The sequence below is a fragment of the Hordeum vulgare genome, chromosome 5H (genome assembly GCF_904849725.1).
Source record: "Hordeum vulgare subsp. vulgare chromosome 5H, MorexV3_pseudomolecules_assembly, whole genome shotgun sequence".
Classification (NCBI taxonomy): domain Eukaryota; kingdom Viridiplantae; phylum Streptophyta; class Magnoliopsida; order Poales; family Poaceae; genus Hordeum; species Hordeum vulgare.
Window position 1 is genome coordinate 400,105,746 of NC_058522.1, and position 72,089 is coordinate 400,177,834.

Sequence of the window (72,089 nt, forward strand, 5' to 3'; positions counted from 1 at the left end):
GGCTCTATGTGCTACCCCGGATTGGGCAATCCCCTACATGGCGTATCTGGCACGAGGCGAGTTACCTACTGATGAGTTGTTGGCCCGCCAAATCGTCCATCGATGCAAGTCCATGGTCATACATAAAGGCAAGTTACACAAGCGAAGCACTTCCGGGGTATTCCAAAGGTGTGTCTCTTCGGAGGAAGGGTGTGCGATTCTTAATGAGATTCATGCAGGCGACTATGGTCATCACACCGGGTCACGCTCCCTGATATCAATAGCCTTTAGGCATGGGTTTTACTGGTTGACAGCTCATGCGGATGCAGAGGATATAGATCGCCGATGTGATGGTTGCCAAAAATTTGGGCGTCAGATGCATGTGCCGGCTCAGGAATTACAGATGATCCCAATCACATGGCCGTTTGCGGTATGGGGCTGGACATGGTTGGTCCTTTCAAAATGTCGTCCAATAAAAAGACTCACCTGTTGGTGGCGGTTGACAAGTTTACCAAGTGGGTTGAAGCAGAGACGGTTAGTAGGTGTGATGCTGACACGGCCGTCAAGTTCCTGAAGAAGTTAATTTTCCACTTTGGGTATCCTCATAGTATCATTACTGATAATGGTACTAACTTATCCAAAGGCGCCATGCAAGAGTTTTGCGCAAGGGAGCACATCCGGCTTGACGTTTCTACAGTTGCACACCCTCAGTTCAATGGACAGGCAGAGAGGGCGAATCAAGAAATATTGCGAGGAATCAAACCCCGCTTATGGTACCGCTAGAACGTACCCCGGGATGTTGGGTTGAAGAACTGCCCTCAGTTTTATGGAGCATCAGAACCACCCCAAATCAATATATGGGTTTTACTCCCTTTTTCCTGGTCTACGGGGTGGAGGCAATATTACCAAGTGACATCAAACACGATTCACCACGAGTCGCCGCTTATGTGGAACAAGACAACGAGTTAGCACGTCAAGATTCGTTGGACGCCTTGGAGGAGGAGCGTGATTTGTCCACGTCGTGATCGGTGATTTATCAACAAGACTTGCGACACTATCACAGCCGCCGAGTCAAGAGCCGAGCTTTTCAAGAGGGCGACTTAGTGCTTCGGTTGATTCAAGATCATACTGGTATGCATAAGTTATCCTCTCCATGGTAAGGACCATTTGTCATCAGCAAGAATCTCTGTAACGGTTCATATTACTTGGTGGATCTTTGCCCAGATAGGCCAACGACAGAGGTTGAGACAACTCGCCCATGGAACATCGCCCAGTTGCAGCCATACTATACTTAGGGCCACTGGCTCCTTACGTATGTTTACAATTTCGAATTTGTAATCCTTTATTTTATTTATAAAGCAATGAAGCCGGCGCCCATGAACTTCAGGGTCCTTTGCCGTTTCAGCTTCTTGAAAGCATGAGTCTTTATTGTTCTTCAAGTCGTCCAAGCATGGACGCTATCAGCATCAAAGAGCATAAGTCACCACGTCTCGCTTATTTGAAACCTGGATATTGATACGCCAAAGAGGACGAAAGTTGCCACGTTGCACGGTTCAAACATGGGCACCTTATATGGTTTTGAGAATTAAGCCATCTTACTTGGGGACTACTAGCTCCCAAGTCATTTTGCAGTAAAGCGTATACGCTTCTGCAATCGTATGTCTGGCTTTTCCGTAATCATAGGTCACTTGGGGCTTCCAATCACTGAGTTCAGCCTGAATACCCTCTTGGCTAGCGCAAAATTAATGCATTACAATGGTTATATTGGACTGTGTGTTTGACGACTCGCCCTATGGTCCCATGTACTCTTGGCGAGTCAATCCACTTTTGGACCCTGAACTTGCCTTGGTTAAAACATGAAAGGTACTGGCGAGAGTCGACACATGGAAAATAGACAAACCATGGGTTCACTAAACCTGCTTCACTGAAGCTTGACTTGCGCCTGATCAGCCGGTCTAAACAACTAAAGACTGTTGCAAAAGCCTTCTTGGGGTAGCACTAGAGTTTTGCAAACTTGTCCTATCCCGTCGTAACTCATCAAGCCGACGAACTTTATGACTATCTTTGTAGCATCGCCCAAAGGTTTCATAAAATTTCTATAACCCGCCGCGACTCACTAAGCCGGCTTATTGTTTATAACCCACCGCGACTCACTGAGCCGGCTTATTGTTTTCTCTCGTAAACAGAGCAAAGGACATTTTTTGTCAAGATATTACAAAGCATTTGGGGAAGGCAATTCATATTAATGAAAGCTGCAATTTCCAAACACAAATCGCAAGGTACGGTTATCATACTGTTTTGCTGAAGCCTAAGACTATTACATGGCTCACCAGGCCATATCGGGCATCATATCCCGGTCAGAAAGGGATCAAAATAATTTTGGAGAATAGATTGCATGATAAGTCAGTTCAAGCTGCCTCCGGGTCACCCTGCCTTGAGCTTTTGCCGTCTTCGATCTATAAGTCGCCCAGTTTCCAATTGCAATTGGTCAAGGCGACGATCTCGTCTTCATCACTCAAGATGGCGGACAGATCAACGTCAAAGTCAAAGGGATTCTTACAGCACCGTGGAGTCAGGCTGGTGATTTCATACGAAGGAGGAGTCACCTTTTTGTTGCTTTCATCATAAGCCGCCTGGTATTTGCCTAAGTCCAGGCTGGTTGCTAGTTGAGTCACCACGGAGAGAGACTCTTTCACGCAACGATGGTATTCCTCCTCGGTGAACTCCGATGCATCATCTTTTAACTCGGGAAAGCCAGTAGCTACTTCCTCCGGCTTAAGTTTAGGAGCATAGGCCAGACACCGGCTTAGGGTGGTCAGTGCTCCTTTATGGGCGACTGGCCTTTTTAATTCTTCTACCTGAGGTGGCAATGTTGACAGGCAACCCAGCATGTGCTTGATGGATTCTATGAGCTCCCTGTTGCCCATCACGGCCTTCATAGTTATCATGCCTCTCGTGTATAACTCCTTGTGAAAGTATAAATCGCCTTCATCTTTAGAATGCAGTCATTCTGTAGGATGGCGGCTCGCGACCTAAGAAGGCAGAATGAGAGAATTAACATTTGCAATATGCTTTGCAGCTCTTTTTAGATGAAGGTAATTGACCCTTACCAAAGATATCTTGGGTCATGTTGGAAATATGATGTTTTAAGCCGGAGAGTTCTTGAAGAGCGGCTTTTAGCTTTTCTTCGGCTTGTTCCGCCCGCTTCAAGATGGTGGCTTGTTCAACATGGGCTTTCTCTTTAAACTTTTGGTGTTCATCTTTCATCTTCTCCATGTCAGCAAGGGCCAGGCGAATTTTTCTTCAGACTTAGCATGAGCATCCTGTTGTTCGGCTAAGCTTTCTTTTAAACCGGCCAAGGTTGAGTCGGCCCGAGTCGAGGATTCCTGCAAACAAAATTTGGGGAAGCAAGTTTCAGGACCATTGCAAGCAACATCCCTGACACTTGGGGGGCTAATGTATGATTTTTTTCACGTCATACCTTCATTCAAGACCCGGCTCATCTTTCAAAAGATGACCCGGCCCTTGGGGGCTATAGGTTGGAAAAAAATATTCAAAGACCCGGCTCATCTTTCAAAAGATGACCGGCCCTTGGGGGCTACAGGTTGAAGAAACTTTATATTCAAAGACCCGGGTCATCTTTCAAAAGACGACCCGGCCCTTGGGGGCTACATGTTGAAGAAATTTTATATTCAAAGACCCGACTCATCTTTCAAAACATGACCCGGCCTTTGGGGGCTACAGGTTGAAGAAATTTTCTATTAAAAGTCCCGACTCATCTTTCAAAATATGACCCCGCCCTTGGGGGCTACATGTTGAAGAAATTGTATATTCAAAGTCCCGGCTCATCTTTCAAAAGATGACCCCGCCCTTGGGGGCTACACATTGCTAAATGATGCAAAAGTATGATTCATCATGGATGACCCGCCCTTTCAAGGGCTAATGGTAGGATATATTCACAAAAATAAAAATATCATACCTCATGTTTGACTCGCATCAAGTTGGCCAGGCTTTTCTCCATCTCAAGGCTTGCTTCCAAGCGGCTCACAAAACCGGAGTATAATTCTTCAAACTCCAATTTTTCATAATGAGGAAGCTTCAGCTTGGTGATATCTTTCTCTGTAAATGTTTGGTCATCTTTTGGCGTATGCCTGGTTAACACCATAGTTGCAGGCTTAGAGTAACCAGTACCAGTAACAATCACTGCATCTGGATCTTCAGGCGTCTTAGCTGGACTGGGCGGGTTAACATTTTTGATCACCTCCTTTTGAGGGCTTCAAAGTTCAACACGGACATCAGCAATATCATCAAAAGTATCGCCTTGGAGTTCAGCTGGATCTTCTAGAACCTGTGGGATGGAGGCGCCTTTACCAGACATTTCAACCACTTCGGGGGCTGAGGATGAGTCGACTGTCTTCCTCTTCTTTGCTTGTGCTATGAGAAACAAAGGTACCAATGTTGGAACAAAAGACATTGATGATTGAAAGAATATGTTAGTAAAGAAACTTACCCCTGAACATGAATCGTCGGGGGGAGAGTCGACATTGCTGAGTCGCCAGTCGAAGGAGGTGAAACCTGATGAACAAGAATTCAAGGATTGAATAAATTGCAAGAATATCTTACACAAGAAGGAAAAGTTACTCACTAAAATGTACCTCACTTTTCCGTTTTCGACCAGTTGTTCTTTCAGGTAAGCCGGACACTAGGTATCTAGAATGGCTTCGAGTATGGCGTTTAGGTGTGTAACTCGGCTTCTTCGAAAGGAAATTGGGGTCTAGATGAGCATCCGGGTGAGACATGGGAACTTTCTTACAAATTCGCCTGGCCGGCTTGGGGAGGGAAGAAGTTGAGTCAGAAGAAACGGAAATTACCTCGACATCTTCATCCTGGCTCTCATAGTCATCATCCTATAAACAACAGACGGTAAAGCATAAGTACAGGTCAAAATGAAGCAATAAAGACGAGGAATTTTACCTCTGACTGCTCCTCAACAACACGAGACTCGCCAACAACAGATGACTCTTTGGCTGCAGCTGTGCCTTTGCTCTTCTTCTTCTTCGTCGTCTTGGAAGGAGGTTTGGTTATCTTCTTGACGATAGTTTTGGTTCTCCTGGTCCAGAATGCCGAATCCCTCTGATTAAATATGGTGGAAGGTTTAGGACTAGAAATATGGATGAGTATATGAAAGAATTGCGTTTTGGAGCCCGGTTGTTTACCTATGGAGCCGGGTTGGTGATGCAGAAGGGTTTGAGCCCAATGTGGGAGCAATTTTCAATAGGCTTACCACATAGCGTCTTTATGATATTGACAATGTGTTCTTCTGAGAGCCTCACATTGAAATAGCATCGGGGGTGGTTTAAGTCGCCATCATACTCACACATCAAACCATTTCGGCGGCTTAAGGGCAGAATCCTCCATTCTACCCAAGAGCGGATCAAGTCGATGCCGGTAAGACTGTTGGTGGTAAGAGCCCTCAGCATTCCAAAGATAGGAACGAATGTGGCTTCTTCTTCTTCTGTCAACTTTTCAGGCAATTCAAAGTCCATAGGTAGGCGATCCTCCCTGAAACCCGGCAGAGGGTTCTCGTTGGGTGGACAAGTGTCGCGGCAGTAAAACCAAGACTTTGCCCAGCCTTTGGGATGACTGGGCAAAGTGACTGCCGGAAACACGCATTCATGGCGCCTCTGAATGTTGACTCCCCCCAGTTCTAAGCTAGGTCCATGGGCAAATTCTGTTTGGTGGTTCAGATAGAAAAATTTCCGGAAGAATAGCACGGTGGGCTCGATTTGTAGATAAGCCTCATAGAAAACTTGAAACTGGCAAAGATTGCTGATGGAGTTTGGTCCCAAGTCTTGAGGATGAAGTTGGAAGAAATGCAGGGCGTCTCTAAAAAACTTTGAGCCAGGCGGCTTGAAACCTCGCTACAAGTGATCAGCAAACACGACTACCTCTCCTTCGGTGGGTTGGGGAATTCTTTCCCCGAAGGCAGTCCGCCACCCAATAACTTCCTTGGGATCTAGATTACCCGTTTTTACAAAATTTTCAAGATAGGCATCATTGACCTCTGTTGGCATCCAGTTGCATTTTGAGATAGTACCCATAACTACAAAAAGAAAGAGCAGGGCAGGTTGTCAGGAACTACGGAATGGCGACTTGCCAACTAAATAATCTGAGGTGTATCTACAGGGGTATTACAACTCGCCAGCCAAAATGATCTACGGTGTATCTACAGGGATATTCTAATTCGCCATGGCAAAAGAAGGCGAGTTATGGTTCTAAAAACGGTTTCCTTAGGGATATTCCTGGTCGGAAGAAAAACTTGTTTCTAACGACAAGCAATAATCTACGGATCTATGGGCGTTTTCCAATGGGGAAAATGAACGCCGGCCGAAGGATCGGACGCCAAACAACACTATGAAAAATAGTGCGTAGATCTGTGAACTACAGATTGATAGGGAACACAACAAGAATTATCGTGACTATCATTTTGCATGTGGGTCTACAATACCGCATCCAGATGGGCTAAGAAGCACGGGGAAGTGATGTTCATGGAGTTCTGATGCTAACCTAAGAAGTGTGAAGGTTTGGATCTACTCCTAATGGGAGGAGGAAATTTACGTGAAGGAAGAAGGAGATGTCGGGCGGGGATTGAAGAAGACCCGCGATGGCGGTCGCGCCCTAGACTAGCTCAGGAAGCTGTTGGACGGCGACGAACTTTGACGGTGCTTCAGCGGTAACGGGATGGTTGAGGTGCGGCTAGAGGAGACGATGCGGCCGAAAGGAGGAAGTGGGGGTAGGTGGCGTTGCCCTCCCACTCCCCCCTGGCTATTTAAAAGCCCAAGGCGAGGCAGAAAACAACAGGCGTGGGAATCGAGGCAACAGATTGAAAGCCGAAGATAATGGCACCTAAATTTTCGGGATGATAGGATAAGGACTAAAAAGATCCGTTGGAAAGTGATGTCACCAGAATTCCAAGAATGGTGGAGAAGGAGACGTCACCAACAAATGACCTGACGACTCAAACAAATTGAGGAAGCTGGCAGCTTGGCACTCATTGAAGAAAATACGGAGGTGATATGAGTCACCAACGATAAGAGTAAAGGTTTGTTGGCGTGAATAAATTCAAGTCAACTGGGGCCTAATGTTAGGGATATTACCTGTGGTATGACCCACCCTATTGGGCCGGGTCAGGAAAGCGGCAACTCATACATGCATGGTCAATGTTAGCTTTGGCCCAGGCCTGAGACGTGTTGAAAGATCTCCGTTAAAAGGCTGCCAGGGCCCATGAGCCGGATGGCAGTTCTGGATTGATGAATAAGATAAGTTGCCAAGGATGTTTCCTAGCTGAGAAAACACGGCGACTTAGAGATATGGAAGGCCACGATTTGTAACGTGACCAGGACTTTGTAAACCCTAGGGCCTCGACCTGTATATAAAGGTGAGTCTCTAGGGTTGATAGATTAAGTTAGAAATCATCGAGAGCTAGGTCAGGCGAGTTACGCCCTCCTTGTAATCGAATCCACCATCAATATACACAACCAGGACGTAGGCTTTTACCTCCACACGAGGGGCCGAACCTGGGTAAATCTGAGTCTCGCTTCCGCTCACCCCCTTTGAGTCGCCACCAAGGTGTGATGGCTCCTTCACTAAGTCCTTTCACGAGGACATGTGCCGTGAAAAAACCAGGACACATACCATTGCACATCACACGTACGCACGACATGCCCGTGTTGGAAATATGCCCTAGAGGCAATAATACAACAATTATTGTTATATTTCCTGTTTCAAGATAATCGTTTATTATCCATGCTTTAACTTCATAGAATGGAAACATAAATGCATGTGTGGATATATAGACAAAACTGTGTCCCTAGTGAGTCTCTAGTTAACTAGCCTGTTGATCACGGATGGTTAAGGTTTCCTAGCCATAGACAAGTGTTGTCACTTGATGACGGGATCACATCATTAGGAGAATGATGTAATGGACAAGACCCAAACTACGAACGTAGCATGTGATCGTGTCATTTTGTTGCTATTGTTTTCTCCATGTCAAGTGTTCATTCCTATGACCATGAGATCATGTAACTCACTAACACCGGAGGAATGGCTTGTGTGTATCAAACGTCGCAGTGTTAATGGGTGACTATAAAGGTGCTCTACAGGTATCTTCTAAGGTGTCCGTTGAGTTAGCATGGATCAAGACTGGGATTTGTCACTCCGTGTGACGAAGAGGTATCTCAGGGCCCACTCGGTAATACAACATCACATATAAGCCTTGCAAGCAATGTGATTAAAGAGTTAGTCACGGGATCTTGTATTACGGAAGGAGTAAAGAGACTTCCCGATAACGAGATTGAAATGGGTATAGAGATACCGACGATCAAATCTGAGGCAAGTAACATACCGAAGGACAAAGGGAATGGTATACGGGATTATATGAATCCTTGGCATAGAGGTTCAACCGATAAGATCTTCGTAGAATATGTAGGATCCAATATGGACATCCAGGTCCCTCTATTGGATATTGACCGGGGTGTTTCTCAGGTCATGTCTGCATAGTTCTTGAACCCGCAGGGTCTACACACTTAAGGTTCGGTGACATTTCGATATAGTTGAGTTATAGGTGCTGGTGACCGAAGTTTTGTTCGGAGTCCCGGATGAGATCTCGGATGTCACGAGGAGTTTCGGAATGGTCCGAAAACGAAGATTGATATATAGGAAGTTGATATTTGGATTCTGGAAGAATTTCGGGCATTGTCGGGAGTGTCTCGGGAGTGACGAATGGGTATCGGGGGCCCACCAGGTGGTCCCACCACTCCCCAAGAGGGCCACGTGGACTTGATGGTGGCGCAATAGCTCTTAGTGGGCTTTCTATTCAACCAAAAAAGCCCATGTGGAAAAACGTGGAAAATCTAAAAGAGGTGGACAATTTGGGAAGGAATCCTAATCCAAGTAGGATTGGAGGTGGACTCCTCCCTCCTTTGGTTCGGCAGACGCCAAGGAGTTTCCCTTGGTGGGCAAGGCTGCCTCCTCCCTCCTCCTATATATACTAGAGGTTTTAGGGTTTTTGAGACACAATTTCATCCACGTGCAACCCTCTCCTCTAGTTCGTAGTTCTTCCTCTAGATCGGATTTCTCTCGTGCTTAGGCGAAGCCCTGTAGGAATAGATCATCACCACCGCTGGCGCGCCGTCACACTGCTGGAGAACTCATCTACTTCCCTATTTCTCTTGCTGGATCAAGAAGGCAGAGATCGTAATCGAGTTGTACGTGTGCTGAACACGGAGGTACCGTCCGTTCGGTACTAGATCGGGACGGATCGTGGGACGACGGTGATTTGAATCACGAAGATGTTCCACTACATCAACCGCGTTTCTTAACGCTTCCCGCTTAGCGATGTACAAGGGTATGTAGATCCGATCTCCCTCTCGTAGATGATCATCACGATGATAGGTCTTCGTGTGTGTAGGAATTTTTTTGTTTCCCATGCAACGTTCCCCAACAGTGGCATCACGAGCTAGGTTCATGCGTAGATGAAATCTCGAGTAGAATACAAAAGTTTTTGTGGGCGTTGATGTTTGATTTTCTGCCCTCCTTAGTCTTTTCTTGATTCAGCGGTATTGTTGGATTGAAGTGGCCTGGACCAACCTTACTCGTCCGCTTACGAGAGACCGGTTTCATCGAGTAACATGCAACTTGTTGCATAAAGATGACTGACAGGTGTCTGTTTCTTCAACTTTAGTTGAATCAGATTTGACCGAGGCGGTCCTTGGAGAAAGGTTAAATAGCAATTTGCATATCACTGTTGTGGCTTTGCGTAAGTAAGTTGCGATCATACTAGATATCCATAGCAGCCACGTAAAACATGCAACAACAAATTAGAGGACGTCTAACTTGTTTTTGCAGGGTATGCTTGTGATATGATATGGCCAAAGACATGATGTGATATATTGGATATATGTGATGGTCATGTTGTAATAGTTAAATATCGACTTGCACGTCGATGCTACGGCAACAGGCAGGAGCCATAGAGTTGTCTGTAAACTAATGTTTGTGCTTGCAGATGTGTTTACTATATTTCTAGGTTGTACCTTTAGTAGTGATAGCATACATAGCAGGACAACCTCGATGGCGGCAGAATGATGGAGATCATGGTGTGGCACCGGTGACGATGAAGATCATGCCGGTGCTTTGGTGATGGAGATCAAGAAGCACAAGATCATGGTCATATCATGTCACTTATGAATTGCATGTGATGTTAATCATTTTATGCACCTTATTTTCCTTAGAACGACTGTAGCATTATAAGGTGATCCCTCACTAAAATTTCAAGATAAAATTGTGTTCTCCCCGACTGTGCACCGCTGCGAAAGTTCGTCGTTTAGATACACCACATGATGATCGGGTGTGATAGACTCAACGTTCACATACAACGGGTGCAAAACAGTTGCACACGTGGAACACTCGGGTTAAACTTGACAAGCCTAGCATGTACAGACATGGCCTCGGAACACAAGAGACCAAAAGGTCGATCATGAGTCATATAGTAGATATGATCAACATGGAGATGTTCACCACTGAAACTATACTCAACTCACATGATGATCGGACTTGAGTTAGTGAATTTGGTTCCTGCGACACTCGAATAACTAGAGGGATGTCTATTCGAGTGGGAGTTTATAAGTAATATGATTAGCTAAAGTCAATTGTCTTGAACATAGTCTAAGTAACCTTTGCAAAAATTTATGTTGTAGATCAATGGCTCGCGCAGTAGCAACCTTGAATTTCAATTTCTTCCTCGAGAAAGCTAAGCTGAAAGATGATGGTAGCAACTTTGTAGACTGGGCTCGAAATCTAAGGCTTATCCTTCAAGCTGGGCAAAATAATTATGTCCTTGATGCAGCGCTAGGAGATGAACCACCCGCTACGGCTGAACAAGATGTTTTGAAAGCTTGGCAAGCTCGTAAGGATGACTACTCATTAGTTCAATGTGCAGTTTTGTATGGCTTAGAACCGGGACTTCAACGACGCTTTGAACATCATGGAGCATATGAGATGTTCCAGGAGTTGAAGTTTATCTTTGAGAAGAATGCCCGGATCGAGAGGTATGAGACCTCTGATAAATTCTATGCTTGCAAGATGGAGGAGAATTCGTGTGTCAGTGAACATGTGCTCAAAATGTCTGGGTACTCAAACCATCTAGCTGAGCTGGGGATCGATCTCCCGCAAGAAGCTATCACTGATAGAATTCTTTAATCATTGCCACCTAGCTACAAGAGCTTTGTGTTGAATTATAACATGCAACGGATGAATAAGTCACCCGACGAGTTATTTGTGATGTTGAAAGTCGCTGAGTCAGAAATACGGAAAGAACATCAAGTGTTGATGGTCAATAAGACCACTAGTTTCAAGAAGAACGACAAAGGCAAGAAAGGTAGCTCCAAGAAGAGTGGAAAAACCGTTGCCCCTCCGACAAAAAAACCCAAGGCTGGGCCTAAGCTAGAAACTGAGTGCTTTTATTGCAAAGGGACTGGTCATTGGAAGTGCAACTGCCCCAACTATGTGGCTGATAAGAAGGTGGCCAATGTCAAACAAGGTATATATGATATACATGTTATTGATGTGTACCTAACCAACTCTCGTAGTAGTGCTTGGGTATTTGATACCGGTTCTGTTGCTCACATTTGCAACTCGAAGCAGGAACCGCGGAATAAGTGAAGGCTGGGAAAGGATGAAGTGACGATGCATGTGGGAAATGGTTCCAAGGTTGGTGCGATCGCCATCGGCACGATCTCACTTCAGTTACCATTGGGATTAGTTATGAACTTAAATAATTGTTGTTTAGTGCATGCGTTAAGCATGAACATTATATCTGGATCTTGTTTATTGCGAGACGGTTACTCATTTAAGTCTGAGAATAATGGTTGTTCTATTTATATGAGTAATTACTTTTATTGTCATGCACCCAGTTTGAGGGGTTTGTTCATATTAAATCTCGATAGTGATGATACTCACATCCATAACATTAAGACCAAAAGATGTAGAGTTAACACTGATAACGCCACTTTCTTGTGGCACTACCACTTAGGTCATATTGGTGTTAAGCGCAAGAAGAAACTCCATGTTGATGGACTTTTGGAGTCACTTGATTTTGAATCACTTGACACGTGCGAACCATGCCTCATGGGCAGGATGACTAAGACTCCGTTCTCCAGAACAATGGAGCGTGCAAGTGACTTGTTGGAGATTATACATACTGATGTGTGCGGACCAATGAGCATAGAGGCGCGCGGCGGATATCGTTATTTTCTCACCTTCACTGACGATTTGAGGAGGTATTTATATATCTACTTGATGAAACACAAGTCTGAAACGTTTGAAAAGTTTAAGCAATTTCAGAGTGAAGTTGAAAATCATCATAGCAAGAAGATCAAGTTCCTACGATCTGATCAAGGAGGAGAGTATCTCAGTTATGATTTTGGTCACAATTAAGACAATGTGGAAATGTTTCACAGTTGACGCCGCATGGAACACCACAGTATAATGGTGTGTCCGAACGTTGTAATCGTACTTTGCTAGATATGGTGCGATCTATGATGTCTCCTACCGATTTGCCATTATCGTTTTGGAGCTATGCATTAGAGACAACTACATTCACTTTAAATAGGGCACCATCGAAATCCGTTGAGACGACACCATATGAGCTATGGTATGGCAAGAAGCCAAAGTTGTCGTTTCTCAAAGTTTGGGGATGCGATGCTTATGTCAAAAAGCTTTAGCCTGAAAAGCTGGAACCCAAAGTGGAAAAGTGCGTCTTCATAGGTTATCCAAAAGAGACAATTGGTCACACCTTCTATCTCATATCCGAGGGCAAAGTATTTGTCGCTAAGAATGGACCATTTCTAGAGAAAGAGTTTCTCTCGAAAGAATTGAGTGGGAGGAAGATAGAACTTGACGAGGTTACAGAACCTCTGCTTCAACAAGATGGTGGCGCAGGTCAGGAAGAAATTTCTGTCGAGGCAACACCAGTTGAAGAGGAAGCTAATGATGATGATTATGAAGCTTCATCTCAAGTTACTGTCAAACCTCGCAGGTCGACAAGAGCAGGTACTCCTCCCGAGTGGTACGGGAATCCTGTCTTGTCTATCATGTTGTTAGACAACAATGAGCCTGTGAGTTATGGAGAAGCAATGGTGGGCCCAGATTCCAACAACTGGTTAGAAGCCATGAAATCCGAGATAGGATCTATGTATGAAAACAACGTGTGGACTTTGGAAGTATTACATCAAGGTCGCAAGGCTATTGAGAACAAATGGATCTTTAAGAAGAAGACGGACGCAGACGGTAATGTGACCTTTTATAAAGCTCGGCTTGTGGCAAAGGGTTTTTCACAAGTTCAAAGAGTTGACTACGATGAGACTTTCTCACCCATAGCGATGTTGAAGTCCGTCCGAATCATGTTAGCAATAGTTGCATTTTTCGATTATGAAATCTGGCAGATGGATGTCAAAACGGCGTTCCTTAACGGGTTTCTTAAGGAAGAGTCGTATATGATACAACCCAAAGGTTTTGTCGATCTATAGAATGCAGACAAGGTGTGCAAGCTCCAGCGATCCATTTATGGACTGGTGCAAGCATCTCGGAGTTGGAATCAGCGCTTTGATGAGGTGATCAAGGCATTTGGGTTTATACAAGTTTTTGGAGAAGCTTGTATTTACAAGAAAGTGAGTGGGAGCTCTATAGCATTTCTAATATTATATGTGGATGACATATTGCTGATTGGAAACAATGTGGAGTTTTTGGAAAGCATAAAAGATTACTTGAATAAAAGTTTTCCAGTGAAAGACCTGGGAGAAGATGCTTACATATTGGGCATAAAGATCTATAGAGATAGGTCGAGGCGCCTGACAGCTCTTTCACAAAGCACATACCTTGATAAGGTTTTGAAGTAGTTCAAAATGGAACAATCCAAGAAGGGGTTCTTGCCTATTTTACAAGGTATAAAATTGAGTAAGACTCAATGTCCAGTAACTGCATAAGATAGAGAAAATATGAGTGTCATCCCATATGCTTCAGCCATAGGGTCTATCATGTATGCAATGTTGTGCACAAGACCGGATGTCAGCTTGGCCATAAGTATGACAGTCATGTTTCAAAGTGATTCAGGAGTGGAACACTGGGCAGCGATCAAGAATATTCTGAAGTAACTAAAAAGGACTAAGGAAATATTTCTCGTTTATGGGGGTGACGAAGAGCTCGTCGTAAAGGGTTACGTCGACACAAGCTTTGACACTGATCCGAATGACTCTAAGTCGCAAACCGTATACGTATTTGTTCTTGACGGGGGTGCGGTAAGCTGGTGCAGTTTCAAGAAAACCGTCGTAGCTGATACTACATGCGAAGCGGAGTACATAGTTGCCTGAGAGGCGGCCAAGGAGGGTGTTTGGATGGAGCAGTTCATGTCAGATCTTGGAGTAGTGCCAAATGCAATGGATCCAATCAATCTGTTCTGTGACAACACTGGTGCCATTGCTCTAGCCAAGGAACCAAGGTTTCACAAGAGGACCAGATACATAAAGCGGCGCTTCAATGCCATCCGTGACTACATCAAGGAGGAAGACATAAATATTTGCAAAGTGCACACGTATCTGAACGTTGCAGATCCGCTGACTAAACCTCTACCACGAGCGAAGCATGAACAACACCAGAATTGTATGGGTGTTAGATTTATTACATTGTAAATCACATGAAGATGTGAGACTAGATTATTGACTCTAGTGCAAGTGGAAGACTGTTGAAAATATGCCCGAGAGGCACTAATAAAATAGTTATTTTTATATTTCATGTTTCAAGATAATCATTTATTATCCATGCTATAATTGTATTGAATGGAAACATAAATGCATGTGTGGATATATAGACAAAACTGTGTCCCTAGTGAGTCTCTAGTTGACTAGCCTGTTGATCAAGGATGATTAAGGTTTCCTAGCCATAGACAAGTGTTTTCACTTGATGACGGGATCACATCATTAGGGGAATGATGTAATGGACAAGACCGAAACTATGAACGTAGCATGTGATCGTGTCATTTTGTTGCTATTGTTTTCTGCATGTCAAGTATTCATTCCTATGACCAAGAGATCATGTAACTCATTGACACCGGAGGAATGCCTTGTGTATATCAAACATCGCAACATTATTGGGTGACTATAAAGGTGCTCTACAGGTATCTTCTAAGGTGTCCGTTGAGTTAGCATGGATCAAGGCTGGGATTTGCCACTCCGTGTGACGGAGAGGTATCTCAGGGCCCACTCGGTAATACAACATCACACATAAGCCTTGCAAGCAATGGGACTAAAGAGTTAGTCACGGGATCATGTATCACGGAACGAGTAAAGAGACTTGCCGATAACGAGATTGAAATGGGTATAGAGATACCGACGATCAAATCTCGGGCAAGTAACATACCGAAGGACAAAGGGAATGGTATACGGGATTATATGAATTCTTGGCATAGAGGTTCAACTGATAAGATCTTCGTAGCATATGTTGGATCCAATATAGACATCCGGGTCCTGCAATTGGATATTGACTAGGGGGTGTCTCAGGTCATGTCTGCATAGTTCTCGAACCCGCACAGTCTGCACACTTAGGTTCAGTGACGTTTCGGTATAGTTGAGTTATAGGTGCTGGTGACCGAAGTTTTGTTCGGAGTTCCGGATGAGATCACGGACGTCACGAGGAGTTTTGGAATGGTCCGAAAACGAAGATTGATATATAGGAAGTTTATATTTGTATTCCCGAATAATTTCGGGCATTGCCAGCAGTCTATCGGGAGTGACGAAAGGGTACCGGGGGCCCACCAGGTGGGCCCACCACTCCCCAAGAGGGCCACGTGGACATGATGGTGGCGCAATAGCTCTTAGTGGGATGTCTAGTCAACCAAAGAAATCCCATGTGGAAAAACGTGGAAAATCCAAAAGAGGTGGACAATTTGGGAAGGAGTCCTAATCCAAGTAGGATTGGAGGACTCCTCCCTCCTTTGGTTCGGCTGACGCCAAGGGGTTTACCTTGGTGGCCAAGGCTGCCTCCTCCCTTCTACTATATATAGTAGAGGTTTTTGGGTTTTTGAGACACAATTTCAGCCACGTGCAACCCTCTCGTCTATTGGTAGTTCTTCCTCTAGATCGGATTTCTACGGTGCTTAGGCGAAGCCATGCAGGAATATATCACGACCACCGCCGGTGCGCCATCACGCTGCTGGAGAAATCATCTACTTCCCCGTTTCTCTTGTTGCATCAAGAAGGGGGAGATCGTAATCGAGTTGTACATGTGCTGAACGCGGAGGTGCCGTCAGTTCGGTACTAGATCGGGACGGATTGTGGGACGATGGTGATTTGAATCACAAAGACGTTCCACTACATCAGTCGCATTTCTTAACACTTCCCACTTAGCGATTGATACGTCCATTTTGAATCATGTTTTCATGTTGATATTTATCGCTTCTTGGGCTGTTATTTCAATTCATGGTACAATTCTTATGCCTTTTCTCTCTTATTTTGCAAGGTTTACATGAAGAGGGAGAATGCCGGCAGCTGGAATTTTGGCCTGAAAGTGGAGCAAGTTTGAGATACCTATTCTACGCAACTCCAAACGCCGTCAAAATCAACGATGATTTTTTCGGGATTTATAAAAAATACTGGGCCGAAGAAGTGCTAGAGGGGCGCCAGCAGGTGGCCAGAAGCCTGCTAGGCGCGGCCACCCCCTGGCCGCGCCTAGGGGGCTTGTGGGCACCCAGCTGGCCCACTGGCCCCCCTCTTTTGCTACAAGAAGGGTTTCGTCCAGAAAAAAATCAGAAGGAGGCTTTTCGGAGGATTCGCCGCCGCCACGAGGCGGAACTTGAGCATAACCAATCTAGAGCTCCGGCAGGACGATCTTGCCGGGGAAACTTCCCTCCCGGAGGGGGAAATCATCGTCATCGTCATCACCAACACTCCTCTCATCGGAGGGGACTCATCACCATCAACATCTTCATCAGCACCATCTCATCTCCAAACCCTGGTTCATCTCTTGTAACCAATCTCCGTCTTGCGACTCCGATTGGTACTTGTAAGGTTGCTAGTAGTGTTAATTACTCTTTGTAGTTGATGCTAGTTGGATTACTTGGTGGAAGAGTTTATGTTCAGATCCTTGATCCTACTCATTACCTCTATGGTCATGAATATGATTATTCTTTGTGAATAGTTACTTTTGTTCCTCAGGACATGGGATAAGTCATGCTAATAGTAGTCATGTGAATTTGGTATTTGTTCGATATTTTGATGTGGTGTATGTTGTTTTTCCTGTAGTGGTGTTATGTGAACGTCGACTACATAACACTTCACCATTATTTGGGCCTAGAGGAAGGCATTGGGAAGTAGTAAGTAGATGATGGGTTGCTAGAGTGACAGAAGCTTAAACCCTAGTTTATGCATTGCTTCGTAAGGGGCTGATTTGGATCCACTAGTTTAATTCTATGGTTAGACTTTGTCTTAATTCTTGTTTCGTAGTTGCGGATGCTTGCGAGAGGGGTTAATCATAAGTGGAATGCTTGTCCAAGTAAGGGCAGTACCCAAGCGCTGGTCCACCCACATATCAAACTATCAAAGTAACGAACGTGAATCATGTGAACATGATGAGAACTAGCATGACAGAAATTCCCATGTGTCCTCGGGAGCGTTTTTCCTCCTATAAGACTTTGTCCAGGCTTGTCCCTTGCTAAAAAAGGGATTGGGCCACTTTGCTGCACCGTTTCTACTTTTGTTACTTATTTCTTGCTAAGAATCATCTCACCACACAATCACTTGTTACCGATAATTTCAGTGCTTCCAGATATTACCTTGTTGAAAACCACTTGTGAGATCCTTCTGCTCCTCATTGGGTTCGACACTCTTACTTATCGAAAGGACTACGATTGATCCCCTATACTTGTGGGTCATCAAGACTCTTTTCTGGCGCCGTTGCCGGGGAGTGAAACGCCTTTGGTAAGTGGAAATTGGTAAGGAAACATTCATATAGTGTGCTGAAATTTATTGTCACTTGTCACTATGGATACTAATCCTTTGAGGGGCTTGTTCGGGGTATCTTCACCTCGAACAATAGCACAAAGAGTTGCTCCACAACCTGCTGCGCCTACTGAAAATATTTTCTTGGAATTTCCTTCGGGTATGCTTGAGAAACTGCTGGCCAATCCTTTTACAGGAGATGGAACATCACATGCAGACTTGCATCTAATCTATGTAGATGAAGTTTGTGGTTTATTTAAGCTAGCAGGTTTGCCCGAGGATGAGGTAAAGAAGAAGGTCTTTCCTTTATCTTTGAAGGATAAGGCGTTGACATGGTACAGGCTATGTGATGATACTGGATCATGGGACTACAATCGGTTGAAATTGGAATTTCATTAAAAGTTTTATCCTATGCATTTAGTACATCGTGATCGGAATTATATTTATAATTTTTGGCCTCGTGATAGAGAAAGCATCGCTCAAGCTTGGGGGAGGCTTAAATTAATGTTATATTCATGCCCCAATCATGAGCTCTCGAGAGAAATTATCATTCAGAACTTCTATGCTCGGCTTTCTCATGATGATCGCACCATGCTTGACACTTCTTGTAACGGTTCTTTTATGAAGAGAGATATTAACTTCAGATGGAATTTATTGGAGAGAATTAAATGCAACTGTAAAGATTGGGAGCTTGAAGAAGGTAAGGAGTCAGGTATGAATTTCAAGTTTGATTTCGTTAAATCCTTTGTTGAAACAAATACTTTTTGTGACTTTAGCGCTAAGTATGGACTTGACTCTGAGATAGTAGCTTTATTGTGTGAATCATTTGCTGCTCATACTGATCTCCCCAAAGATAAGTGGTTTAAATTTCATCCTCCTTTAGAAGTCAATGTAGTTAAGCCCAATCCAGTTGAAGAGAGAGTCATTACCTATAATGATCCTGTTGTTCCCAGTGCTTACATTGAGAAACCTCCTTTCCCTGTTAGGATAAAGGATCATTCTAAAGCTTCAACTGTGATACGTAGAGGCTACATTAGAACACCTACACCCCCTGAGCAAATTAGAGTTGACCCTAGCATTGCTATTATCAAAGATCTTCTGTCCGACGATGTTGAGGGACATAATATTCACTTCTGTGAACATGCTACTAGAATTGCTAAACCTCACGCTAGAGACAAACATAGGCCTGTTGTTGGCACGCCTGTTGTTTCTGTTAAGAGAGGAGATCATTGTTATCATGGTTTATGTGACGTGTGTGCTAGTGTTAGTGCAATACCTCAATCCTTATATGATGAAATCAAAGACGAGATTGCACCTATTGAGATAGAGCCTATTGATGTCACTATTCAGCTTGCCAATAGAGATACTATCTGCCCTGTGGGAATTGTTAGGGATGTTGAAGTCTTGTGTGGTAAAACGAAGTATCCTACTGATTTCCTCGTTCTTGCTACCGCACAAGATAGCTTTTTCCTATCATATTTGGCAGACCTTTTCTCAATACCGTCAATGATCATATTGACTGTGAAAAGCAAACTATCACTGTTGGCTTTGAAGGTGTGTCACATGAGTTCAATTTCTCCAAGTTTGGTAGACAACCTCATGAAAAGGAGTTGCCTAGTAGGGATGAAACTATTGCCTTAGCTTCTATTGTCGTGCCTCCCACTGATCCCTTAGAGAAATACTTGCTTGAGCATGAAAATGATATGCATATGGATGAAAGGGATGATATAGATAGAGTTGTCTTAGAACAATATCCTATCCTTAAGAATAATTTGCCTGTTGAACTGCTTGCGGATCCACCCCCACCAAAGGGTGATCCTGTGTTCGAGCTTAACCAGTTGCCTGATACTCTTAAGTATGCTTATCTTGATGAAAAAGAGATATATCATGTTATTATTAGTGCTAGCCTCTTAGAGCATGAAGAAAAGAAGTTATTAAAAACTCCGAGGAAGCACCGTGCTGCTATTAGATATACTCTTGATGATATCAAGGGCATTAGTCCCACTCTATGCCAGCACAAGATTAAAATTGATCCTGATTCCAAACCAGTTGCTGATCATCAACGCAGATTGAATCCTAAGATGAAAGAGGTAGTAAGAAAAGAAATACTAAACCTCATGGAAGCAGGTATTACCTATCCTGTTGCTCATAGTGATTGGGTGAGTTTGGTGCATTGCGTCCCTAAGAAGGGAGGTATTACCGTTGTCCCTAATGATAAGGATGAATTTATCCTACAGAAGATTATTACTGGCTATAGGATGGTGATCGATTTTAGGAAATTGAATAAAGCCACTAGGAAAGATCATTACCCTTTGCCTTTTATCGGCTAAATGCTAGAAAGAATGTCTAAACACACACACTTCTGCTTTCTAGACGGTTATTCTGGTTTCTCCCAAATACCAGTTGCACAATCTGATCAGGAGAAAACCACTTTCACCTGCCCTTTCGGTACCTTTGCTTATAGACGTATGACTTTTGTCTTATGTCATGCACCTGCCACCTTTCAAACATGTATGATGGCTATATTCTCTGCCTTTTGTGAAAAGATTGTCGAGGTTTTCATGGATGACTTCTCCGTTTACGGGTCTTCTTTTGATGATTGCCTCAGCAACCTTGATCGAGTCTTGCAGAGATGTAAAGACACCAATCTTGTCTTGAATTGGGAGAAGTGTCACTTTATGGTTAATGAAGGCATCGTCTTAGGACATAAAATTTCTGAAAGAGGTATTGAAGTCGATAAGGCTAAGGTTTATGCAATCGAGAAATTTCCATACCCCACAGATATCAAAGTAATAAGAAGTTTCCTTGGTCATGCTGGTTTCTATAGATGGTTCATTAAAGACTTCTCTAAGATTTCTAGGCCTCTTACCAATCTCTTGCAAAAGAATATTTCTTTTGTTTTTGACGATGATTGTGAGGAAGCCTTCGAAATACTTAAGAAGGCTTTGATAACTGCACCTATTGTTCAACCACCTGATTGGAACTTACCTTTTGAAATCATGTGTGATGCTAGTGATTATGTTGTTGGTGTTGTCCTAGGGCAAAGAGTTGATAAGAAGTTGAATGTTATTCACTATGCTAGTAAAACTCTAGACAGTGCCCAAAGAAACTATGCCACTACGGAAAAGGAATTTTTAGTAGTCGTGTTTGCATGTGAAAAGTTTAGGTCTTAAATAGTTGATTCCAAAGTCACTATTCACACTGGTCATGCTGCTATTAAGTACCTCATGGATAAGAAAGACGCTAAACCTAGACTTATCAGATGGGTTCTCTTGCTACAAGAATTTGATTTGCACGTTGTCGACAGGAAGGGTGCTGATAACCCCGAAGCAGATAACTTGTCTAGATTGGAGAACGTTCTTGATGACCCACAACCTATTGATGATAGCTTCCCCGATGAGCAAATGAATGTCATCAATGCTTCACATAGTGCACCGTGGTATGCTGATTGTGCAAACTATATCGTTGCCAACTATGTACCACCTAGTTTCACATACCAGCAAAAGAAGAAATTCTTCTTTGACTTGAGACATTACTTTTGGGATGATCCTCACCTTTATAAGGAAGGAGTAGATAGTGTTATTAGACGTTGTGTACCAGAACATGAACTGGGAAAGATCCTACAGAAGTGTCACTCCGAGGCCTAAGGAGGACACCATGCGGGAGATAGAACTGCACCCAAGGTATTGCAATCAGGTTTCTATTGGCCCACTCTGTTCAAGGATACCCGTAAGTTTGTCTTGTCTTGTGAAGAATGTCAAAGAATAGGTAATATCGGTAAACGTCAGGAAATGCCTATGAATTATTCACTCGTCATTGAACCATTTGATATTTGGGGCTTTGATTATATGGGACATTTTCGAAAATCCAACGGGTATACTCATATCCTAGTTGTTGTTGATTACGTCACTAAGTGGGTAGAAGCTATCCCCACTAGTAGTGCTGATCACAACACTTCTATCAGGATGCTTAAAGAAGTTATTTTCCCTAGATTTGGAGTCCCTAGATATCTAATGACCGACAGTGGTTCACATTTCATTCATGGTGCTTTCCGTAAAACGTTTGCTAAGTACGATGTCAACCATAGAATTGCGTCTCCCTATCACCCTCAGTCTAGTGGTCAAGTAGAGCTAAGAAACAGAGAGATTAAACTGATTCTGCAAAAGACTGTCAACAGGCCTAGAAAGAATTGGTCTAAGAAGCTCGATGAAGCATTGTGGGCTTATATAACTGCCTATAAGAATCCCATGGGCATGTCTCCGTACAAAATGGTGTACGGTAAAGCATGTCATTTACCTCTTGAGCTAGAGCATAAAGCTTATTGGGCAATCAAAGAGCTCAAGTTTGATTTCAAACTTGCTGGTGAGAAGAGGTTATTTGACATTAGCTCGCTTGATGAATGGAGAACTCAGGCATATGAGAATGCCAAGTTGTTCAAAGAAAAGGTTAAGAGGTGGCATGATAAGAGGATACAAAAGCGTGAGTTCAATATAGGTGATTATGTCTTGCTATATAATTCTCGTTTAAGATTCTTTGCAGGCAAGCTCCTCTCTAAATGGGAAGGTCCCTATATTGCTGAGGAAGTAATATCGTTCTGGTGCTATCAAGATCAACAACACGGAAGGTATTTGTCCGAGAGTGGTAAATGGGCAAAGAATCAAGCATTATATCTCAGGTACTCCCCTAAATGTTGAAAGCAATATTATCAATACCATAACTCCAGAAGAATACCTAAGGGATATTTATCAGCCTATTTTTGACTCCGAAAACGAAGAGGTATGTGATTCGTAAGAAAATAGACTCCAAAACTTTTCCAGTAGGAATTTTTCTCCGTTTTGGAATATTTGAAAAAATAGAAAAATTGGAAGTAGTCCGGAAATCGCGCGACAAGGTGACAAGCCTGCTAGGCGCGGGCCCACCCCCTCGCCACGCCTGGTGGCTTGTGGCCACCTCGTGCGCCACTCGGACTCCGTTTTCGTGTGGAGTACTCCTTCTGGTCTGGAAAATATCATTATATATTCTCCCAAAAGGTCTGATCCTCGTATCACGCAGATTTCCTCTGTTTTCGTTTCGAGCCTGTTTTCTGCCGCAGATTTAGGGCAAGATGTCTTCTCAAGATTCAGAGGGGGAGAGCTATGCGGCAGATTACCTTGCTAACCCCAAGTTCTATGGGGACTTGGATCCTTATGGCTGGACCACTGATGAGGAAGAAGATTATGATCCCAAGGGGAAGGAACAAACAAGTTCCGATGAAGAGGAGGCTTCTCTACCTCAACCTGAACACATGCATGTGGAGTTCAAGAAGTCGAGCACCCCTGACTCAAGGAAGAATCCTAAGACTTTGTTTATCCCTTCTCGTTTCTTGCAGGAGAGTAAGCAGGAATTATGCCAAAGGGTGTTGAAGGTTGAAGAGGAAAATGATGATTTGAGGGAGCAGAATTTTATGCTCAATTAGAAATTAAACAAGCTCAAGACCTCTGCAACAACTCCACCACCATCACCTCCAAAGGAAGACAATTAAGCATGGGTATGGGCGATACCCTTGGCTTGTGACAAGCTTGGGGGAGTTGCCCCGGTATCGTATCACCATCACATCTTTTGCATTTACCTTTGTTTTAGTTTGTTCCTTTTCAGTTTTCTCTTTCTCTAGTAGAATAAAGGTCTTAGTGTTTTAGGCTTGAGTTTTGCTTTGTATCATCCCTGATGTATTCGAGCTCATGAGCCATATAATAAAGAGTGTCTTAGTTGAAGGGCTTTGCCTCTTGCCATGATCAAAAGGTTGAGAAAGAACAAAAGCATGAAAGATCATGTAATGATCTTATGGGAAGTGATGGCTTCACATATAAAAAGAATGATGACGAAACTTGTTGAGAGTAGACAAACGTAGACCTTGGTCGTTGTTGCAATTAATAGGAAGTGATAAAGAAGGAGAGGTTCACATATAAATATATCATCTCTGACACCATCTATGATTGTGAACACTCACTAAGCTATTGCATGCCTAGAAGTAGATGTTGGACAAGGAAGACAACATAATGAATTGTGTTTGCTTGGTTCCGAACAATGTTATATGACTAGAGATCCCTTAGCATGTGACGATTGCTTCCACCTCATATTAGCCAAAACTCCCGCACCAAGTAGAGATACTAGTTGTGCATCCATAAACCTTCAACCCAGTTTTGCCATGAGAGTCCACCATACCAACCTATGGATTGAATAAGATCCTTCAAGTAAGCTGTCATCGGTGCAAGCAATAAAAATTGCTCTCTAATATGTATGATCTATTAGTGTATGCAAAATAAGCTTTGTACGAACATGTGATGAAGAAGACATAAAGCGACAGACTGCATAATAAAGTTCTTTATCACAGGAGGCAATATAAAGTGACGTTCCTCCGCACTAAGAGGACACGCATCCAAACCTCAAAAGCGCATGACAACATGTGCATCCCTCTGCGAAGGGCCTATCCTGTACCTTTACTTTTTGCCCTTGAAAGAGTCATGGTGATCTTCACCAATTACTTGTTTCTCCTTTGGCTAACGTCATATGCTAGGGAAAGATCTATATTTATATGTCAACTTGGAGGTAAGTATTCATGAATTATTATTGTTGACATTACCCTTGAGGTAAGCAGTTGGGAGGCAAAACTATAAGCCCCTATCTTTCTCTATGTCCAGCTGAAACTTTGATCTCATGAGTACCACGTGAGTTGGAGCAATTGTAGAGAACGAAAGGATGATTGAGTATGTGGATTTGCAAGCTCTTATTTGACTCTTTCTGATGTTGTGATAAATTGCAATTGCTTCAATGACTAAAGGCTATCAGTTGTTACTTCTCGGTAAGGTTCTTGATCCATATTTACTTTGTGAAGGAATTATCACTTTAGCCTGAGATATTATATGTTGGTATTGCTTTTCTGATCATGATCATGATGCCTGCATGTTCGTATCTTGTTTTGTCGACACCTCTCTCCCTAAACATGTGGACATATTTATTGAGCTAGGCTTTCGCTTGAGGACAAGCGAGGTCTAAGCTTGGGGGAGTTGATACGTCCATTTTGCATCATGTTTTCCTGTTGATATTTGTCGCTTCTTGGGCTGTTATTTCACTTCACGGTACAACTCTTATGCCTTTTCTCTCTTATTTTGCAAGGTTTACATGAAGAGGGAGAATGCCGACAGCTAGAATTCTGGCCTGAAAGTGGAGCAAGTTTGAAATACCTATTCTGTGCAACTCCAAACGCCGTGAAAATCAACGATGATTTTTTTCAGGATTTATAAAAAATACTGGGCCGAAGAAGTGCCAGAGGGGCGCCAGCACGTGGCCACAAGCCTGCTAGGCGCGGCCACCCCCCTGGCTGCGCCTAGGGGGCTTGTGGGCACCCAGCTGGCCCACTGGCCCCCCTCTTTTGCTACAAGAATGGTTTTGTCCGGAAAAAATCAGAAGGAGGCTTTTCGGAGGATTCGCCGCCGCCACGAGGTGGAACTTGAGCAGAACCAATCTAGAGCTCCGGCAGGACGATCCTGTTGGGGAAACTTCCTTCCCGGAGGTGGAAATCGTCGCCATCATCATCACCAACGCTCCTCTCATCGGAGGGGACTCATCACCATCAACATCTTCATCAACACCATCTCATCTCCAAACCCTAGTTCATCTTTTGTAACCAATCTCCGTCTCGTGACTCCGATTGGTACTTGTAAGGTTGCTAGTAGTGTTAATTACTCTTTGTAGTTGATGCTAGTTGGATTACTTGGTGGAAGAGTTTATGTTCAGATCCTTGATGCTACTCATTACCTCTCTGGTCATGAATATGATTATGCTTTGTGAGTAGTTACTTTTGTTCCTGAGGACATGGGATAAGTCATGCTAATAGTAGTCATGTGAATTTGGTATTCGTTCGATATTTTGATTTGTTGTATGTTGGTTTTCCTCTAGTGGTGTTATGTGAACGTCAACTACATAACACTTCACCATTATTTGGGCCTAGAGGAAGGCATTGGGAAGTAGTAAGTAGATGATGGGTTGCTAGAGTGACAGAAGCTTAAACCCTAGTTTATGCGTTGCTTCGTAAGGGGCTGATTTGGATCCACTAGTTTAATGCTATGGTTAGACTTTGTCTTAATTCTTCTTTCATAGTTGTGGATGCTTGCGAGAGGGGTTAATCATAAGTGGGATGCTTGTCCAAGTAAGGGCAGTACCCAAGCGCTGGTCCACCCACATATCAAACTATCAAAGTAACGAATGTGAATCATGTGAACATGATGAAAACTAGCATGATAGAAATTCCCATGTGTCCTCAGGACCGTTTTTCCTCCTATAAGACTTTGTCGAGGCTTGTCCCTTGCTACAAAAGGGATTGGGCCACTTTGCTGCACCGTTGCTACTTTTGTTACTTGTTGCTTGCTACGTATCATCTCACCACACAATCACTTGTTACCGATAATTTCAATGCTTGCAGATATTACCTTGCTGAAAATCACTTGTCTGATCCTTCTGCTCCTCGTTGGGTTCGACACTCTTACTTATCGAAAGGACTACGATTGATCCCCTATACTTGTGGGTCATCAACGATCTACAAGGGTAGGTAGATCCAATCTCCCTCTCGTAGATGATCATCACCATGATAGGTCTTCGTGTGCGTAGGAAATTTTTTGTTTCCCATGCAACGTTCCCCAATAGCCCGATATGCATAGATACAACAATGGCATCACAACATAACCATACACCATAACAACATTTATTTAGAAGGCTTCGAAGAGTACATGGTATAATGTTACAAGCAAGGAGTCACATGACCCAACATTCAGAGCATACAATCAACAAGCGGAAGTTACATATCTCGGTACACACATCTACTAAAAATGGCTGGAAGAGCCTGAAAAGCTACACCGACCCTACCAAAGGATTCAGACCTCTGTCTGGCATTCCCAAGCTATTCTCGTCAACATTGAACACATCGTGTAGAACCAATAGTGAGGCTAATGTCTCCTGTGCAAAACATAAATTAAGCAACCATGAGTACAAAGGTACTCAGCAAGACTTACATCAGAACTAACTACATATGCATAAGTATCAATGAAGGGGTTGTGGAGTTTAATTGCAGCATGTCAGCTTTGACTCTTGGCTAACCAGTAATACGACTACAAGTACATTATTTGAGGTGGGATAGCACACACGATTCCACATATTCACCAAATCAATACACCACTCTTGATTTACTCTCGTCCCCCTACGAGAAGGCCATCCACACCACTTATCTTGCGTATTTTAGAGTATGAATTTCAAGTTATCTATGTACCACATAAGTTTCGAAGTAGTTCACATCCGAGTACGCGGCTATTCGAACAGATTAATTCACCCTGCAGGGGTATACTTATTTACACACGCTCTCACCACTTACCACCATATGCACATCATGCATCTCGGCAACCTTTAAGAGGAAGCACTCGTGTGGGCGTCGTCACGACCTAACTAACCACACATGACTCTAGTCTAGGTTTATCGCCTATTTGAGACTGAACCCGCAAGGAAGTCCGGCTGAAGTTTCCATTACGGCCCCAAATGATGTGTACAAGGTTCCCAAGCCCACCTCGATGGATGGTTCTACGCTTGGTACACCCAGCCACTGGTGTATATACCGCGCCATAGCCTACCCCTACGGTTGTTGGGGAACGTTGCATGGGAAACAAAAAATTTCGTACGCAGACCTATCATGGTGATGATCATGTACGAGAGGGAGATCGGATCCACATACCCTTGTAGATCACTAAGCGGAAGCGTTAATAAACGTGGTTGATGTAGTGGTACATTTTCACGATCCGTCCCACGAACCGTCTCGTGATCCGTCCCGGTCAAGTGCCGAACCGACGACACCTCCGCGCCCCGCACACGTACAGCTCGATGACGATCTCCGCCTTCTTGATCCAACAATAGAGACGGGGAAGTAGATGAGTTCTCCGGCAGCGTGATGGCGCGCCGGTGATGGTGATGATCTATTCCCGCACGGCTCCGCCCGAGCTCCGCAGAAAACCGATCTAGAGGAAGAACTACGATCTAGAGGAGAGGGCAACACGTGGCAAAGTTCTGTCTGAAAAGCCCTAAACCTCTAGTATATATAGGAGGAGGGAGAGGGCAGCCTTGGAAACACAACGGAGGCTCCCTTGGGTTGGCCGAAGTGGAGGAGGGAGGAGTCCTCCTCCAATCCCACTTCGATTAGGACTCCTTCCTTAATTTCCCACCTCTTTTGGATTTTCCACTTTTTCCTCGTGGGATTTCCTTGGATGACTTTATCACACCATTATTCCTTATTGCGCATCCAATAAACCCATGTGGACCCCTTGGGGCGTGGTGGGCCCACCCAGTGGGCCCCCGGAACCCATTCGTCACTCCCGGTACACTGTCGGCAATGCCCGAAAACCTTCCGAAATCCAAACACCAACTTCCTATATGTCAATCTTCGTTTCTGGACCATTCTGGAACTCCTCGTGATGTCCGGGATATCATTCGGGACTCTGAACAAAACTTCGATCACCAACACATATAACTCAACTATATCGGAACGTCACCGAACCTTAAGTGTGCACAACCTGTGGGTTCAAGAACTATGCAGACATGACATGAGACACTCTCTGGTCAATAACCAACAGAGGGACCTGGATGTCCATATTGGTTCCTACATATTCTACGAAGATCTCTATTGGTTGAACCTCGATGTCAAGGACTCACATAATCCCGTATACTATTCCCTTTGTCCTTCGGTATGTTACTTGCCCGATATTCGATCGTCGGTATCACCATACCTAGTTCAATCTAGTTACCGGCAAGTCCCTTTACCCGTTCCGTAATACAAGATACCATAACTAAATCCTTAGTCACATTGCTTGCAAGGCTTGTTGTGATGTTGTATTACCGAGTGGGCCCCGAAATACCTCTCCGTCACACGGAGTGACAAATCCCAGTCTTGATCCATGCCAACCCAACAGACACCTTTGGAGATACCTGTAGAGCACCTTTATAGTCACCCAGTTAAGTTGCGACGTTTGATAACCCACAAGGTATTCCGCTAGTGTCCAGGAGTTGCATGATCTCATGGTCATAGGAACAGATACATTGACATGCAGAAAACAGTAACATTAATCTGACATGATCATATGCTACATTTATAGTTTGTGTCTTGTCCATCACATCATTTCCCAATGATGTGATCTCGTTATAAAGTGACAACACTTGCCTATGGCCAGGAAACCTTGACCATCTTTGATTAACGAACTAGTCAACTAGAGGCTCACTAGGGACAGTGTGTTGTCTATGTATCCACACATGTATTTGAGTTTCCAATCAATACAGTTCTAGCATGGATAATAAACGATTATTATGAACAAGGAAATATAATAATAACCAATTTATTATTGCCTCTAGGGCATATTTCGAATAGTCTCCCACTTGCACTAGAGTCAATAATCTAGTTCACATCACTATGTGATTGTAATGAATCTAACACCCATACAGTTCTGGGGTTTGATTATGTCTTGCTTGTGAGAGAGGTTTTATTCAATGGTTCTGAACCTTTCAGATCCGTGTGTGCTTTACAAATCTTTATGTCATCCTATCGATGTTGCTACTACGTGCTATTTGGAAATATTCCAAATGACTGCTCTACTATACGAATCCGGTTTATTACTAAGAGTTATTCAGATTAGTGTCAAAGTTTGCATCGATGTAACCCTTTACGACGAACTCTTTAATCACCTCCATAATCGAGAAGAATTCCTTAGTCCATTAGTTACTAAGGATAACTTTGACCGATGTTTAGTGATTCAATCCTGGATCACTCTTTGTACCCCTTGACAGACTCATGGCAAGCCACACATCAGGTGCGGTACACAACATGGCATACTTTAGAGTCTATGGCTAAGGAATAGGGGACAACCTTCGTCCTTTCTCTTTCTTCTGTGATGGTCGGGCTTTGAGTCTTACTCAAATTCACACCTTACAACACAGCCAAGAACTCCTTCTTTGTTGATCTATTTTGAAATCCTTCAAAACCCTATCAAGGCATGTATTTCATTGAAAGTTCTATTTAGCATTTTGATCTATCTCTATAGATCTTGATGCTCAATGTTCAAGTAGCTCTATCGAGGTCTTCCTTTGAAAAAATCCTTTCAAACAACCCTTTATGCTTTACAGAAATTCTACATTACTTACGATCAACAATATGTCAACCACATATATTTATCAGAAATTCTATAGTGCTCCCACTCACTTCTTTGGAAATACAAGTTTCTCATAAACCTTGTATAAACCCCAAAGCTTTGATCATCTCATCAAAGCGTATATTCCAACTCCGAGATGCTTGCACGAGTCCATAGAAGGATCGCTAGAGCTTGCATACTTGTTAGTATCCTTAGGATCGACAAAACCTTTTGGTTGTATCACATACAACCTTTCCTTAAGGAAACCGTCGAGGAAACAATGTTTTTACATCCTATGTGCAATATTTCATAAATAATGTAGCAACTACTAACATAATTCCAACAGACTTTTAGCATCGCTACGAGTGAGAAACTCTCATCATAGTCAACTCTTTGAACTTGTCGGAAACATCTTTGTGATAAATCGAGCTTCTCTTAATAGTGACTTTTCACCATCATCGTCTGTCTTTCTTTTAAAGATCCATCTTTACTTAATAGTCTTACGACCATCAAGTAGTTCTTCCAAAGTCTACACTTTGTTTTCATACATGGATCCTCTCTCGGATTTCATGGCCTCCAGCCATTTGTCGGAATCCAGGCCCACCATCGCTTCTCCATAACTCGTAGGTTCATTGTTGTTCAACAACATGACCTCCAAGACAGGGTTACCGTACCACTCTGTAGTAGTACGCGACCTTGTCGACCTACGATGTTTCTAGTAACTTGATCTAAAGCTTAATGATCACCATCATCAGTTTCCACTTCAATTGGTGTAGGCGCCATAGGAACAACTTCATGCGCCCTGCTACACACTGGTTGAAGTGACGGTTTAATAACCTCATCAAGTCTCACCACCCTCCCACTCAATTCCTTCAATAGAAACTTTTCCTCGAGAAAGGACCCGTTTCCAGAAACAAACACTTTGCTTCCGGATCTGAGATAGGAGATGTACCCAACTGTTTTGGATATCCTATGAAGATGCATTTATCCGCTTTGGGTTCGAGCTTATCAGACTGAAACTTTTTCACATAAGCGTCATAGCCCCAAACTTTCAAGAAATGACAGCTCAGGTTTCTCCAAACCATAGTTCATATTGTGTCATCTCAACGGAAATACGCGGTGCCCTATTTAAAGTGAATGCGGTTGTCTCTAATGCATAACTCATAAACAATAGTGGTAATTCGATAAGAGACATCATAGTATGCACCATATCAAATAGGGCGCGGATATGACGTTCGGACACGCCATCACACTATGGTGTTCTAGGTGGCATGAATTGCGAAACAATTTCCACATTGTCTTAACTATGTACCAAAACTCGCAACTCAGATATTCATCTCTATGATCATATCGTAGACAGTCTATCCTCTTGTCACGACGATCTTCACTCTGAAATAGATTTGAACTTCTCAATATTTCAGACTTGTGATTCATCAAGTAAATACTCATGTATCTACTCAAATCGTTAGTGAAGTAAGAACATAACGATATCCACTGCATGCCTCAGCACTCATTGGGCTGCACACGTCAAAAATGTATTACTTCCAACAAGTTACTTTCTTGTTCCATCTCACTGGAAAATGAGGCCTTCAGTCATCTTGCCCATGTGGTATGATTTGCATGTCTCAAGTGATCTAAAATCAAGTGATTCCAAACGATCCATCTACATGGAGTTTCTTCATGCGTTAATACCAATAGGTATGGTTTGCATGTTTCAAACGTTTCAAAAATGAGTGAGTACAAAGATCCATCACTATGGAGCTTCTTCATGCATTTTATACCGACATGACTCAAGGGGAAGTGCCACAAGTAAGTGGTACTATCATTACTACTTTGTATATTTTGGCATCAATATTATGAACATGTGTATCACTACGATCGAGATTCAATAAACCATTGAAGGTAATTATTCAAGCAAATAGAATAACCATTATTCTCTTTAAATGAATAATCGTATTGCAATAAACACGATCCAATCATGTTCATGCTCAACGCAAACAGCAAATAACAATTATTTAGGTTTAACACCAATCCTGATGGTAGAGGGAGCGTGCGATGTTTGATCATATCAACATTACAATTACTTCCAACATACATCGTCACCTCACCCTTGCTAGTATCCTTTTAATCCGTAGTTATAACTTCGAGTTACTAACACTTAACAACTGAACCGGTATCTAATACCCTGGTGCTACTAGGAATACTAGTAAGGTACACATCAATATCAGGTATATCCAATATACTTTAGTCGACTTTGCCAACCTTCCCATCTACCAAGTATCTAGGGTAGTTCCGCCTTAGTGACCGTTCCCCTCATAACAGAAGCACTTAGTCTCGGGTTTGGTTTCAACTTTGGGTTTCTTCATTAGAGCAGCAACTGGTTTGCAATTTCATGAGGTATCCCTTCTAGCCCTTGCCCTTCTTGAAACTAGTGGTTTTACTAACCATTAACAATTGATGCTCCTACTTGATTTCTACTTTCACAGTGTCAAACATTGCGAATCGCTCAAGGATCATCATACCTATCCTTGATATGTTATAGTTCGTCACGAAGGTCTAGTATCTTAGTGGTAGTGACTTTGGAGAACCATCACTATCTCAGCCGGAAGATTAACTCCCACTTGATTCAAGCGACTGTTGCACTCACACAATCTGAGCACATGCTCAACGATTGAGCTTTTCTCCTTTACTTTGTTGACAAAGAATCTTGTCGGAGGTTTCATACCTCTCAACAAGGGCACGAGCATGAAATCCCAATTTCATCTTTGGGAACATCTCATATGTTCCGTGACATTCAAAAATGTCTTGGGTGCCTTAATTCTAAGCCGTTTTAAGCATTATGCACTGAACTATCACGTAGTCATCAAAGAACGTGTATGCCAGATGTTCGCAACATCCACAGACGATGCTCGAGGTTTAGCACACCGAGCAGTGCATTAAGGACGTAAGCCTTCTATGCAGAAAAGAGGACAATCCTCAGTTTATTGACTCAGTCCGCATAATTGCTACTATCAACTTTCAATAAATTTTCTCTAGGAACATATCTAAAACAGTAGAGCTACAGCGCAAGCTAAAACATAATTTGCAAAGACCTTTTGACTATGTTCATGATAATTGAGTTTAGCTAATCATATTCCTAATAAATCCCACTCAAATAGACATCCCTCTACTCATTTGAGTGGCGCATGATCCAAATCCACTAACTCAAGTCCGATCATCACGTGAGTTGAGTATAGTTTTAGTGGTGAACATCTCCATGTTGATCATATCAACTATATGATTCATGCTCGAACTTTCGGTCTCTTGTGTTTCGAGGCCATGTTTGTACATGCTAGGCTCGTCAAGTTTAACCCGAGTGTTCCGCGTGTGCAACTGTTTTGCGCCCGTTGTATGTGAACGTTGAGCCTATCACACCCGATCATCACGTGGTGTCTCGAAACGACGAACAGTCGCAACGGTGCATAGTCGGGGAGAACACAATTTTATCTTGAAATTTTAGTGACGAATCATCTTATAATGCTACCGTCGTTCTAAGCAAGATAAGGTGCATAAAAGGATTAACATCACAAGCAATTCATGAGTGACATGATATGGCCATGATCTTGTGCTTCTTGGTCTCCATCACCAAAGCACCGGCATGATCTTCATTGTCACCGCCGCCACACCATGATCTCCATCATCGTGCCACCATCAAGGTTGTCGTGCTATCTATGCTATTACTACTAAATCTACAACCTAGCAATATAGTAAACGCATCTGCAAGCACAAATGTTAGTTTAAAGACAACCCTATGGCTCGTGCTGGTTGCCGTAGCATCGACGTGCAAGTCGATATTTAACTATTACAACATGATCATGGCATAAATCCAATATATCACATCATGTCTTTGGCCATATCACATCACATGCATACCCTGCAATAACAAGTTAGACGTCCTCCAAATATATTGTTGCATGTTTTACGTGGCTGCTATGGGTATCTAGTATGATCGCATCTTACTTACGCAAATCCACAACGGTGATATGCAAATTTCTATTTAACCTTTTTCCAAGGACCGCCTTGGTCAAATCCGATTCAACTAAAGTTGAAGAAACAGACACCCGCCGGTCATCTTTATGCAACAAGTTGCATGTTAGTCGATGAAACCGGTCTCTCGTAAGCGTACGAGTAAGGTTGGTCCGGGCCGCTTCAATCCAACAATACCGCCGAATCGAGAAAAGACTAAGGAGGGCAGCAAATCGAACATCAACGGCCACAAAAACTTTTGTGTTCTACTCGAGATTACATCTACGCATGAACCTAGCTCATGATGCCACTGTTGGGGAACGTTGCATGGCAAACAAAAAATTTCCTACGCACACAAAGACCTATCATGGTGATGATCATCTATGAGAGGGACATCGAATCCACATACCCTTGTAGAATGCTAAGCGGAAACATTAATAAACGTGGTTGAGGTAGTGGTACGTTTTCATGATCCGTCCCACGATCCGTCGCACGAACCGTCTCGTGATCCGTCCCGATCAAGTGTCGAACAAACGGCACCTCCGCGTCCCGCACACGTACAGATCGATGGTGATCTCCGCCTTCTTGATCTAGCAAGAGAGACGGGGAAGTAGATGAGTTCTCCGGCAGCGTGACGGCGCGCCGGTGATAGTGATGATCTATTCCTGCAGGGCTCCGCCCGGGCTCCGCCCGAGCTCCGCAGAAAACCGATCTAGAGGAAGAACTACGATCTAGAGGAGAGGGCAGCATGTGGCAAAGTTGTGTCTCAAAGCCCTAAACCTATAGTATATATAGGAGGATGGAGAGGGCAGCCTTGGCGCCACAAGGGAGGCTCCCTTGGGCCGGCCGAAGTGGAGGAGGGAGGAGTCCTCCTCCAATCCCACTTGGATTAGGACTCCTTCCTTGATTTCCCACCTCTTTTGGATTTTCAACTTTTTCCTCATGGGCTTTCCTTGGATGACTTTGTCAGCTCATTATGCCTTATTGCACATCCAATAAACCCACATGGACCCCTTGGGGCGTGGTGGGCCCACCCAGTGGGCCCCAGAACCCATTCGTCACTCCCGGTACACTATCGGCAATGCCTGAAAACCTTCCAGAATCCAAACACCAACTTCCTATATATCAAGCTTCGTTTCCGGACCATTCCGGAACTCCTCATGACTTCCGGGATCTCATCCAGGACTCCTAACAAAACTTCTATCACCGACACATATAACTCAACTATACAAAAACGTCACCGAACCTTAAGTGTGGAGACCCTGCGGGTTCAAGAACTATGCAGACATGACCTGAGACACTCTCTGGTCAATAACCATCAGCGGGACCTAGATTTCCATATTGGTTCCTACATATTCTACGAAGATCTCTATCGTTTGAACATGTATGTCAAGGATTCACATAATCCCGTATACTATTCCCTTTGTCCTTCGGTATGTTACTTGCCCGAGATTCGATCGTCGGTATCACCATACCTAGTTCAATCTCGTTACCGGCAAGTCTCTTTATTCGTTCCATAATACAAGATCCCGTAACTAAATCCTTAGTCACATTGCTTGCAAGGCTTGTTGTGATGTTGTATTACCGAGTGGGCCCCGAGATACCTCTCCGTCACACGGAGTGACAAATCTCAGTCTTGATCCATGCCAACCCAACAGACACCTTTGGAGATACCTTTAGAGCACCTTTATAGTCACCCAGTTATGTTGCGACGTTTGATAACCCACAAGGTATTCCTCCGGTGTCCGGGAGTTGCATGATCTCATGGTCATAGGAACATATACATTGACATGCAGAAAACAGTAACAATAAACTGACACGATCATATGCTACATTTATAGTTTGGGTCTTGTTCATCACATCATTCTCCCAGTGATGTGATCCCGTTATAAAGTGACAACACTTTCCTATGTCTAGGAAACCTTGACCATCTTTGATCAACGAACTAGTCAACTAGAGGCTCACTAGGGACAATGTGTTGTCTATGTATCCACACATGTATTTGAGTTTCCAATCAACACGATTCTAGCATGGATAATAAATGATTATTATGAACAAGGAAATATAATAATAACCAATTTATTATTGCCTCTAGGGCATATTTCCAACAACGGTCAGTGCTATGCACGGCCGCTAACACATCTTACGAACACCAGAAATTAGTTGCAATTCCTCGACAGGGATCAAGGCGATTAATAAGTATCCCAATGTGCGGTAGTATCTTGGCTTGGATAACATACACATAACTCAGTTCTTAAGCACGGTCCCAATGAGACAACCCACCATGTACTCCTACATGGCCTCTCATCGCTACCTTTACCAAATCGCATTCACATAATTATATTCTCACACAGGAGGACATGTTCACAACCATTCCGATTCATCGCCCTAATGGATCAGACCCGACATGACTCTAAGCATAGCAGACACAGTAAGCAAGCATGGATGAGTAAGCACAACAAGGCTCAAGCAGTTGCTACTCATGCTAAGTTGTTTAAACTATTTATGGTGACAAATACAGGTCATGCTAAGGAATGGGTTCAACTACCGAGAACAAGTAACAGTTGAATCGTTGTTGTCCTAATGCAGTAAAAGAGAGTAGGAGGGATAGAGTGGGTTTATATAAGTATGCTCAAGGGGGGGGGGGGTTATTGCTTGATAGTTCTGAAGATACTACTTCTCTTCATTAGTGTCAGTAGTCACATCGTCGGAACCATCATCTACAGAGAGGGAACAACACCGGCAAATAGAAAAAGAACAAAATTTATTTCATGGAAATGCAATACTATGATGGATGTTCATGACATGGCAATATGTTGTTTATTGAGCTAATGCATCTAGCAACAAGATTAAATTAAGTTGGTTTGAAGCGAAGGTTCAAATTTAAACTTCATATGTGTTTATTTAAATGGCCTTTATTTGATTTGTCCTAAACAGGGTACATAAGTTGCTCTAATACGCATGGAATTGCTATAAATAGATTCCTTGCATTTTTCTGATAATTTTTCATATATAATTTATTTTCATCAGAGCTACGGTTGAATTTCTATTATTTCTAGAAGTTTTGGTTATCTTCTGGAATTTCCAGAATATTTTAAGTACGAGAAATGGTTTTACTGCTTCAACATGAGGTCAGTCTGATGTCATCAGGTCAACTGACCCGTGTGGTCAAACCTGACAACCAGGGCCCACGCGTTAGTGTCTGAGGCTCTAATTAATTGGGTTTAAGTGAAACCCGTTAATTAATTAGCATGTGTGGTCCGATGTGTCGGTGGCTAGGGCAATGGCTAATTAGCACGACCACGTTAGCATACCCCACGGCGGAGACACGCCGGAGTTGGCCGGGACGGCGCTAAAGGCCACGGATTCAAGCGTCGTTTTGTCCTACGGGAAGCACGCGCTCGCGCGCATCCAATGAAGCAAGCAAGCAGCAGCTGTGGTGCGCGACATTGACGGCGTCGACGGCGTCCACGGCGGTCGGAGCTTCGGCTTGGAGGGCAGGCTAGCTATGGATCAAAATTAGGTGTGATTGTGAGGGGATAGGAAGGGAAGCTCACTGGAACACGATGAACGGCTCGTCTTGCTCGAGGAGCCCTGGCGGTGACGAATCGACGACGGCATCCGGTGGCCGGAGATGGAGAAGAGGGCGGCGATGGCAATGGTAGAGGGCCTCCGGTCTCGATTCCTTTGATGGGGAGATGGGCAGGAGCACGACGGAACTAAGGGACACGACAGGGGAGGCTCGTGAAGCTAGTGACCGCGGTGGCGAGCGACGACGGTGACGGCAGCACTCGGGTTCGCGTGCAGAAGGGGCTAGAGAGCGAGAGAGAGTCGAGGGAGCGAGGGGAGAGGAAGAGGGAGTCGTCCTCATCTCCTGGGCGAGGAGATCAACTTGGAGACGACAGTGAGGTAGGCAGGCACGAGGTGGCCGCGCCGGGCGTGCGCGGACGACATGCCCTCGTGCCCACTCGCATGAGGAAGGAGACAACTCGCGTCGGCTCAGGTGGGCTAGGCCTGCTCCTGTGTTGGGGTCGCTACAGGTAAGTTTCTCTCTCTCTTTTCTTATTGTTATGCTTTTTCTATTTTTTATTATTATTTTTCTGATTTGATTTCAACATCCAATCATTTTGGAAAATTCTCATGTATTTGTTACATGGATATATCCAGAGCCACACACTAAGTTTCAGAGTTTTTGGGTTTGTATTTATAATATAATAAATATTAATCCAATTAAGATAGCTATGAACTAATTCAAATGCCATAGAATAAATGCTTCTGCTATTCCAAAATATTTGGGTGCATTTTTATCTTATGCCAATATTTTATTAGAATACCAGGAACATTTTCTTGAAACAATTTGAAGGATTTTTTATCTGGCTTATTTGATAAAATTATTTCTGAGGCTTGATCACTCCTCAATTCAAATTTATTTGAATTTAAAATGCATGCATGAATGCTCACGGATACAAGTAATTACAAACAATATTCTAGGGCTGTAACATAAAGTAACCAAAGAATTTTTTTTCCTAATGCATATGATAAAGGCACATATGAAGGTTGTCGCCATCGCAACAATTGCTTTACTTAATAGAAAACGCATCTACAAAACTTAAGAAAATACATATGATCTTATTTGTTAATGGCAACATACCGTGGCAACATATGCTTTTAGTTGCCATGCATTACAGTCAGCCTGTAGAAATTACACAACAATAAAAAATGAGAGAAAAAATAGAGAAACTATCTATAAGTCCATGGATTACGTGTACAAAAAGCCAGATGGCAGGTTTAGAAACTGTCGATGTGTAGGTAATGCAATACTGAATTTTTTTATCTCAAAATAGTAATGGCAAATAGTATCAACAAAGTCATGGCAAAAAGTATGAACATAACATGGCAGAAGTGAGAAAGACTCCCTATGATGCACGTTGATGTATGAGCTCCTCCCCATACCAAGCTTTTGTGACTTGAAGATCTCATCCGCCAGCAATGGCATTGTTGATTGGGCAGCGATTTTGCCAAAAAATGCTATCTTGTCAATGGTTGTGGTGACCTTCACTTGAGTGCAGGTACATGACGGTGCAGAATCTCCGCGAGCGCCCACAACGCCATGGTTTTATAATAGTCCCATCGTATTATTAAATAAAATGCTCATTTATTAGTTATTAAATAAGATAACATAATCAATAAAATGTCATGGTTTTTGTAAAACTACCATTCTATTAAATAAAATGCCCAGTAATTAGTTATAAAATGACATACTCCTATTAGTAAGAGCATCTCTAGTAGTATCCTAAAATCCTCAAACCCTTATAAATAACTGCTTTTTTACAGTTTACGAGCGAAAAAACACGTAGACTAGAACCCCTTAACCCTCAAACCCTCAAAAAAAATGAAGGATCCAACCCTCAAACTCTCCCCCCCCCCCAACCTGTAGAAGTGAGGGTTAGGGAGCGAAAACTACCCCAACCCTCAAACCGTTCCATCATCGCGCGGGGGGGGGGGGGGGGACTTTTCCCCTTCCCCAACCGCCGCCACCATTCCGGCCGCTCGCCCGCCACCATTCCGGCCGAGCCGCCGCGCCCCGCCCCCGGCCGCCGTGACCAGCCCCCAGCCACCGCGCCCCGCCCCCCGGCTGCCCGCCGCCTGCCGCACCAGGCCGCCCGCCGCCTGCCGCAGCCAGAGGCAGGCCGACCCCAGGCCTCCTCGAGCTCTCCTCGCCGCCGCGCCAGAGGCAGCCGTTCAGCCCCGAGCTCTCCTGTATTTTCCCCTGGTTTTGTTATAAGGATTGGGTTTGAGGGTTGTAGTCTTTGCCCCTGTTTTTCAATCCTTAAAAATGCCAACAAATGCAAATTCTCAACCCTTAAAACTGGTTTGAGGGTTTGAGGGTACTACTAGAGATGCTCTAAAAATGGCGTGTTATTGATAAAAATGCTATGTTATGGATCATTAAAATGTCATGCTCTTAATAAGAAAACTGTCTTCCTCCTATTAAAAAGGAAATGTTATTAATTATCAAAATGCCATGTTATTAATAAAAATGCCATGCTATTAATAAATTTGCGATTTGTTAATTATTAAAATTTCATATTACTAATTGTCAAGTTGTCATCCTATTATTAATAATGACACTACTATGCTCTTAACAACAAAAACTACCATGGTCAGGTTAATAGAAATGCCATGTCTAACGATTTAAATGCGATGGTCTAAAAAAAGTAAAAATGTCATGCTATCTATGAATTTAGACATGGCAAACATTAGAGCAAGTTTGTTAAAAAAACAAGCAAAATTCCCATGTTAAAACATTATACGCCATGACAACTCTCTGAATTTTTCATGTTAAAAAATTATTTTGACGTGTGGACATTAAGAAAAACTCTAGGAAATTGACATGTTGAAAAAAAAATCCATGACGAACTCTAGGAATTAGCCATGTGGACATTGTTTTCACATGTGAACTTGCCATATACATAGTACAAAGATTTGCATCCAAAAATCTTCATGAGTTGATACTATCTCAAAACAAAAGAATTGACAAGAACATATTGATGCATGGTAGTTTTGCCATGATACTTCACCCAAAACTTTGCCATGTGAGAAAAAAACACATTTTCTTGTAAAAAAGTCATGTTTCACTAAATAAAAAATGTCGAGTATTTTTGTTTGTCACATGATTTTTCTGTCATGATTCGAATTTTCCATGTGATTTTATTCAGAAATTCTCCGTGCCACTTCACACATAAACACCTTGTGATCAATATATTTTTTCTTTACATAAACCATGCATGGTTCAAGAAACACAAAATGCCATGTTTTTGAATTTGCCATATGTTTATTTTTTTGCCATGTGTTGAATTTTCAATATATCTTGTTTCCACAAATGTGCCATGCCACTTCACACAACAATGTCATGTGATCAACACAAATTACTCCAAAAAGCCATGTTTGACTAAACCATGGCGCGCCGCCGGCTGCGGTGGCGGCGGCGGCGGCATCATCGTCTGAGGCGGGGTTTGCCGAGTTCTCACTGGCGGAGCTGCGCACGGCCACGGGCGGGTTGGCGGCGGAGAACATCGTGTCCGAGTCTCCGAGAGGGGCGTGCAGCCTGAAGCAAGGTGCAGTCTCAAACTCTCAGTTGATCATGCTTAATCAAACTTGGCTCGAAGCTTGAAATGCACGCAAGCAAATCCGAATTCGTCAGGGATCACAATGTCACATACGCATGCGCGGTTTGGAATCCACTCACGCATCGGCATCACGCCTGAGCTGATCGATAAAAGGGAAGGCCTTTGCTCTGAACTCTGACCTTCCCCATCGAGGCGAGATTTCTCTTCTCCATCTTCCAATCTCCCCTCATCCTCTCCTTCACCAATCACCAGCCGCATCCTTCGACCGGCGTTCCCTGTTCCGATGGAGGTTGCCTACCCGTTTGACGCCAAGACCGGCATCATGTCCGGCGGCGTGAAGCGCGCGCGGGAGATGGAGATCCTTCAGCAGCGGTTCCAGGCAGAGCTCGTCGCCGTCCGTGGCCTCCTCCGCAAGGCGGCCGCCGTGCGTCTCCCGTCGGCTCCACGCGTCAAGGAGAGTCGTCCAGGCCTCTCGGCCGAGGAGCCGCCGGCAAAGAAGATGAAGGCGTCACCTCCCGTTCTCGCTCCCGTCCCTGTTCCCGTGAAGGCGCCCAGGAAGAGGAAGCCGACGGCCGAGAAGAGGAAGGCGTCACCTCCCATCCCTGTTCCCGTGAAGGCGCCCAGGAAGATGACGTCCAAGGAGAGGAATCCGCCGGCCGAGAAGAGGAAGGCGTCCCCGCCTCCCGTTCCCGTGATCAAGAGCAAGAAGCCGAAGATGACGGGCTCTCAGAGGGAGATGCTCGCGGAAGACCTTGAGGCGTTCGTTGCGGAAATTCCCGATCACATCGTCGAGCTCTTGAAGAAGCAGAGCTGCGCCACCCGCCCTGGCGAAATCGAGATCGACCTCCACGGCTTGGAGGACGCCGCCGTCGTCGAGCTGCAGGAGCAGGTTGACAAGTTCGCTCGAGAGAAGAGGGCGCCGCCGCAAGAACGGCACCAAGACGGCCCTAAGGTGATGGCGCAAGAGGAGGAGGAGGACGAGGAGGAATACGTCGATATCTGCGGTGGTGTCTCCCCGTTGGCGATCGTGCCGGCACCTCTGCTGCAGCTCGTCCAGGACGAAGCAACCAGCGGCAGTCCAAGCTCCAGCAGCAGCAACGATTCAGATTCAGACGTTGACATCTGTGGTGGCGTCTCCCCCTTAGCGTTCGTGCCGGCACCTCTGTTGCCGCTGCCGCTCGTCCAAGAAGAAACCAACAGCGGCAGCCCTTGCTCCAGCAGCAGCGGCGACTAGGATACTGATGATTCCAGCAGCAGCGGCGACTCGGATACTGATGATTCCAGCAGCAGCGATTCAGACGATTCAGAGCACTCCGGCAGCAGCAGCGACCCGGATTCTGAATCTGACGAGATCGTCGACAGTCCAGCTCCGGCCATCGTCAACCCTCCAACATTCGAGCAGGTCGACCGTGCTCTGGAAAGGCAGCGAATGGAGGCCACATCCCTGGCCAGGGAGAAGGCCCGTCAGGAGGTGCTCCACACGGAGAGGAATGCAATGCCCGACCATACCCTACACCGAGAGGACGTGAAGAGCCTCGGCATTGATGAGTACAACACGGCCAAGCCCAACAACTTGTTGTGGCAGATTGGACTCTACCTTAAGGTTGACGACGAAGACGACGACTGGAATCAGCAGCACCGTCAAAGCTTCCACGAGGATTTAGAGGAAGGAGAGATTTAGAGGAAGGTGCTATGACAAGTGATGTTGTTATTGATGGCTTGATGGCTCATAGTAGAAAGCTTGTAGCTCTCGTCTGCAAATTGTATATATGTGTGTTGAACATAATTGGATATATGAAATGATCGGTTACAGAGAGTATATGTATCCTGAACATGATTGAAATATGAAAGTACATGATCAATTATAATCAGCAAAATTAGTGATTTTTTTTATAGATGTTTTGCGGTGTGTAAATACTTATCATAAAGTTGGTCCATCTCCTAGAAAGATCAACAGAGGTCATTCCCAATATCATATATACTGATTATTATTTAACATGAACTAGAAACATATATGATGACATCAATTTTTTGGACATGGTTGTAGGCACACCGTATATAGCATTTTATTTTATTTTAAATGTAAAAATCAAACAATTCGGACGTAATGTTATTGCACATATATAAAAGAGAGTTTGACTCGGTGTTTCTAAAAAGACATCTTCTCATACATATGAAGATTAATAATGATGTAATGTTGATGCCTCAAGAGCCTGAATGATAGCATAATGTCACGCATTCAATTTACAAAAAAGATGCACCAAGGAGGCTTGTTTCGCTGCGAATTTCCACCTATGGATATGCTAACTAGTTCCTCCTTGACATTCTCATTTTCATAAAACCCGGTTGCACCATTCTCATTCTTATTCCCAACAGCGAACAGTTCTTTAGGTAAGCATTCAACAACCTGCACATCAATCTTCATGGTCGTTTTCGCCTTCAGGAATCTGTTTGATAGCAGGGGTATAGCTTGTAAGAATATGCTGTTGAGAAAGAAAATAAATCTAACACCAAGGAGATGAGCAAGAAAAGAATCTGGTCATCGAACATCCTCACCAACATGCCCTCTAGACTATATGTGAAAGACTAGAAATGAAAACAAGAGTGTTGAAAAGATAGCAGTTTGAGATTCTGTAGATTTTTTTTGTTCTTCTTGCCAAGGATCATAGCTACTTCATAACTGAAAAAGACACGAGGTGTCGAGGTCGTTGAATTGATCAACAAAATGCGCTACAAAACTAAATGGAGTGATGTTGCTTTCTAATCAGGTGAAGTGGCACCACATGCCAGCGCAACCTACAAACCGTAGACCATGCTTACCTTGTGCTTCTTAGGATCCAGAAAGAAAAAAAATACTCCCTCCGGTACAGAAGGACTATTAGCCGAAGAAGAATCTACGAGCAGGAAGCCACAAAAAAAATGGTACAACCATATATGAGACATGCAAGGTGTATGTATTCCCACATGATCTGTCGGCCCATCTTGATCCTATTAGAAATTTTTAAGCGCTTGTGAAAATATATAGAAAAGAAGTGCCCGCCCGGGCCACCGGCGTATTTTATTCAGTCGTCCAGAATCAAGACGGTCTGTGGGTGTATACAACGGCGGGAACCGGACCCACGGGATGGCCAAGACAAGATTGGGAGGGCGCTTATTCAGTGGAGCTCGACGTGTACGCGTGCGGCAGACTATTTAAGCCGGTCGACACGCCTCGGTGAGGTGGTACCAAGCAGTTGGGAGGAACGCGGGCGCATTGCATGTGAGGCACGATGGGCCACCCCAATAAAGACCAGATCTTCGTGTGGCGCTAGGTCGACGGACGTTGTGGTGGCGTCATTTTTTCACTTGTACTTTTTTACTTTTATTAAAGTGCTTAAGTAGTTTTTTTAAAGTAACCATCGTCCCGAGCAAGGGAGAAGGTCCGTCAGGACGGACATTGCCCAACGATACCCTACACCCATAGGAAGTGAATAGGCTTGACATTGATGAGCATAACACGGCGAGGCCCAACAACTTATTGCGGCAGATTAGACTCTTATGTAAGGTTGACGACCACGACTGGAAGCAGCACCACCACCATCAAAGCTTTAAAGAAGACCTAGAGGAAGGCGAGATTCAATCATGATCGTTGTTTCTAGCAAGGTGCTATAACAAATATCGTTGTTGATGGCTTGATGCCTCACTCAAAGCTTGCAGCTCTCTTCAAAATGTATGTGTGCCAAACAAAATTGGATATATGAAAGTATATGAGCAATTATAAAGAGTCTTCTACATTTTTAGAATCCACAAACATTTTAAAAATCATGAACATTTTTGTTTTTGTTTTTCTGGTTTCATTTTCTAAAAGACATGATATTTTTAATTTAGAACTCATGAACAATTAAATTAACCCATGCATAATTTTTATAAAATTTAATACAATTTATTAAAATTGGTGAGCAGTTTTTAATGAAAAAACAAAGAAAAAATATTAAAAAAATGGATACAAACAGTACAGTAAAAAATTTGGGAGAACTTCATTGCATTTAGAGGGAAAAAATACGAAATCGTTCAGAGGAATTGTTACAGGATGATCTGGCGTAGCAAGCCGGGTATGGCGTCCAAAGTTTAAATCTAGAGAGTATTATGCCAAACTTCAACTTCATGATTGCTACTTTGACAATAATAGGTGAAGTTGCATGCTCAAAATTACACGAGCATTGATTGACTATCACTCCATGATGCCGATCGATTTTATCCTAGATTTTCTTTACAACTGTGGCACATTCCAAAGCTATTTGATCCGAGTGGTTAGTAGAACTTCGACGAGATCATGGCTCTTGCCTCTTGGCTTCCTGACACGCTACGTCTTCTAGAGTCGTCATTAATTATATGCTAGTGTCTCAAAAAAATTCAATTATATGGCACGAAATGCAACTGCGATGAGACAAACAAATATCCACAGCAACTGCTTCCATGGTTTCACAAAACTGCACTATCAATAATGAACTTTGCAAAACCAACCCCTAAGGCCTTGTTCGGTTGAGTGTGGATCCCAGATGATTGAAGGGGTTTGAGAGGAATTTAAACTCCTTATAAGTCAAAATACGTCCTAATCCATGCCAATCCCCTTCAACCCTCTTGTGGAGAGGACTAACCGAACAGGCCCTAAGACGGCGGGATCAAAGGCAGACGACGTTGGGTTCTGGGTATACTAGCCCACGAGAGCTATGTCTCGACTACTGCGGAACATAGAGAAGGGCCGACACAATAGGGGTTTCTGGGAGAAGGTTTCAGGGTGTTTATCTCTTCTTTTTTCCTTTTTTTTTTGTTATTTTCGGTCCTCTTTCCTCTTTTTGGTTTTCTTTGATTTCTTGTTTTTTGTCTTTTTAATGTTTTCATGGTTCTTTTGTCGCTTTTCTCGTTTTTGTTTTCTCTTTCTGGTTTTTAATGGGTTTACTTTCGTTTTTAATTTTGTCCAACACATTTCTATTTTTTCACGCATAGTATACTTTTTTCGTACATTAGGAAATTTTATATACAGATTTAGCTTTCCAAAATAAAGAATTAACATTTGTCCCAAAATATACTTAATGACTGCTTTTTTCATGCATATTGTTAAAAAAATGTACACACTGGGAAAAAGATTATACGTGTTTAATATTTCTTCAATTTTTAATTAATATATTATCAAAAATATCTTTTTATCTCTATTTTTTTCATGTAAGCCTTAGATTTCTATATACATCAATAACATGTTTAATATTTTCTTAATACATGGTTATATTTTTGAATATATATTTTTAATTCCTAATTTTCTAATACACATTGTACATTTGTCATATACATCAGGAATATTTATACATGTTTAACATTTTTAAATATTTTCATACACATCATTCTGAGGCGAGTCAAGGCAATCGTTGTTCGTCTCGAGCGCACAGAAGCTTACATGGTAAGTCGGCCCACCGTGCGGCTGGTGTCCAAAGATTTGGTGGGTTGAGGCCTACTAATAAATCTAACAGTAAGATTTAGGAGAGTAACTAGTTAGCGAGCACTTTCTCGCGAGTCTTCCAGCGATCGCTCCCGCGCACCGTCACTTGATGCGTTTTCAGCCGCCGTCACGTATCGCACTCTGAGCGTTTTCTTTGGATTTTTTTTATTTTTCACACGCATTTTCGCCTTTTTTGAGTGATTTTTTCTGAATTTTTTTGGTGTTATGTTCTTTCACCGGTCTTTCATAACTTTTGAATGAAATTTTTTTTGCGAAAAAGCGCGATTTTTACACAAAAACTCGTTTTTCTGCGAGAGGCACGGTTTTGCCTTCGCGAGAGGCACGACCGTGCCTCTCGGAAAGGAAAAAAACGCGTTTTCAAGTTTTTGCGAGAGGCACGGTTTTGCTTTCACGAAAGGCACGGTTTTGCCTTTGCAAGAGGCACGTCCGTGCCTTTCGGAAAGGAAAAAAAACGTGTTTTCTGTTTTTTTACGAGAGACACGGTTTTACCTTCACGAGAGGCACGTCCGTGCCTCTCCCGAAAGGGAAAAACGCGTTTTCTGTTTCTTTTTTGTGAGGGACACGGTTTTGCTTCCGCGTAAGGCACGGTTTTGCCTTTGCGAGAGGCACGTCCGTGTCTCTCCCGAAAAGGGAAAAACGCGTCTCTGCTCTTTTTTCCGTGAGAGGCACGGTTTTGCCTTCGCGAGAGACATGGTCCGTGCCTCTCGGAAAGGAAAAAAAATCATGTTTTCTGTTTTTTTCTGTCGCGTGAGGCATGGTTTTTTCGTCCGGTTTTTTTCTTCCAGTTTTTTTAATGAAAAAAAGTTCGTCAAAACCTATCAACAGGGGGATCTAGTTTTAAAGACCTTGACGCGAGGAAGCCAACGGTGAAAACGGTTCGAGATTTGAACGCACGGTTTAGGAGATAAAATATTTTAAAAATACGGATCTACGAAAAAAAAACTTCCAGGTTGCGACAAGTGGTATGCATGCAGTGCGCCACTTGTCACAACCTGTGAAGGTGAGAGTAATCGTTGGAAGGTGTGTTCGCTAACTAATGATTTCGAAGATTTAGTGGGCGCGTAAAAATCAACATGGACCGGTTGCTTTCCAACACTAATAGGGTAGGAGCAGCGGTATCAGTTTGTAGAGATTATAACGGATTGTATTTGGGTTCTTTGACATTGATGGTTCCGGAAATTACTGATCCGACAGTTTTGGAGGTCATAGCATGTCACGAGGCACTTGCACTAGCAGTAGATCTTCAAAGCTTCGTGTTGTTATGTGATTACAAGCTAATAATACTTCCTTCGTTTTTAAATATAATTAAATATTTTACTAGAAAACTACATACGGAACAAAATAATTAAATATATATTTTAAAATATGTCTAAATACATTTATATGTAGTCTTGTAGTGAAAATTTTAAAAATACTTATTTTTATAAACGAAGGAAGTAGGTGACATGCATGATAAAAAGGGAAGAGCTCATTTGACAGTGGTTAGAGAAAATATTACTTTGTATGTCGATTTTTATTAGTTGTAGTTTTATTTACGAAAGTAGAGGATCGAACGTTGATGCACACAACCTTGCCAAACACTCAGGGTAGCCACTTGTGGCTTATTTCTTCCCATGACCCAGCTTCTATACACTGTTGACACCCCTAAAAAAGCAGAACACTTGACCATGCACACATCAAAATTGCTTCGGTTTCGGTTTTGATAGTGCAACTTTTTGAGCGCATAGAGACATAAAACCTAGAAGAGTCGATCATATTTTCTGACAAAAATATATATATTAGTATTATGATTATATTAGTATTATTTTATTTTAAATGTAAAAATCAAACAATTCGGATGTAATGTTATTGCACATATATGAAAGAGAGTTTGACTCGGTCTTTCTGAAAAGACATCTTCTCATACATATGAAGATTTAATAATGATGTAATGTTGATGCCTCAAGACCCTGAATGATAGCATAATGTCACGCATTCAATTTACAAATAGATGCACCAAGGAGGCTTGTTCGGTGCGAATTTCCACCTATGGATATGCTAACTAGTTCCTCCTTGACATTCTCATTTTCATACAAACTCGGTTGCACCATTTCCATTCTCATTCCCAACAGCGAACAGTTCTTTAGGTAAGCATTCAACAACCTGCACATTAATCTTCATGGTCGTTTTAGCCTTCAGGAATCTGTTTGATAGCAGGGGTATAGCTTGTAAGAATATGTTGTTGAGAAAGAAAATAATTCTAACACCAAGGAGACGAGCAGGAAAAGAATCTAGTCAACGAACATCCTCACCAACATGCCCTCTAGATTGAATTTGTTTGACGAGCATCCCGTAAATCGGTACCCATCAATATATGTGAAAGACTAGAAATGAAAAACAAGAGTGTTGAAAAGATAGCAGTTTGAAATTCTGTAGAACTTTTTTTGTTCTTCTTGCCAAGGATCATAACTGAGAAAGACACGAGGTCGTTGAATTGATCAACAAAATGCGCTACAAAACTTAATGGAATGATGTTGCTTTCTAATCAGGTGAAGTGTATAGCACTACATGCCAGCGCAACCTACAAACTGTAGAACATGGTTACCTTGTGCTTCTTAGGATCCAGAAAGGAAAAACTATTAGCCGAAGAAGGATCCATGAACAGGAAGCCACAAAAAATAGAAATGGTACAACTGCTAGCCACTTACAGCGACTGTCCCTCTCAAAAAAACGTACATGGCATTATGGTCATTCGGCAGAAACGTATACCCATGGTGTCAGTGAGTTACATGATCTCATGATCATAGGAATGAACACTTGACATGTAGAAAACAATAGCAACAAAATGATACGATCATATGATATGTTCGTAGTTTGGGTCTTGTCCATCACATCGTTCTCCTAATTATGTCATCCTGTCATCAAGTGACAACACTTGTCTATGGCCAGGAAACCTTAACCATCCTTGATCAACACGCTAGTCAACTAGAGACTCACTAGGAACATAGTTTTATCTATATATCCAAACATGCATTTTTGTTTCCGTTCAATACAGTTATAGCATGGATAAAAAACGATTATCTTGAAACAGAAAAATAATAATTACTATTTTATTATTGCCTCTAGGGCATATTTCCAACACCCTCTGCATTTCATCGCCTTCCTCATCCCCATCAGCAACACCAGAGCCAGCTAATAGTATAGACTGAATACTCTGCCCTGTCTCATTGTGTGGCACATAATATGACTCTTTCTCGGCTTGGCTAGCATCCACATCCGGTGGCTGTGACCCAGATACATGACTACCATGTCTTAGTTCATACCCCACGTTGACTTGTACGAAATTCTCCTCCTTCGCCACTGGTTGCACTAGGACATATGGTTGGATTCTTCAGTCTCTGGTACGACTTAACAGGGACAACCAATGATGGCTCCTATTTATCGGCATCAACTCCCACTTGACATTTTTACATGATTTGGTCCACAATGTATGAATACTGATGGAACAGACTTCAGGATCCAGCCCAAAACCAGTAGTCAACCAGTGCTTCAACTGCCTAATGTCCAGTCTGTCCGGGTCTGAAAGTGTCAACATGCCTTTTTTGAACTCGCTAAGATCAACCCCCAACTCATTATACAGAACATTACCAGGGCCGTAATAAACAGTCAAATTTACAGATTCAGACATTTTCACCTGTCAGACATTGCGAGCTTGTCATTATTCGCAACGAAACAAATTTATACAAAAATAAACCTACGTAGACTAAATAAACCAACACTAAAAAGAACCTACAGTAAAAAATCGGCATACCTTCCACGCGTATGTACCCTTCTTCTTCCTCTGCACCACACCACCTCCTCACCTCACCATCTACAACTTCACCATCCAAAACTACCACATCGCACAAAATGAGACCGTAGGCTGGTGGAGATGGGTAGGATCTATTGATTTCGTGGATTGAATAGGAAAATGGGTGGAGGATGGAGATCGGAGAGGGCAAAATGAGGGAAGAAAAATGAGAGAGAGAAGAGGAACAAGCAAATGAGGAGGAAGATGGGGTCGGTAGGGGCTATCCAGGGGCTCTTCGGCCTCCTGGAGGCCGACGGCCCCTCTTCGGCCAACCCCAGGCCGACAGGTGGCTCTTTGGCCACCCGCAGGCCAACAGGCCCCCATCGGCCACCCAGAGGCTGACAGGTCCCCCATCTGCCACCCACAGGCTGACGGGTGCTACTTTTGACATTTAAAAAAATGCATACATGCTTTTGGAATTTATTATAAATTTCGTACTAGTTTTGAAAAAAAAACCATCTTGACCCATTTAGAAATATTTAGTCGCTTGAGAAAATATATAGAAAAGAAGTGCCCGCCCGGGGCACCGGCATATTCTATTCAGTCGTCCCGAATCAAGCCCATATGGGCGATAAAGGATGGCCGGTCAATGTACACAGCGGCGGCAACCAGACCCACGGGGTGACCAAGACAGGATTGGGAGGGCACTTATTTCAGTGGAGCTCGACGTGTAAGCACGCGGACGGTTATTTAAGCTAGTCGACGCGCCCTCGACAAGGTGGTACTAAGCAGTTGGGAGGAACGCGCGAGCAATGCATGTGAGGAGCGGTGGGCCAGCCCAATAAAGACCAGATCTGTGCGTAGCGCGCTAGGGCGACGTGCGTCGTGGTGGTGCCATTTTTTCACTTGTACATTTTACTTTCAACAAAGTGTTTACGTTGTTATTCTAAAAAGTAATAAAAAGTAACCTTCATCCCAGGCAAGGTAGAAGGCCGTCAGGAGGTGCTCCAGATGGAGAGGACAACAATGCCCGACGATACCCGACACCCAGAGGACCTGAATAGGCTTGACATTAATGAGCATAACACGACGAGGCCCAACAACTTATTGTGGCTGATTGGGCTCTTCCGCAAGGTTGACGACCATGACTGGAAGCAGCACGGCAACCACCGTCAAAGCTTTGAAGAAGACCTAGAGAAAGGCGATAGTCGATCGTGGTCATTGTTGCTAGCAAGGTGCTATAACCAATATCGTTGTTGATGGCTTGATGCCTTACTGAAAGCTTGTAGCTCTCTTCAAAATGTATGTGTACCAAACAAAATTGGATTTATGAAAATACATGAGCAATTATAAAGAGTCATGTACATTTTTAGAATCCACAAACACTTTAAAAATCATGAACATTTTTGTTTTGTTTTTCTTGTTTCATTTTCTACAATACATGATTTTTTATTTAAAACTCTTGAACAATTAAATTAACCCATGCATATTCTTTATAAAATTTAAGTCATTTTATTAAAATTGGTGAGCAGTTTTTAATGGAAAAACACAGAAAAAAAATGGATACAAACAGTACAGTAAAAAATTTGGGAGAACTTCACTGCATTTAGAGGGGAAAATACCAAATCATTCAGAGGAATTGTTACAGGATCATCTGGCGCAGCAAGCCGGGCATGGCGTCCAAAGTTTAAATCTAGAGAGTAGTATGCTAAACTTCAACTTCATGATTGCTACTTCGACAATAATAGGTGAAGTTGCATGCTCCAAATTACACGAGCATTGATTGACTATCCCTCCATGATGCCGACCGATTTTATCTGAGATTTTCTTTACGACCGTGGCACATTACAAAGATATTTGATCCGACTGATTAGTAGAACATCGACAAGATCATGGCTCTTGCCTCTTGGCTTCCTGACACGCTAGGCCTTCTAGAGTCGTCATCAATTATATGTCAGTGTCTCAAAAAGAAAATCAATTATATGCCACGAAATGCATCTGCGATGAGACAAACAAATATCCACAGCAAGTGCTTCCATGTTTCACAAAACTGCACCATCAACAGCGAACTTTGCAAAACCAACCTCTAAGGCCTTGTTCGGTTGACATGAAAGTGAAAGGGATTTGACAGGGATTGAGAAGATTAAATTCCTAACAAGTCAAATTCCCATTCAATCATCTTCAATTCCCTTGGGAGGAGGATTAACCGAATAAGGCCTACGGCGGCGGGATCCAAGGCAGACGACGCTCGACGCTGGGTTCTGGGTCTACTGGCCCACGAGAGCTATGTCTCGCCTACTGCCGGACATAGAAAAGGGACGACACAATAGGGGTTTCTAGGAGAAGGTTTGAGGGTGTTTATCTCTTCTTTTTTATTTTTGTTTTGTTTTGTTATTTTGGGTCCTCTTTCTTATTTTTGGTTTTCTTTGGTTTCTTGTTTTTGTTTTTTTATGTATCCGTGGTTCTTTTGTCGGATTTTTTTCATTTTTTTTCTCTTTCTGGTTTTTAACGGGTTTATTTTGTTTTAAATTTTTTCCAACAAGTGTCTATTTTTTCACACATAGTATACTTCTTTTGTACATTATGCAGATTTAGCTTTCTAAAATAAGGATTAACATTTGTCCCAAATATATTTAATGACTACTTTTTCAAGCATATTTTTAAATAAATGTATACACCGGAAGAAATTAGGAAAATTTTTGTTCCACTTTAGATTTTGTCAATTTTCCTTATCTCTGCTTCTAAAGGGGGAGTTGGTAGCCGGTGTTCACCGTCTTTTTTTCGTCTTCCATTCCACCTTCGCTTTGTATTTTTTTCGTCCCACCTCCCACCTAATGATCCCATCATAACAATCCGGCCGCACCTAACAAAAAAAAAGAACGACGACTACTAGCGATGCCCCCTCGCATGAAAAAAAAATCGGACCATGACAATCAGACTGTAGAATAATTTTAGTCTAAACCCAGGTTTAAATATTGATACTTGTGATGGCAAACAATTAATCACCATCTCCTTTTGATGACAGTGAAATGCTTTATACCAAATAAGCATGATATTTGTGTATTTTCTCAATAGTTTTTTTATGTACAGTGCTATTTATGCTATTCAAAATGTGTTGCCTCTGTATCCTTTCATGTAACCTTTTCTCAGCTTCCATGATCCCCATGGTTAATTCTTTTGTTCAAAATCTTATGGTGGTCTTCACAGATGCATTCTTAACAAAATTTGCTAATATATGTTCAAACGATCTGCGGTTTGCAACCCAATTTTAAGCAATGAAGGCAAAATGTATGTTCCTCATGATTTAGTACATGCTTCAGAATAGAAGGCGATTTAACCCTTTACAACTTGCTAAGTTTATCTTTTGTGATGCCAAATATTGGGAATGGCTTATTCTATGGTTTTTAACATGTTTATAGAAAAGCACCAAAATTTACTAGACTCCAACTTCAATTATTGACGACCTCTACAAGTTATGCATTTTATTGATATTAGTTTTCAGGGAATATGGTACCGCGTGATGGAGAATGGTGGAAAATCAAATCTAAATTTGCACCAAATGTAACTTTGCCTTACTCACTACTACAACTGTGATAATATTTTTACTGTATAATCCTTTAAATAAGCAATATTTCCCATAGCACCTTTCAGCTAACATTTGTAGATATATTACTCGAAAGTCTTGCACTGATTTTTCCTATATGGTTAGTGCCCAATTACAATATCTACCTATAAGGTGTTGTTTTGTGTTAGCTTGTATTTTCTGGCCAATCATATTGGTTCTATAACTAAGATTAGTGGTTAAATTAACATTTAGGGTGTTGATACAAGAACAAGAGTGTTACACCAATGTTGTTTCAGTATGGTTTATTTAAATAGCTTTCGTTTGGTGATGATCATGTTATAACTTATAATTTTTGCTAGATGTGTGTGGCTTTATGCTTTACTTTGTAGTGTTAGAAACTATATACTCCCTCCTTTTTGTTTTACAGGGCTCAAATCTGAAATTTCATCAACAAGGCGTATGGTGAGTGGAGGAATGTATCTCATGCTTTACAAAACTAACCAAATATAACTGGTGCATTAATTTGGATTAATTGCAGTGTATGCATGCATGACCACTATAGTAGGAACATTACATGCATTGGTGTGTTCCTTTTTAATTCTTGCATGCAAAGATTTAATGTGTCTTGGAATTTTAAAATGAGATGGAGATGAGCCCTTTAAATCGAAAAAATAAAAAAAATGAGATATGCCCTATAAACCGAAAAGGTAAAAAATTATGTCTGGCCATTTAGCATATTCCACGAGATATTTGTTCAGCCTATTCCCTATCTTGGTCGGTTGTGCTCATCTTAATATGTACGGCTTGCGTGTCTGGTGAACTAAACATGTGAGGCGGCGTCTAATGAACTAAACATGTGAGGCGGCATAAAAAGAAATTGAGCGTAGAGCAAAATTCTTGGTAGATTTATAATTTAGTTGTAAATTAGTTTGGCCGCACTCGTAGAAAACAGGGCTATCGTTCGGCCCTGGCCAGCCCATTAGTCCCGGTTCTTTAAGAACCGGGACCAATGAGGGTATTAGACCCGGTTCGTGAGCCGAGGGGGCCAGCCGGGGCCTCGTGGGCATTGGTCCCGGTTCATATAGAACCATTTGTCCCGGTTCGAGCCACGAACCGGGACCAATGGTCCTCGCTGCTGGCCCACAACCATTGGTCCCGGTTGATGCCACGAACCGGGACAAATAACTTGCCTATATATACCCACCGCCGCGGCAGAGCACTCCATAGTGCTCTGTTTTTTCAATCCGGCGAGGTTTCTAGTTCACCTCCTATGCACATGAGGTGTTCGATGAAATGCCCGAGCCACACTAGTTAAGCTTTCTCCTCTCGAAGCTCGACCTAGGAGCTCCATTTTTTCGAGATTTTTCTAGATTTAGGGGTCTGTCACGCCCTGTCTCCGTTTTCACCGTCGTTGATCGCCCGCGCCGATCTCGTCGCCGGCACCACCGTGGTGAGCCTCTTGTTCTTATCTTCTTTATGATACTTGTCTGATTTTCTTACTTTAGATAGACATTTGTCTGATTTTCTTAATTTTGACACACATAATTATATGTAATGCACGCAGATGAACCGGCAATGGATGTATGGACGAGGCACGGAGAAATAGGGGTTATGATGGAAGACGGCGAAGAAGAAGAGGACGATGACAACTATGTGCCCCCTGAATACGGTGATGCTGCAACGGGGGGAGCTGCTGAAGATCAAGAGGAACCAGACGATGTGGCCGATGATGCTGCAATGGGGGAAGCTCCTGAAGATCAAGAGAAACCAGACGATGTGCCCGATGATGATCTCCGCGGGGTCATTGTCGATGCAAGGACGCAATGCGAAAGTCAAAAGGAGAAGGTGAAGTTCGATCGCATGTTAGAGGATCAGAAAAAAAAAGTTGTACCCCAATTATGAAGATGGCAACACAAAGCTGGGTACCGTACTGGAATTCCTACAGTGGAAGGCAGAGAATGCTATGCCTGACAAAGGATTTGAGAAGCTACTGAAAATATTGAAGAAGAAGCTTCCAAAGGATAATGAATTGCCCGACAGTACGTACGCAGCAAAGAAGGTCGTATGCCCTCTAGGATTGGAGGTGCAGAAGATACATGCATGCCCTAATGACTACATCCTCTACCGCGGTGCGTACGAGGATTTGAACTGTGACATCCTCGGATTGGTGCTATAGTAACTCCTGTAGTCAAGCGACAGTAATCCCACGCTAGTGAAGCCACGTCATCATAAATTCTATCGTGGATCTTGTGTTAGTCGAAAAACCAGTCGAGTTCGAAATTTACGAATAAAGTCGAACGAGATACGTTTCGTGATGTTAAGTAAAAATGTCGGGAGAGTTGTTGAAATTCCCTAATATGTTATAAAAACGAATCGGACATTTTTAATTGTATTAAAAGTCCTATATAGTTAGAACAGAAAGGTATAAATATATAAGAAAATAATAATGATAGAATGTCAGAAAGTAAAAGAAAGAAAAGAAATTGGAAAGAAAGAAATAATAAGAAAAGGCAAAATAAAACAAAACAACAACAAAACAACAACAAAACTACAACAAAAAAGAAAAAGAAAAAAAAAAGCAACCCCCCCACCCCCTGGCCTGGCTGGGCAAAAGGGGCCCAACCGGCCAGGCCCCCCCAGCGCCCCCTCCCGCTCAACCCTAGCTCCCCCCTCGCTACTCCCTCCCCCCCGTTTTCCCAGCGCCGCCAGCGCCCCCCCCCCACGCTCCCCCACCGACGCACCCTCCCACCAACCGTCCCGACCCCCCCTTCCCCACGCGAGGCCCCACCCCACCGACACCTCCCGTCGCCCCCCCTCAGATCCACCTCGCCCCACCTCGGCCGGCGCCCCTGCCCCCTCCCGCCGGCGGCCTTCCCCCCCCCCCCCCCCCCCCGTCGGTCCCTTTACTCCCGGCCGGCGAGCCTCTCGGCCCTCCACCACGCCGGCCAGTGCCTCCCCACTTCGGCGCCACCCCCTGCAACCTCTCCCCACCGCGGCACCACCTTCACCCCGCAAGCTCCGGCGACCCGCCCCTCTCCATCCCGTCGGTCGGCCCCTCCGGCGTTCCCCCTCCTGCTCCCCCGGCACCCGAGCCCCCCCACCATCGGCGGCCTTCCTCCGCTGGCCTCCGGTGGCCACATCCCGGCGCCGTACCGGCCCCGTGAAGGAACCCCACCGGCGCCCCCGGGTCTTCCCTCGTCAACTCGGCCGGCCACCACCATGGCCACGGCGGCCCAGCCACCTCGGGCTCCTCCTTGTCGGCACCGCACCATCGGCCTCCTCGTCATCCTCCACAACGGCCGACCCCGAGCCTCGCCGCCCCATTCCCCGGCAACGCCGGTGAGCCCTTTTACGGGCTCCTCCCACCCTCTCCTTCCGTTTTCCGTCCCGGTTCCGTTCCGGAGATTAGTTCCTTTTTTCCGGCGCCGTTGAGGTCTCGTAGGGTGGTGGAGTTTTGCCCCATTCCTCTCTGTTGAGAGATGAACAGATGAACAGAGAGGGAGATGAGAGTTTTGAGAGAAATAAAAATAAAAATAAAAATAAATGATGTATTAGACGCGTATGTATGTATGTATGTATTTGATACCCGTATTTATGTATGTATTGCGTATATAGATATTGGAGGAATACAATATTTGCATGTCTATATCTATGGAAAAAATCGAGTATATGGCCTATGTCACTTACCGGTGGGGCCATACTTCCACACCCACTTACAGGGAGGCCCCACACTCGTTTCGAAGAAAATGGAAATTAAAATACAAATAATAAAAATAATGTTTTTATTAAATAACTAAATAAATAGATATATTAGTTAAATTAATTAATTAGAATAATTAGAGTATGACACGTGGGTCCCCCATTAAATTAATCTGATAAATCAATAATTAATCTTAATAAAAACTTGTGCCTATGACGTCCGGGACCCGCTGGTCAGTTGACCGGTCAAATGTTGATGTCAGCCTGACATCGCGATGATGTCATAATGGGATTTTATTAAATCTTTTAAATCTGTTTTTAATTCCTAAATAATTAATAAAACTTTGAAAATTAATATTAAATAATCCATAAGTCAGATCAAAATATTTTCAACATGAAAGTTGATCAGCAAAACGAGACGACCCCGGATACACGCCCCGTTCGTCTGTCACGCGTCCCTAGCATAGCAAACATGGAACTTTTCCATCGTTTCCAGTATAACCGGTAGTATCCCGAGACCCGAAAAATATCGTCAGGTATTCTTCCGACCCGTCTATGACGGATGTTGCTGCGTTAGCTCATGTCTAGCCTGCATCTTTCCATGTCGTGCTTTGTGTTGCATCGGTGCTATTATTTATTGTTTCTTCCCCCTCTTCTTACCGGTAGACCCCGAGACTGACGCTGCTGCCGGGTACATCTACGACCCTGCCGATCAGTCCTTTGCCGCAGAGCAGCAAGGCAAGCAAACTCCCCTTGATCATTCCTATATCGCCTATGTCTTTCTTCCTACTGCTTGCATTAGTATTTTGCTACTGTTGTAGTTAGCTCCTATATCTGATGCATAGCCTGTTTTTGATGAACTGCTAGTTTCAGTCCTGTACCTTTAACCTGCTTAGTATAGGTGGAGCAGTCATCCCCTCTGACCCCGTAGTTCAGTTGCCCCGCTTGTTTTCAATCTCGATCTCTGATCGACGAGCCAGACCCGACACAGCACAATCACCCCCTTTGTTGTACGACGCTACAGAGATACTATCGGGTACCTAGGGTGACACCTCACTAAGTACTCCTGATGATATCTCTGTAGTATAGCTAGTCGGTCGTGGTTATCGAGGGTGATTCCTCTTTCACCATTCCCGATGACGTCTCTGTAGTGCCACCCCGCACGTGTGGGACCCCCGAGGGTGATTCCTCTAAGCCCACCTTGACGGGTACATCGTTCGGAATCCAACGAGGGTGATACCTCGGATTCCCCCGATGTTACAACCACACAGTTACTCGACCATGTTACTGGGATCTTCGGTGATTAGTTGTAAGACGGGTGGATTCCCATGAGACTGTGTTGTTGGCCTAATTAAAATGCTAATGGATTTGGGTATTTGATCTGGGTTGGTCGGAGACCTTTTCGCACTAACCGGCTACGCGGGAAGAATTATGGGTACTCGGCGTCGCGGTATCAGCCGAAGCTTTTCAGATGCCAACAATGTAGCGGCGCGCGCCCGAGTGGTCCCGAGATGCACCGCGCTTGTGATTAAGGGATGCTAGGACTGACGTCGGCCGCCCACGCCACGTGCAGGAGCGTGAAGGGGAACTGGGCCCACGAACCCTTTGTGCTTAGGATTTAGACCGGCGGGCTGGCCTCTCTGATTAGTCTTAGGTGGGGCTGCGACGTGTCGATATTCCGAGGCCGGGCAGGACCCAGAAAAGTATGTCCGGCCAGAGTGTTATCGAGCGTGACGGGACATGTGGTGCACCCCTGCAGGGATGAAAATTAACTATTCGGATAGCCGTGTCCACGGTTACAGGACGACTTGGAGTTGTGCCCCGATCTTTTACAACTACAATTGTTACTTAACTGGAATTAGTTTGCCTCGGGATTGCTTCCTCGCACGGAGTCGAGGGAGGATCCTTAGGCGTGACCTCACTTTAATATTGCTGCAACAATATGAATATTTATGTGTACCCCTGTTCTGCTCTCGTCTATTGCTGCAAGACCCTGAAGATGCTAGTCTTCGATAGGACTAGGCCTTCTCTCTCTATTCTCGCCTTGCTGCAGTCAGTCCACATATACACCCCCCTTCTTTGATACTGATGCATAATTAGAATAGTTCTGATGTAAGACTTGCGAGTACTTTGGATGAGTACTCACCGCTGCTTTGCTCCCCCTTTGTCCCCTTGATCCGTTGCTGCGACCAGATGATGGAGCCCAGGAGTGGAGTTTCCTGCCGGCGCCTGCCGGCCCGATGGTGTCTTCTTCGTGGAGGCCACTGATGATCAGGAGTAGTTAGGAGGTTCCCAGGCAGGAGGCCTCGCCTCGTTCGATCGTTGTATCTTTTGTGCTAGCCTTCTCTAAGGCACCCCATGTTTTATGTCTGTACTCAGATATTTGTTGCTTCCGCTGACTCGTGTGTTTATCGAGCTTTCGTATTCTAGCCCTCGAGGCCCCTGGCTTGTAATATGAAGCTGATGTTATTTTCATTTGTGTCTAGAGTTGTGTTGTGATATCTTCCCGTGAGTCCTTGGGTTTGGTCGTACGCATTTGCGTGTATGATTAGCGTACGATTAAATCGAGGGCGTCACAAGTTGGTATCAGAGCCAACTGCCTGTAGGTAGCCCCCTTTCCAACTCCTTGGCCGAAGTTGAGTCTAGTGTTTGAAAAACTTTACTAACACTAATGTTGTGGCTTATGGGCCCACATCTCAATTGGGTGGTATTAGTATCTTTTACTCCTTTCCTATACTCTGGGCTCTACTTTCTCTTCTCTTTCGGGTCAAAGATTTTACTAACTCTCACATTAGGTTCGCGTAAATATTTCCTCCCAGGGAGTCCCGTATTTAAGACGATGGCTTGATCTATCAGAAGACTCCGAAGTTACTCTCTGATGTTATCGCGAGAACTAGTGCCTATCGCTCTTGCGATTTCCTTTCCTCCGACTACCACTATGGATGACTACATACATATGTCGTTCGTACTTTCTTCCCCAATTGTTCTTGTTATTACGAGATGCAACGAATTACCTTATCGGGGATTTGTCCGTCATCAGTTGTCATGGGTTCCGATAGCTCTCTGAATTACTATTCGGTCTTCCGAAATCCTCCGTAGCCACATGTTCATGACCTTTCTCACCTGCTTGCATTATGGTTAAATCCATATGTCTAGCAGCATTCATTAAAATCCTTTGTGATTTTCCTGTGATTTTATTGATTCTACCTTTTTGTGAATGCACACGATCATCTGTTGAGGCTCATAAATTATCTACCGGCTCAGACGTCCTCCCAGACCGAGTTGGTTCTCGACAAACAAAATTTTGGTGGGTTGCCCATCTAAGTCCATTCAACCTACTTGTATTTGATTGGAGCATCTGATTATGATACGCCAACCTGGAAATCATAATTCCTTTGGTAATTAAGTATCGATATTTTTCAGATGTTCTATTAACACGATGCATTGCATCCTATATCCCTCTGATTGAGTACCGTTACTCACATCAGATCATTTGTGGATTGTCAGACTCATTTGAGTTATTATCCGACGGCATCCTTTGCTTTAGAAAATTCTTCTGGTTGCTTCCCCTGACACATGATGCCATTGGTAAATTGTGTCTTCTCCCTTTGATAAGTTGTACCATACGAATTGTCAGCCATGCCCTTCAAGCATGTGTTAATTACTCTTGAAGTTTGTGGTATATGTTCCTAAGATGCCCCGATGGGTTGAACCTATACCTTCCTAAATCGATATGACTCAAAGAGTTTTCATGAGTCTTACTCTTCTGGCGCTTTGCCGAATATCCTTTTTAAAGCTGCGACCTGATCAAAGGCGAGGAATAAATGGCAGGTGATGCATTGATGAAGTGGGAGTCGACCTTGAACCTTGTGTTCATGCCCATGGAAACGACGTTGATCCTATCATAAGAAACTTCTCGTATAAATAATCAATTCATTCTGTAGTCCAAATATGGGATATGTGATCTTATCCTTTACAATCATGGTTCCGACCATGTTTTCCTACCTTGACTTCATTCTCAGACGTATTAAAGTACTTGTCTTCTTCAGATCAACACGCCAGTCCAAACCTTAAAGTTGATCTACCTCCGAGTATTATTCCTTGTAGCTCGAGGATATCGCGGAGCTATGGAACTTCTTGTGAGCTCCTCATCAACTATGATATTTTCGTTAATTTCAGTTGCCTCGTGTTTGAGTTGTTGGACACGCGAGTACATCGATAACTGAATCAAGTACACATTGCGATTCAACAATTTTTAGTAATCTTCCTTGTTTATGAATTTGTACTCGATCCTGTCATTCCAAGCTGTTAAGCTACACCATCATCGTCATGTTGTAGCTCGACCTTGCTATCTATACCCTTCATCCCTGTAACACAATACCAACTGTGCGTTAAGCTTGCATCGAGCTTTCCACATCATGTTGGTTGTCTTGAAAGGCAATCTCAATTCTAAGCTAGCAGTCTTATCTGTGATTCCGACAACCTCTTGCTTCATCATTCCATTGCTTGATGTCGTCGCCGATCATTTACATCTTCGTGAAGCTTCTCGACAAAGGTGTCGTGATCATCATCGGCATCCCGAGCTCTTGCAGGGTATCGACCGAATGCATGATGAGAAATACCATCCTTGCCCCGCGATAATATGTGTTATCGTCGACAACCTTCTTGCCTTTCCCCCTACACGAACATGTTTGTGTTTTGTGTTGTCCTTTGTGTTCCTCACTATACAGCTTATGTTATCTTCTACCTTGGAGTATTACTATCTGGTATGTCAAGAATGTCGTGAGGATCGCACACGTTTTTAGAATTCTTGATATAATAATACTTCTCGCCATCATCGTTCATCTATTGGTCCTGTGTTGTTTCAAACCGGAATACCAACAGGTGAACTCTGATGTGTGATCCCAATACTTCTGGCAACCCTATTGCCTTGAGGTTAACGACTACTTATTTCATTCTTGGAGTATTGGTTGTTGACTCACCATTCCAGCATTGGTCGTGCTACTCATTCTGTATTTTTGAGTGCACCCTTCGGCCAATGTTTAATTATTGATGTTCCCTCGAGCATATGACATTATACCATTTGATTTGACAAATGCTATCTCCTTAATATTATAAATTTTGGAAGTTCAACACTGGTAAAACCTTGAGGGATTGCTGTTGAGCCTATCAGCCACACCCTCAACTCCTCTATGTACCACGATGAAGCTCTTGAAATCATTATCCTTGTGCCTAGCTCGTGAAGAATATGTGGATAGTAGGAGTGTATTTCCCAAAGTTCACGTGCACTCTTTCCGCCGTGAATATGGAAAGTTTTGTTTCGCTTCCTCTCGTGAAATACCAAATCATTCACGCATGTGCGAAGTGTTATATGTTTTGATGATTTGCTATCCTCACTCCATATAATTTCTCTTAGCACGTCAAGCTACTGACTGATTTGATCAAGGAAAAGGAGTTCTTTCATAAGAGCTAATCCATACTTACACATGGAGCCTTGTTATCCTCGATGATGGTGTCCAAATGAGAACCCATTTGCATTTTGACGTACAAATTCTATGTGGGAACGAATGTCTTGACATTGTGTTCATATGTATTAAATCAAACTCTTGATTCAAGAATTGCTTGTGTAGTTCATATCATGAGAATCTTGCGTCTTCATTTTTCTTCTCAGTCATTGAGTGTGGGGTGTCCCGGCACCAATCAGATCTAATTCTCTGGCAGATATGATGGTTGGAACATTTCCCAATAATTATAACTTTGGTCTTTAGGAAAACCGGTATAGTGATGTCTTGTTTGGCACACCGGGTCGGAGGACCTATTGTTATAAATCCTTCCATATGTAAGGTTCGCCATTCTACCATGAGGAAATTGTATGACTTAGCTTTGTAAGTTGTCCCTCCTGGTTCCTCTTTGTATATCCATAAGTCCAACCTTTATCTGATGACCATGTCGATGCTACCCCAAAGCACGGATGTGGTACTTTAAATTTCAACAGGAACATTGGGAGCGCAGTGTTAAATTGTTCCTGATCAATTATCCAAACCACATGGTATGGATAAACATGATGATTCTTCTTGTCTCTTTACCAAGATGGTTATGTACTGGATGACCTATCATGTATACCATACTCTATGATTTCCTCGGGAATGGTATACTCTAATACTTGTGTGTGTGAACACATTTTCCCTTCCCATTGGTCTGTTTGATTTTTATTGTGGCATAACTTATCTAAGCAGTGTTAATTCCCTGCTTAGGTAAAATTCTTGGTGTACAACTCTGTCAGTAAGACCGTGTTACTATTGTGGATAACATTCCGGTAGCCGCCGGTGGACAGAACCTTGCCTATTGGCCCGCCTCGTTTCAACGAGCAGGAAAATGGTTCTATTCGTTCCCCGCCCTTGGTATCGACGATGTTGCCAACATAACTGACAGGTTATCCTCTGACATGTCTTGTTACCAAGACCATGTAATATGTCACCCCTCTGTCTACTCTCGGCCCACATGGTGGACCCATAACCCAAAGTTCCACAGGATTGAAACCTGACTCTCCTGTACATCTTTGACTTCTAGTCATCCTTTACACTTGGTTTAGTATGAAATTCTTGAGCCACCGTTCAATGGACCGATCACTCTTCGGTCCGGATATTATTCAACATGCCGAAGATCAAGTCCGCATTATTCATGAGAATCTGAAGGCTGCTCAGTCTCGTCAGAAGAGTCAGTATGACCGTCATCATCAGGATATGGTCTATCAACCTGGCGAAAAGGCTTATCTTCGTGTCACACCAATGAGAGGTGCACACCGTTTCGGAATCAAGGGCAAGTTAGCTCCTCGTTATATTGGTCCTTTCACTGTTCTCGAAAGGCGTGGAAGAGTGGCTTGTCAATTGGCACTGCCGGTGAACCTTTCTCAGGTTCACGATGTCTTCCATGTTTCTCAGCTCCGTCGCTGCTTCAAGGACCCTATTCGAGCAGTGGATCATGGTATGCTTGAGCTGCAACAAGACATCTTTTATAAGAAGCATCCGGTCCGCATTCTTGACCAAGCCGAACGTAAGACTCGTCGCAAAGTCACCAAGTTCCTTAAGTTGCAGTGGTCAAATCATTCTAGAGCTGAAGCAACTTGGGAACGCGAGAATCATCTTCGTGATGAATACCCCGAACTCTTGCCTTCTACCCCTTAATTCTCGGGACAAGAATTCTTGTTAGTGGGGGAGAGTTGTGACATCCTCAGATAGGTGCCACAGTAACTCCTGTAGTCAAGCGACAGTAATCCCACGCTAGTGAAGCCACGTCATCATAAATTCTATCGTGGATCTCGTGTTAGTCGAAAAACCAGTCGAGTTCGAAATTTACGAATAAAGTCGAACGAGATACGTTTCGTGATGTTAAGTAAAAATGTCGGGAGAGTTGTTGAAATTCCCTAATATGTTATAAAAACGAATCGGACATTTTTAATTGTATTAAAAGTCCTATATAGTTAGAACAGAAAGGTATAAATATATAAGAAAATAATAATGATAGAATGTCAGAAAGTAAAAGAAAGAAAAGAAAATAGGAAAGAAAGAAATAATAAGAAAAGGCAAAATAAAACAAAACAAAACAAAACAACAACAACAAAAAGAAAAAGAAAAAAAAAAGCAACCCCCCACCCCGTAGCCTGGCTGGGCAAAAGGGGCCCAACCGGCTAGGCCCCCCCAGCGCCCCCTCCCGCTCAACCCTAGCTCCCCCCTCGCTACTCCCTCCCCCCCGTTTTCCCAGCGCCGCCAGCGCCCCCCCCCCCCCACGCTCCCCCACCGATGCACCCTCCCACCAACCGTCCCGACCCCCCCTTCCCCACGCGAGGCCCCACCACACCGACACCTCCCGTCGCCCCCCTCCGATCCACCTCGCCCCACCTCGGTCGGCGCCCCTGCCCCCTCCTGCCGGCGGCCTCCCCCCCCCCCCCCCCCCGTCGGTCCCTCTACTCCCGGCCGGCGAGCCTCTCGGCCCTCGACCACGCCGGCCAGTGCCTCCCCACTTCGGCGCCACCCCCTGCAACCTCTCCCCACCGCGGCACCACCTTCACCCCGCAAGCTCCGGCGACCCGCCCCTCTCCATCCCGTCGGTCGGCCCCTCCGGCGTTCCCCCTCCTGCTCCCCCGGCACCCGAGCCCCCCCACCATCGGCGGCCTTCCTCTCCGGCGACCCGCCCCTCTCCATCCCGTCGGTCGGCCCCTCCGGCGTTCCCCCTCCTGCTCCCCCGGCACCCGAGCCCCCCACCATCGGCGGCCTTCCTCCGCTGGCCTCCGGTGGCCACATCCCGGCGCCGTACCGGCCCCGTGAAGGAACCCCACCGGCGCCCCCGGGTCTTCCCTCGTCAACTCGGCCGGCCACCACCACGGCCACGGCGGCCCAACCACCTCGGGCTCCTCCTTGCCGGCACCGCACCATCGGCCTCCTCGTCATCCTCCACAACGGCCGACCCCGAGCCTCGCCGCCCCGTTCCCCGGCAATGCCGGTGAGCCCTTTTACGGGCTCCTCCCACCCTCTCCTTCCGTTTTCCGTCCCGGTTCCGTTCCGGAGATTAGTTCCTTTTTTCCGGCGCCGTTGAGGTCTCGTAGGGTGGTGGAGTTTTGCCCCATTCCTCTCTGTTGAGAGATGAACAGATGAACAGAGAGGGAGATGAGAGTTTTGAGAGAAATAAAAATAAAAATAAAAATAAATGATGTATTAGACGCGTATGTATGTATGTATGTATTTGATACCCGTATTTATGTATGTATTGCGTATATAGATATTGGAGGAATACAATATTTGCATGTCTATATCTATGGAAAAAATCGAGTATATGGCCTATGTCACTTACCGGTGGGGCCATACTTCCACACCCACTTACAGGGAGGCCCCACACTCGTTTCGAAGAAAATGGAAATTAAAATAAAAATAATAAAAATAATTTTTTTATTAAATAACTAAATAAATAGATATATTAGTTAAATTAATTAATTAGAATAATTAGAGTATGACACGTGGGTCCCCCATTAAATTAATCTGATAAATCAATAATTAATCTTAATAAAAACTTGTGCCTATGACGTCCGGGACCCGCTGGTCAGTTGACCGGTCAAATGTTGATGTCAGCCTGACATCGCGATGATGTCATAATGGGATTTTATTAAATCTTTTAAATCTGTTTTTAATTCCTAAATAATTAATAAAACTTTGAAAATTAATATTAAATAATCCATAAGTCAGATCAAAATATTTTCAACATGAAAGTTGATCAGCAAAACGAGACGAACCCGGATACACGCCCCGTTCGTCTGTCACGCGTCCCTAGCATAGCAAACACGGAACTTTTCCATCGTTTCCAGTATAACCGGTAGTATCCCGAGACCCGAAAAATATCGTCAGGTATTCTTCCGACCCGTCTATGACGGATGTTGCTGCGTTAGCTCATGTCTAGCCTGCATCTTTCCATGTCGTGATTTGTGTTGCATCGGTGCTATTATTTATTGTTTCTTCCCCCTCTTCTTACCGGTAGACCCCGAGACTGACGCTGCTGCCGGGTACATCTACGACCCTGCCGATCAGTCCTTTGCCGCAGAGCAGCAAGGCAAGCAAACTCCCCTTGATCATTCCTATATCGCCTATGTCTTTCTTCCTACTACTTGCATTAGTATTTTGCTACTGTTGTAGTTAGCTCCTATATCTGATGCATAGCCTGTTTTTGATGAACTGCTAGTTTCAGTCCTGTACCTTTAACCTGCTTAGTATAGGTGGAGCAGTCATCCCCTCTGACCCCGTAGTTCAGTTGCCCCGCTTGTTTTCAATCTCGATCTCTGATCGACGAGCCAGACCCGACACAGCACATTCACCCCCTTTGTTGTACGACGCTACAGAGATACTATCGGGTACCGAGGGTGACACCTCACTAAGTACTCCTGATGATATCTCTGTAGTATAGCTAGTCGGTCGTGGTTATCGAGGGTGATTCCTCTTTCACCATTCCCGATGACGTCTCTGTCGTGCCACCCCGCGAGTGTGGGACCCCCGAGGGTGATTCCTCTAAGCCCACCTTGACGGGTACATCGTTCGGAATCCAACGAGGGTGATACCTCGGATTCCCCCGATGTTACAACCACACAGTTACTCGACCATGTTACTGGGATCTTCGGTGATTAGTTGTAAGACGGGTGGATTCCCATGAGACTGTGTTGTTGGCCTAATTAAAATGCTAATGGATTTGGGTATTTGATCTGGGTTGGTCGGAGACCTTTTCGCACTAACCGGCTACGCGGGAAGAATTATGGGTACTCGGCGTCGCGGTATCAGCCGAAGCTTTTCAGATGCCAACAATGTAGCGGCGCGCGCCCGAGTGGTCCCGAGATGCACCGCGCTTGTGATTAAGGGATGCTAGGACTGACGTCGGCCGCCCACGCCACGTGCAGGAGCGTGAAGGGGAACTGGGCCCACGAACCCTTTGTGCTTAGGATTTAGACCGGCGGGCTGGCCTCTCTGATTAGTCTTAGGTGGGGCTGCGACGTGTCGATATTCCGAGGCCGGGCAGGACCCAGAAAAGTATGTCCGGCCAGAGTGTTATCGAGCGTGACGGGACATGTGGTGCACCCCTGCAGGGATGAAAATTAACTATTCGGATAGCCGTGTCCACGGTTACAGGACGACTTGGAGTTGTGCCCCGATCTTTTACAACTACAATTGTTACTTAACTGGAATTAGTTTGCCTCGGGATTGCTTCCTCGCAGGGAGTCGAGGGAGGATCCTTAGGCGTGACCTCACTTTAATATTGCTGCAACAATATGAATATTTATGTGTACCCCTGTTCTACTCTCGTCTATTGCTGCAAGACCCTGAAGATGCTAGTCTTCGATAGGACTAGGCCTTCTCTCTCTATTCTCGCCTTGCTGCAGTCAGTCCACATATACACCCCCCTTCTTTGATACTGATGCATAATTAGAATAGTTCTGATGTAAGACTTGCGAGTACTTTGGATGAGTACTCACCGCTGCTTTGCTCCCCCTTTGTCCCCTTGATCCGTTGCTGCGACCAGATGATGGAGCCCAGGAGTGGAGTTTCCTGCCGGCGCCTGCCGGCCCGATGGTGTCTTCTTTGTGGAGGCCACTGATGATCAGGAGTAGTTAGGAGGTTCCCAGGCAGGAGGCCTCGCCTCGTTCGATCGTTGTATCTTTTGTGCTAGCCTTCTCTAAGGCACCCCATGTTTTATGTCTGTACTCAGATATTTGTTGCTTCCGCTGACTCGTGTGTTTATCGAGCTTTCGTATTCTAGCCCTCGAGGCCCCTGGCTTGTAATATGAAGCTGATGTTATTTTCATTTGTGTCTAGAGTTGTGTTGTGATATCTTCCCGTGAGTCCTTGGGTTTGGTTGTACGCATTTGCGTGTATGATTAGCGTATGATTAAATCGAGGGCGTCACAAGTTGGTATCAGAGCCAACTGCCTGTAGGTAGCCCCCTTTCCAACTCCTTGGCCGAAGTTGAGTCTAGTGTTTGAAAAACTTTACTAACACTAATGTTGTGGCTTATGGGCCCACATCTCAATTGGGTGGTATTAGTATCTTTTACTCCTTTCCTATACTCTGGGCTCTACTTTCTCTTCTCTTTCGGGTCAAAGATTTTACTAACTCTCACATTAGGTTCGCGTAAATATTTCCTCCCAGGGAGTCCCGTATTTAAGACGATGGCTTGATCTATCAGAAGACTCCGAAGTTACTCTCTGATGTTATCGCGAGAACTAGTGCCTATCGCTCTTGCGATTTCCTTTCCTCCGACTACCACTATGGATGACTACATACATATGTCGTTCGTACTTTCTTCCCCAATTGTTCTTGTTATTACGAGATGCAACGAATTACCTTATCGGGGATTTGTCCGTCATCAGTTGTCATGGGTTCCGATAGCTCTCTGAATTACTATTCGGTCTTCCGAAATCCTCCGTAGCCACATGTTCATGACCTTTCTCACCTGCTTGCATTATGGTTAAATCCATATGTCTAGCAGCATTCATTAAAATCCTTTGTGATTTTCCTGTGATTTTATTGATTCTACCTTTTTGTGAATGCACACGATCATCTGTTGGCACAGTGAGGGCCATAAGAAAGACGGGAAGTTGAGAGCACCCGCTGACGGGTCGCAGTGGAGAAAAATCGAGAGAGAGTACTGGGCTGAGTTTGCACGTGACCCAAGGAACGATGGTTTGGTTTAAGCGCGGATGGCATTAATCCTTTCAGGGAGCAGAGCAGCAATCACAGCACCTGGCCCGTGACTCTATGTATGTATAACCTTCCTCCTTGGATGTGCATGAAGCGGAAGTTCATTATGATGCCAGTTCTCATCCAAGGCCCTAAGCAACCCGGCAACGACATTGATGTGTACCTAAGGCCATTAGTTGAAGAACTTTTACAGCTATGGAATGGAAACGGTGTACGTGTGTGGGATGAGCACAAACAGGAGGAATTTAACCTGCACGTGTTGCTGTTTGTAACCATCAATGATTGGCCCGCTCTGAGTAACCTTTCAGGACATACAAACAAGGGATACCACGCATGCACGCATTGTTTAGCTGACACCGAAAGTATATACCTGGGAAGCTGCAGGAAGAATGTGTACCTGGGCCATCGTCGATTTCTTCTGACCAACCATCAATGTCGAAAGAAAGGCAAGCATTTCAAAGGCGAGGCAGATCACCGGAAGAAGCCCGCCATGCGTACCGGTGATCACGTACTTGCTATGGTCAATGATTTACACGTAATCTTTGGAAAGGGTCCCGGCGGACTAGTTGTTCCGAGTCACGCTAGGGGACACGCACCCATGTGGAAGAAGAAATCTATATTTTGGGACCTACCCTACTGGAAAGAACTAGAGGTCCGCTCTTCGATAGACGTGATGCACGTGACGAAGAACCTTTGCGTCAACCTGCTAGGCTTCTTGGGCGTGTATGGGAAGACAAAAGATACAGCTGAGGCACGGGAGGACCTGCAACGTTTGCATGAAAAAGACGGCATGCCTCCAAAGCAATATGAAGGTCCTGCCAGCTACGCTCTTACCAAAGAAGAGAAGGAAATCTTCTTTGAATAACTGCTTAGTATGAAGGTCCCGACTGGCTTCTCGTCGAATATAAAGGGAATAATAAATATGGCAGAGAAAAAGTTTCAGAACCTAAAGTCTCATGACTGCCACGTGATTATGACGCAACTGCTTCCGGTTGCATTGAGGGGGCTTCTACCGGAAAATGTCCGATTAGCCATTGTGAAGCTATGTGCATTCCTCAATGCAATCTCTCAGAAGGTGATCGATCCAGAAATCATACCAAGGCTAAGGAGTGATGTGGTTCAATGTCTTGTTAGTTTCGAGCTGGTGTTCCCACCATCCTTCTTCAATATCACGACGCACGTCCTAGTTCATCTAGTTGACGAGATTGTCATTCTGGGCCCCGTATTTCTACACAATATGTACCCCTTTGAGAGGTTCATGGGAGTCCTAAAGAAATATGTCCGTAACCGCGCTAGGCCAGAAGGAAGCATCTCCATGGGCCATCAAATAGAGGATGTCATTGGGTTTTGTGTTGACTTCATTCCTGACCTTAAGAAGATAGGTCTCCCTATATCGCGGTATGAGGGGAGACTGACTGGAAAAGGCACGCTTGGAGGGGAGACAATAATATGCAGGGACGGATATTCTTGGTCTCAAGCACACTGCACAGTTCTACAAAACTCTACCTTGGTGACCCCTTATGTCGATGAACACAAGAACAGTCTGCGCTCCAAACACCCGAAGCAGTGCGACGACTGGATTACATGTGAACACATCAGGACTTTCAGCAGTTGGTTGGAAACACGTCTCAGAGATGAAAACACTGTTTGTGATGAGCTATACTCGTTGTCCAAGGGACCATCTTCGACTGTTACGATTTGGAAAGGATATGAGATAAATGGGAATACATTTTACACGATCTCCCAAGATCAAAAGAGCACCAACCAAAACAGCGGTGTCCGCTTTGATGCAGCCACCGAGAGGGGAAAGGACACATATTATGGTTAAATAATGGACATATGGGAACTTGACTACGGAGTAAATTTTAAGGTCCCTTTGTTTAAGTGCAAATGGGTCAATCTGTTAGGAGGCGGGGTACAGGTAGACCCACAGTACGGAATGACAACAGTGGATCTGAAAAATCTTGGGTACAGTGACGAACC